The 60,948-nt window shown below is 38.5% G+C and overlaps 2 protein-coding genes across 2 annotated transcripts in view; both read left to right on the top strand.

Annotated features, from left to right (window-relative positions):
* Positions 1-23,511: 23,511 nt before the first annotated feature.
* Positions 23,512-45,902, top strand: map1b (microtubule-associated protein 1B). Its single transcript, XM_042394351.1, has 8 exons — positions 23,512-24,257; positions 26,546-26,647; positions 35,982-36,064; positions 36,910-37,050; positions 37,443-41,662; positions 41,792-42,735; positions 42,815-43,053; positions 43,779-45,902. The coding sequence occupies exons 1-8, from the start codon at positions 24,074-24,076 to the stop codon at positions 43,932-43,934; spliced, it is 6,069 nt and encodes a 2,022-aa protein (XP_042250285.1). The 5' UTR covers positions 23,512-24,073; the 3' UTR covers positions 43,935-45,902.
* Positions 45,903-57,247: 11,345 nt separating this feature from the next.
* The window catches only part of ptcd2 (pentatricopeptide repeat domain 2), a 5,141-nt gene continuing 1,440 nt past the window's right edge, over positions 57,248-60,948 (top strand). The window contains exons 1-9 of the mRNA XM_042395364.1: positions 57,248-57,399; positions 58,629-58,721; positions 58,811-58,940; positions 59,110-59,227; positions 60,082-60,160; positions 60,254-60,345; positions 60,464-60,577; positions 60,684-60,758; positions 60,847-60,948. The exon at positions 60,847-60,948 is cut by the window's right edge and continues 12 nt beyond it. Coding sequence (XP_042251298.1) covers positions 57,270-57,399; positions 58,629-58,721; positions 58,811-58,940; positions 59,110-59,227; positions 60,082-60,160; positions 60,254-60,345; positions 60,464-60,577; positions 60,684-60,758; positions 60,847-60,948 — 933 coding nt within the window. The 5' untranslated portion in view covers positions 57,248-57,269. The remainder of the gene's footprint in view (positions 57,400-58,628; positions 58,722-58,810; positions 58,941-59,109; positions 59,228-60,081; positions 60,161-60,253; positions 60,346-60,463; positions 60,578-60,683; positions 60,759-60,846) is intronic.

The raw sequence follows: 60,948 nt of genomic DNA, 5'->3' as shown, positions 1-60,948 counted from the left end.
AACCTCTCTGATAAAGAGTATATCAGCACTGCCATGGTGGGCCAAGGCCAGAGAGGACCCTTTTAGACAACAAAAATAGGTGGAATGTGTAGCCAAATAGAAACCAGTGAACCGATTAGACTGATTTTTCATATCGTAGGCCAATCTGCTTGGGTTAAATAACACTCAGACTATCAGAGGGCAGAACGGGAAGAGACAGCATCCGAGTTACACCTACTTGGATGTCCGCTGTTTACAGTTCTCCTTGATCGAGTAACTTCAATAAACATTCTCAGCAATAATACTTCAAAGGCTCGTGTGTGCTCTCCACTCAAGTGTTGACCATCGCTCAGAAATATATCCACAACAGTCCCCAAATTTCCAAAAAGTTCTTTTTTAAAGGCACACAATGTTTGTGAAGATTTGTAAGGGTGATATGCTTTTTCGCTTTCTTGCCGAGAGTTGGATAACAGGATGGATACCGCTCTCATGTTTTAATAGTAAACATGAAGCCAGGAGACAGTTAGATAAGAAGATTAATACCACCCTCATGTCTTTACACAAAATATAACCACAACCACTACAACCAGCAGTCACTAGCTTAGCTTAGAATAACACTAATTAAGGCATTAGATGTAATTTTGTTTATCCCCTATAAAGAAAACTGAAACATCAAAACAGGATAAGGCTTGTAGTCGGTTGCCTGGCAACAAGACTTCAGGAATTGTAGCATCACAAGTTCTAACATAACTTCCTAAAATAACAGTTTTAGGTGCCATGAGATAAAATAAACTTAACTGTCAATCCTTTGTGAATGTAGGTATGACTTTGTTTTATTTATGTCTGCATACCTGAAGAAATATGTGTGCTTTAGAATTAGTAGTATTCATGCAGTTTACATTGAGAAGGAAATATCCGATTATGCTGAGCTAACTGTTATTTGGTCATAACACTATCTGTACAGGTCAGCTATCTTATGCAACATTTCCATCTGGCAGTTAATGTTTAGTAACAAAAAAATCTCTACACAAGAACTACTTTATGCGGTGCAACCAATTTTGATGCAGCAATGCCTAAATCTACACTTAGTCTAGTATTATGTAGTTTGAACTGATGAGTAGCTGGTGCAATTCACTGTGCTGGTTGCCAAGAAGTAGCAACTAACCCCCATTAAAAACTTGTTTTTACATTACATTTTTTTATTTAAACAAATGAAATATAACATGTTAGTGAGTTTTTGAGATGAGCTAGGCCAATTGTTTGCCCTTGTTCCCAGTCTTCATGCTAAGCTGTATAGCTTCATACTTAAAGTACCATACAGATAAGAGTGGTATCGATCTTCTCATCTAATTTTCAGCGAGAAAGTAAATGCATTCCCCAAAATGCAGAACTATTCCTTTAAGGTCACTCACTATCAAGACACTTACCCACAATCTTCCCATGCTTACCACTGTACAGCACAAAGTGAGCCCTCCTCCATGAGAGCCTTGTGTAAGGCAGGTGAATGGAAACCAGCTTTCACTTGACATATTGCAGCTTCTATGTTTTTGATCTGTGCGCTGTTAATACACACACACAGAGAGAGATAAGACCACCCACTACTGTCCCTTGGAGTGAATCGTTTCAAGGAATGTGTATATTTATAAGTAAGAGTGGAACGGAAAGCTTTGCTCCCCAACAGGGCTTTAAACAGATTAATTGATAAACCCAGACTTTATAAATGCAACAAACACGATCATATAACATTAGTTTGTTTGCATATTATTGGTCTACAAATAATTATGAGATCCATGCCTTGGGCAGTGATGGATGTGGGCCTGAAAGAGAGAAATAATATGGCACTTTTAGGCTGCAGTGGATTCACTGACAAACTTGCTATGACTATATTATATGTCCATATTTTCTTACTGTCTTCCACGCAAGGCGTGTAATAGTCTGGGCATCCACAAGGGACCACATGTAACGTCTAGGAAACTAAAGCCCTCTCTTGCAGTGGCTACAGTCAATATTCATGAGTCCACTATCAGGAGAACTTTGAATTCAATGGTGTACATGGCAGAGTTGCAAGGAAAAAAGCCACTTCTCTCCAAAAAGAACATTGCTGCCGTTTACAGTTTGCTCAACCACGTAGATAAGCCAGAGGGTGGTTGGAACAATGTTCTGTGGATGGATGAGACCAAAATTGAACTTTTCAGCTTGAATGAGAAGTGTTATGTTTGATGATGAGCAAACACTGCATTCCGGCATAAGAACCTTAACCCGTCTGTGAAACATGGTGGTTGGTGGTAGTATCATGGTTTGGACCTGCTTTGCTGCCTCTGGACCAGGACAGCTTGCAATCATTGATGGAACTATGAGTTCTGAGTTGTACCAGCGAATTCTACAGGAAAATGTCAAGGTATCCATCTGTGAACTGAAGCTCAACAGAAAGGGGGTCATGCAGTAGGACAACGACACTAAACACACAAGTAGTTCTTCCAAAGAATGGTTAAAAAAGAAGAAGAGAAATGTTTTGGAATGGTTGCGTCAAAGTTGGCAACCAGCGTCAAAGAATGGTAGCGTAGAAATTCTGTGGAATGACCTGAAGAGGGCAGGTCATGCGAAGACTCACTAATCTCCCTTGTTCTGTAAGGGAGAGTAGGATAAAATGGCTCCAAGCCACTGGAAAACATTTGGTTGAAGTTCTTGCTGCCAAAGGGGGTCACACCAGTCACTAAGAGCAAGGGCTCATATACTTTTGACTCATACAAATATGTAAAATTGGATAAATGTCCTCAATAAATAAATTAATATGTTTAATGTTTTTGTCTCATTTGTTTAATTGGGTTCCCTTAATCTAGTTTTAGGACTTTCGAGCAGCACTGTACATTATATATATATTTTCTCCCACAGTGAAAACACACTTCTTCTTGGGAGTGGGAGTGTTTCATACTCAAATCATGGAGGAAAAAAAACGTATTGCGAAACGCATCAAAAGTAGAATCTATGCCAATATTTGTGGAAAATGTAAACAGTAAGAGGTCATTATGAAGTTTTATTGATAATGACTTCTCCACAGATATGAATCTGTATCTTGTCCATTTGTAGTTCTCAAACCTAATTTCCTAGTGGCAACATCTGCTAAATATCAGCTTTAGAGAGACAATCCAACACAAGAGCTAATGAGGAGGACTGATCTTATCGTCAGCAACATTTTATAGAGCCATATCACTTAGAATTGCTAAAGCGATGAAATATTTCAAATGGTTGAACTCCTCTATGAACTGCTGATTTGAAGAAAAAAAAAAACATTTCAACAGCTGCAACTTGTATTAACAAGTAAGATGAAACTATTGAGGATGAAGGAGAGTTGGAGTTCAGGAAGCAGTAGAGAGAGTTATGGAGGATATGAAGATGTTTACCGGAGAATCACCAGAAATTAATGCATGGATCATTAGCCTGAGGTAAACTTACACTGTATTGGACAAGCTCGGCAGGCAGACAGTCTATTTAAAAGAAAACTGCTCTTTCAATTTAAGCAGGAACTCAGGGCAATTACCTCTTTATTCCATCTTAGAAGTAATCACATTCATCTGGAAGCATTCTTGTTTCTTTCCTGGATAAAGTTTAAATACCCACTATCATATCTTCCCCGTAACTTATCAGAGGTTTATACAAGTTTGCTGATTGTAAGATAAAATATTGTCTTTGTCTGGCAGGTTCCCAGCCGGGGAAAAAAAAAAGCCATGTTGTTTTAGGCAGCATCTTTGTCATTTTTTATAAAAACAGAAACCTCCCGGAAAAAATCCTCGAAAACCATTTAAGACATGAAAGGGAATGTAAGTTTTGGGTTGAGTTTTGGAGTTTTCCTCCCTTTCTCTGGAAGTCTGTTTATTTGTCCATACCCTTACTCATGCAGATTCTACATGAAATTACTCATAGGTTGTAAGTAGAGTGCTTCCAGTATTCATCCTTTCTTGACAATGATGTGGTTAAAGCTGCAATCATTCAATTTTTTTTCATCATGGGTTATCACCCATCTCAGCATTTTTCAACTCTTGGCTTCACAACTCTCAAATTTACAGTTTTTGTCAAAATCAAGCCATTTATTTCTGATCACATTAGCTCCCTCAGTATTTCTAATATTGAGGAATTTCATTTTGATCTAGTGTGACATTTTTGTGCTTTTACAGTAAATGTGATGACAGCTTGACCGCAATTTTACAATGATATCCTCATGATTTCATTTGAGCCCTTCCTGATTAAATATCTGGATCTGTTATCCATTTTAAACGTTTGCATAATAGCTGTAATTTAAGTAGTGGCATTCATAATATAAACAAGATGGGATCACCTTTGTCAGGAAGCAGTTATGTTTTGTTTAAAATTTAAAACAGTGGGAAAATATTACCGTAGCAAGAAATATGCAGTGGATTTGTCTTGAGTTAAGAAATCAGATGAAAATCATGTCTGGGATATATCTTAGGTTGTCTGTTACAACACTACCATCTGGATAATTATTATTATCTTATTATACTGAACTTCTGAGTAGTGGGATATCAGCTGTGTGCTCCAAGTAATTTAATGGTGGGGGAAAAGATGCCAAAGGAAAATTTACAATATACTTAATGGGTTTGGACACGAGTGATAAGCCTGATGAATGAAACCTTTTGAGATGCTAGGTACCATCAACAAATTTCTGTTTTTGGAAAATGCAATGATGCTGTTTCTATACTGACACAACAAAGAAACTCATCTTTTACAGACTGTTGCATACAGAGAAGAGTGGTAAATGTGATGACAGCTTGACCACAATTTCACAATGAAGTGATTTCATTTCAGCCCTTCCCAATTAAATATCTGGATCTGTGATCCATTTTGAACGTTTGCATAATAGCTGTTATTAAGATGTTGTGTTCATAATTTAAACAAGACTGGATCACCTTTGTCGGGAAATATGAAGCAGTTATGTTTTGTTTAAGATTCAAAACAGTGGGAATATATTAGCGTAGCAAGAAACATGCAGTGGATTTGTCTTGAGTTAAGAAATCAGATGAAAATCATTTCTCGGATATATCTGAAGTTGCCGGTTACAACACTACCATGTGGGTAATTATTATTATCTTATTATACTGTATTTCTGAGTTGTGAAACAACAGCTCTGTGCTCCAAGTAATTTAACATTGGGGGAAAAGATGCCAAAGGAAAATTTACAATATACTTAATGGGTTTGGACACGAGTGATAACCCTGATAAATGAAACATTTTGAAATGCTAGGTACCATCAACATATTTCTGATTTTGGAAAATGGAATGATGCTGTTTCTATACTGACACAATAAAGAAACAAAAAGTTAGTGAGCTTTACATGTGCTGGTAAGGAGAATTTTTTGTCACCTCTGAACGGAGCCAGGCAAGCCGTTTCCCCTTGTTTCCACTTTCTAAGCTAAGCTAAGGTAACTGACTGCCGGCTGTAGCTTCATATGTACTGTACAGACTCGATAGTGGTATCAAATTTCTCATTTAACGTCCAGCAAGGAAGCAAATAAGAATTGTTAAACTATTCCTTTAACTCTAACCCAGACACTAAACATCTGTTACAATATTTTACCACACTATTTTATCACCAGGTATCAGTAAATATATTGATGACACATTACAGACATTTGATAGTAAACTGTCATCATATGAATAAAGTGTGGCCAGTGAAGACCATCTGATCTGATGAAAAGTGTCATCACTGCCAAATCTTGCAGCAGATTCTCGTGAGTTGCTGGTCCTTGTTTCCGTGGGAAAGGAGTCAGAGCTACACAGCACTTTTCATGACCCTGACTCAACTACGTCTGTGATCAGGATGTAAGCTTTGGTGTCCCGTCTTGACCGGGGACTCAAGGCCAAATAATTAGAGTGTGATCTTTTGAAGATAAATGCTTTCCCAGAGAAAGTGGGGACATTTAATGCTTTAATAACTCCACTGGGGTGAGTATGTCTGTGGGCATGTGTGATAATGGACTCCTCTTCATTTGCACCACTGCTGTACTTTGTCTCAAGATGAATGAAAATCTGTGTGGGAGCACTTTGTTCCATCTCGGCAGTTGTCAGGAGTTGTTTAAGGCTGCCTGCCATGCGTAATGCCACTGGAATGATGGATCAGGAGACAGCTGTATTGTTGCACTGGCACGTCTTTTAAAAAACAATTCCCTAGCACTGGTCACCATATGCTACGCCTGTGCTTTTAAAACACTAAACCAATGCCAAGCAGTATCTCTCATCTATGTTTACCTCAACTTTATCATATCTGGATTTTTTCTTTTTAAGGGGACGTATCATGTACATTTCCAAGTCTATATTTCTATTCTGGGTTGGGTATACTGGTTCGGTTAGGAGCCGAACTCTTTATGAACATGGGGGTGAATGAACAATGCATGAACCCATTTCCTGATACTGTAACACATTAAGTGTGTGTGTGCATGTTGGATGAATCTGAAAATATTTCTGAAAAGTTGAGCATTGAAGATCTATTAGTCAGTGTTTAAAGGGGCGGTATCATGCAAATTTCCATGTCTATATTTATATACTGGGGATCTACTGAAATATCTTTGCCTGATTTATAGTTCAAAAAACTCCTTATTTGTCTTATACTGGCCCTTCATGCAACCCCTCAGTTCAGCCTCTGTCTCTCGATGAGCTCACTCTGTTCTGACTGACTGGCTTCCAGAGGTTACGTAAACAAACAGTAGTTGATGGATTTAACTTATTTTTCTTGTTCTTTACTCAGAATCTAAATTTCTCAAATACATCTGTACGTGTTCGAGCCTGAATCCAATCTGAAATATGCGAGTGGACAACAATGCGTACAACACATGGAACGACCTTTGCAACAACTTTAGCAACAGAGTCTACAGAATGGACATGTGGGTATGTACAATCTGATGTCATCACAGGGAGGAAGTAGAAATTAAGTTTTGCAAACGAAGCCAAACCAACCTGAACTCTTCATTTGCAGCGTTCAGGGCAGGGTGAAGTCTTGGCTTTCAACATGCAGGGAGCCTTCTTACATAACTTCACTTCAAGTTTTGGAACTTTGACCATGTTTAACATCTACATCCAACATCATAACAGTATAAAGATAACAGAAAATCACAAAGAGCTTAATATGTCCTCATTAAAGCCTCAAAGTGTTTAGAGGTTTTGCAGTTTCTTCCACACAGTGGTGCTTCAAAACCTGCATAGTGTTAATGCGCCATGTGTGCATACTTGGTCAAATTACCCAAAGATAGACCATTTTCCGTATGAGGTTTACAGTAATTCTCTTTGTGGTTTCAATCCGTTTTACTTAAGGGACATTCGATGAGGAGTGAGATAAGACGATTTCGTGGGGGTTTTTTTGGGGAGGGGGTCAACTTGATAAACTCCACATAGCAGCCCATTTGCTCCCACGCGACCATAATGTACGTCTTTAATTTGCCCTGACGATGTCAAAAAGCATTTTAAAAACATTCCCAAGGATGCCTGTCCCTTGGCCTTTCAAAAGTTGGCCTTACTTGGTTTTGTAAACACTGCCCAAAAAACGCTGTGGGCTTGGAAGGAGAATCAGTAACATGCTGGCATCCCCGGTGGCAGAAGACAATAACATTGGCCAGGCCTGACTGCAACTGCCACACAGCGTTGAGTACACTAAACAGACACCAGTTCAGGTAATGTTGAGATGCTGGAGAAGGACTGGACACAATACTAATAGACAAACAGAGAATGACCTCTGACATGAAAAATGTTTAAATGTTTAAACTGGAAGGTCTTGTTTCAAATAAACATCTCTTGAAATTGGAAAGTGTTAATAACGCCAAAAACACCAACATACATTATCAACTAAAGACGATGCATTTATAATATACCTTGAGTTCCTCAATGAGGATGCAGAGGTTATGGCCATTGTATTTTGTGTTTGTGAGCCCCCAATCCCCAAAGCCCCCAAAGACAATTTTCTATCATTATGTGATAGACAAAGTTTTTTGAATCTTGGTCTGTATCCGACTGTTTCCGTAACTTTCCGAAAGCGACAATCCAACAATCACACTCACTTCACGCAGCAATTGGACAGTTGTGTGCAGGATTTCAATTTCTCTCTTAGGCTCTGTCACTTTTTGTGTTTCTCAGTATGTTAGAGTCACAAGTTCAAACATCTGCTCTTTGTCTTTGTCTTGTGTCATATCATTAGCCAGCTTTGCTTGGCGAAGAAGAAAACATTAGAGTGCTCCCTCCCTTAATAGTTCCTCTGGGTATAAGGAACTGAAAACACCGAAAGACATTGATAAAACCAGCCAAATCTCCATATTTTATTAATTCTATTAAGTCTCCAGATTTTGCAAAGCATAGAAGTGCCTCAGCTACTTACACTGTTTAGCTGCTACTCCTCTGTCTCCACAGCTTCTGTAGCACTTCACTTTCACCATCTTGTCAGTCATGATGCTCTCTCTAAGAGTCTCTCATGACCCTTCAGGTGGTCAGGAGTTTTGAACATATTTATGAACAATTTTAATTCATGTGTGTAATAAAATATGATAACAACTCTATTATAATGTTTTACCAAACATTATTTTAATGTTTATACACAAGTTACAGATGTTTCACAGAATTATAGTTGGTAATAAATACAGTAATAAACACCTTAAAGCTACTTGTATCTGATTTTTACTACATTATAGTGTGCTAATAACAATTTATCAAATGTTAAAATACTGTTTATAATTGCTAAAGAAAATATTACTGTTGTAATTTACTGTAGTCAATCTTGGCCATGGCTCATTACAAAGAATTTGATGGGTTTTTATCAACCATGGTTCTGGGCTGGTGATAATTTACCTTATTGCTAACATGCAGTATTTCAATACTGTATATTCCCAAAGAATATACAGTATACAGGAAATATCTATATTTAAGGAGTTTAAGGGAATATTTAAGTCACTAATGGGGTTCACACATCCTCATTGGCGTTACCGTATTTTATTTATTTTCCTGAAAATATAAATTGTGAAATTACATGTTTGTGTTTCTTTTGACTAATTTATATGTATGTTCGACATTATTGTTTCTGTAAATATTTGTTTGTCTGTCCTATGATGCATGTATGGGTGTACAGTCATGTATTTGTCCAGGTCACTTGATGAACCTTTCACAGGCAACATTCCCAGTAAAAACCATTTCCAGAAAAGCTCCACAGCTCTGTTTTTATATGAGGGCATCTGACTCACATGTCAGACCTGAGCCGCTGGGGGGGTCTCTGCATAAACAACTAAGTAAACAGAAACCTTTAAGCTTATTTCTGATTGTATCTTTGAAAGCAAACGGAAACAGCAAGAAAAATATTTGTTTGTGCTGCAACAACAAAAACAGCTAATGCATACAATGAAAATCTGAGAATGGTGAATCTGTAACTTGTATCTGTAAATATGTAATTAAACAGTTTTGGGATATTCCTGGGAATAAAAACGTATTGATGTTGTTCAACTTCGAATAGACTACACATTTGCAAATTGTAAAGTGTATTCACAGGTCTGACTAAGCTTTGTAAACTGTTTGTCCTTCCACATTTGCAGACTAAATTACAGACATTTCCAAATTATGCTTCTATAACGCCAGCCCCAATAAATACCCTCCAAGGGATCAAAGTGATATGAAGTATGTGTCAATATCTTAGATTCCTATATTCATATAAATGTGTTTGCATAATGAAATAGACTTCATTCCTTTTAGATTTGCTTGTTGTTACAGAGCTCAATATTTGGTTATTTGATTTGTTTATTTGGATCTCTTTTTCAAGGCTAATCTCCCAAGAGTCCATCTTAAAATCACAATAAAACATTTTCAGGGTACTATATACTATATCATATACTGCATGCACATGTTTATAATACACTCACTCATACTCTCACACTCAGTTAAACTTAATCATACATAAATACACAATATGTGCACATACACATTTCATTTACACAAACACATCTGCATATATCTAAACTAATGCAAATATTCTGACAGTGCAATGATGCATGGACTGCATATTGACAATCGCCATAAGAACTATAGTCCACAATACGTCACTTATTAGTCATATTGCAAACACATTATTGTTCCATTGTTTGTTAGTCCTGTAAATAAAGGTTCGCCTATCCATTTGTGTTTTTATCAAAGGTAATGCGTCATGATTTTTATCTCTATTTCTTATATTTACTTTGTGTTTATCTTGCACCAACTGCAATTTATCATTTGAACCTTTGAATTTTTCTACATTGCATAACTGAATGTTGTCCGTTAAATTTCCTCCCAGCTAACTGTTCATAATTAAACTCAACTGAGCATTGAACAAATAGAAAAGATTATTATGAAGACATTCTACCCATTAATCCTAACAATGGCACCTTCTGTCATTCAGTGGGACTATCTACAGTGGTGACCATCTTTTCTAAGGGGGCTGCTTGGATTTAAGGCACCAGTACACTTCATCAGAAGTACTTGTCGGATGGTCAAACAGCTTTGGAAACCCTCTTCCCGCCTTCCCTTACCAATGGCAGATTTGGAGGTTCTGCATTGGTCCAACAATTTCTGTAACTTTCTGAAACCGACAATCATGCTCACCTCACACAGCAATTGGCCTCGTGTGAGGAGGTGAGAAAATCAGCAGGGTTTGAACTTCTCTCTTAACTTCCTGTTTTCATTCTTAACACAACACTTTCTGTCACTTTTTCTGTTTTCGACCAAGAACAACACTATGATCGTCTTCGAGGAGAGAGTGCCTGAAAATGTTTTCAGATATTTAAACAATCATTGCATCTTTCCTTCATCTTTTAGTGTGGCCGTTTGGAACAGATATAATCACTGTTGATTTCCAACGTGGTCGGACAGCATGTCATACAAAACAGTTATTTTCTAGCATAAAAAAGTCCAAACTTCTGTGTAAAATATCTGGCTCTTTAGCTAGAAAAAATGCCTCACTGTTAGATAGACTCAATTGTTGTCTTTCTGCTGTCATGGGTTACAGTGGTGACCATCTTTTCTAAGGGGGCTGCTTGGATTTAAGGCACCAGTACACTTCATCAGAAGTACTTGTCGGATGGTCAAACAGCTTTGGAAACCCTCTTCCCGCCTTCCCTTACCAATGGCAGATTTGGAGGTTCTGCATCGGTCCAACAATTTCTGTAACTTTCTGAAACCGACAATCATGCTCACCTCACACAGCAATTGGCCTTGTGTGAGGAGGTGAGAAAATCAGCAGGGTTTGAACTTCTCTCTTAACTTCCTGTTTTCATTCTTTACACAACAATTTCTGTCACTTTTTCTGTTTTCGACCAAGAACAACACTATGATCGTCTTCGAGGAGAGAGTGCCTGAAAATGTTTTCAGATATTTAAACAATCATTGCATCTTTCCTTCATCTTTTAGTGTGGCCGTTTGGAACAGATATAATCACTGTTGATTTCCAACGTGGTCGGACAGCACGTCATACAAAACAGTTATTTTCTAGCATAAAAAAGTCCAAACTTCTGTGTAAAATATCTGGCTCTTTAGCTAGAAAAAATGCCTCACTGTTAGATAGACTCAATTGTTGTCTTTCTGCTGTCATGGGTTACAGTGGTGACCATCTTTTCTAAGGGGGCTGCTTGGATTTAAGGCACCAGTACACTTCATCAGAAGTACTTGTCGGATGGTCAAACAGCTTTGGAAACCCTCTTCCCGCCTTCCCTTACCAATGGCAGATTTGGAGGTTCTGCATCGGTCCAACAATTTCTGTAACTTTCTGAAACCGACAATCATGCTCACCTCACACAGCAATTGGCCTTGTGTGAGGAGGTGAGAAAATCAGCAGGGTTTGAACTTCTCTCTTAACTTCCTGTTTTCATTCTTAACACAACAATTTCTGTCACTTTTTCTGTTTTCGACCAAGAACACTATGAATGTCTTCGAGGAGAGAGTGCCTGAAAATGTTTTCAGATATTTAAACAATCATTGCATCTTTCCTTCATCTTTTAGTGTGGCCGTTTGGAACAGATATAATCACTGTTGATTTCCAACGTGGTCGGACAGCACGTCATATAAAACAGTTATTTTCTAGCATAAAAAAGTCCAAACTTCTGTGTAAAATATCTGGCTCTTTAGCTAGAAAATTGCCTCACTGTTAGATAGTCAATTGTTGTCTTTCTGTTGTCATGTGCTCAGCAGGTTGCATACAGACGCCTTCTGCATCAGGAAATTACACTAGTAAGAGCGGTGAACCACACCAGTGTATGTGTGGACAAGAAAAACAAAACAATGCGTTAAAGGGGGCTGGGCTCAGCTACAGAGTAAGGTGTGACGTCACCCATTGATTTGCATTGGATCCAGTTTGCTGCTTATGGTCGGCACCATCTTTTCTGTTTGGAGCCAGGACCTTCCAAATAAGGAATGCTGGGTTTTGCCTTTCGCTCCATGGAAACACCTCAGACCAAAATGAACACCGAGCGGTGCACATTTTGACTAATGTTTGCCACTTTAGCTAAATTGTGCTAACAGGGCAGGTATTGTAATCAAGTAACATTAAACTTAACCAAAATATTACAACAATAGTCAGTCTTGGAGCTGAGGAGAGCAGCAGGCGAGCAAACTGTCAATCACAGCTGTCAGTCAACACCGACATAGACATCAAAGCAACTATAAGTCTTCAAATCTTATTAATGGAGCAATAATTTCCAAAATTACCACCAGCACACTTATTAGAAGGCTAGAATTTAGAGATTGAGACTATAATCACTCATTGAAAAAAATAATTGACTTAGTATTTCTAGAGAGAAGTTGAAGCTTTTTGAGAGTTTGCAGTTCTGTTGTATTACACTGCATTAATTTTAACTAGATGTACCTAATAAATCAGTAGCTGAGTGCTATTGCTTGACGTAAAACTGGAACATAAATAACATTAGTAAAAATGTAGCAAGCAGAGCAGTACATAAAGGCATGTTCGTGTTTATTTAATTTTAATGATCATTAGTTTTTACAATTATGACAGCAGTTAGTGTAAATAAAACAACCCACCAGTCTCACTGATATCTATCTAAGCTGTTCATAAGAAAGGTCAAAATGAAGTCTGCCAAAGGACTGTATGTTTGTGGATATGTACTGTACTCACGAATGTGTGTGTGTAGTGTGGGCAATATCTTTGGATGAACTTCAGTCATCCCGTTGGTGCACAGCTAAGGAGTCAGGTAAGAACTAATTGAGCCTTTAAACTGACAGTAACCAGAACAAAGAACCACATAGCAGAGAACAGCACAGGATGGGCATGGGTAAGTTTCCTCTGTTCAGCACAGAACATCTTTCAGTGTTAAAAAACGAGTGTGAGAACGTACAGAGATGACCACAGGAAGATCTGGGCTGAAAATTGGCAGCATTTTGCTTTTCACTGGAAATTAGATGTTGTAGTACATTAGGGAGGTTATTATTCCTACATATTCCATTATTGGAAAGATCATTGAGCTGATCTATAGTATTTATAATAATATATAGTATTTAATGATCTTTTCCTCTACTTTGTTTGGCCAATAAAAGAATATTTAGTGGTATATTGCATGACATTTATCATGATTTCAAAAGGGCTTTCGTTATTTCTACCCCTTTCTCTGATTAATGGCAAACTACATGTCTCACTGCATTAATGGGTTTTATAGTGGTACTGAGCAAAGTGCACTGGTCAGTATATTTTCTATTTCTGTGCTTTGGTGTAATGGGGGTTGAGAAAACTCTGTGACATGTAGTCCATGTGTTTTTCTTCAGTTTACTTACATCCCTAAGCAGAGTTGGCCCCACTAAGCACTCCAGCACATTGTGTAATTTCAGGAAGGGTGCTGCTATGTGTGATATTGGGCTGCAGATGCCAAGAATTTCCAGTGAAATGCACTGTTGCCTTAATGCTCCTCGTGAAATGGAAACAATTGGCATGCAAAGCAGAGAGCACGTGTATATTCACATGCACGCTCATAAGTACACAGACCTTACCCCAAACACGGATGGCGTCTGCCTTACAAAGAACTCTTCTCCGGAGATTGAAAACGTGATTGCTGTTATTAGTCTCTGGAGTCATTTCTTAACAAACCACCATGACCGTAATCTTCATGGTGAAGGAACATGTCACCCAGTGCAGTGGTGTGGCTCATTGACATGTTTATAATAGTTTTTGGACAACAACAGAGGTCTATGGCACAGAGGAATAACATATATCAAGCTTCAGATATACACACAATACTTGTAGATCGATTCATTGTTGGTTTGGCTCTGCACGTGAGATTTGTTGACAATAAAATCACCAGCCTTATCCTTTAAAAAAAATCTGCCTACTAGCACATCTAAAGCTCACTTATTAGCATGTTATATGTAGCTTTTTAAATTCATACAAAAATCAAAGTGTAAATATGATGGTTTTGTGGTGGGTTATGTGCCTCAAGGCTCCAGGAAGTCACTGCTCCAGGCCGGGAAAGTCACAGACATAACTCCCTGTAAAACCACAATGTGCTGTTTTAACACTTCAGTTTTTGTACGGAATATACAAACATGATAGAAAGTGTTAATAAGTGAGATTTAGAGGTAGGTGGACTTTGTGCTGCTGGACAGAGCCAGGCTATTTGTTTCCTCCTGCTTCCAGTCTTTATGCTAACTTAGCTCAGCTAACTGGCAACTAGCTATACATTCATATTTACTATACAGACATAAGAGTGATATTGATCTTCTTATCTAACTCTTTGCAAGAGAATGAGTAGGTGTTTTTCTCAGAATGCCTGAAAACTATTCCTTTGACTTTCCTAACTTCACCAGCACTTGCAAACGTGACAACAAACTAAAATGTCTCCACTTTCCAAAACTGTGCTCCCCATGCATGTCAAAAACTTAAATTGACTCTCATACAGACAGAAGTACAAAATAACACACCCACAGAGGATACAATAGATTCCTTCCTCTGCAGGTGTCATTTTGTTATGTTGTAGCACCACAGCGCCACTCTCTGGTTGTATTTTGATGCCCTACTACAGAAGTTCAGATAATAAGCGGGCTGATCTTGCAGTTAGCCTCCCTCAAATTGCTCAACTTGGTCCTGTGTAAAAATAGCTTACAATAGTTGGCTGATAAGCGACACCTGGTGCAAAAACAAGATCTCACAGATTGCACTTTTCTGTGTAAATTCCAGGTAATGACAAGTTTTAGAGGTTTAAGAGAGAATAGTTTCAAGAGGTTTAACAGTGAGAGGAAGTGCATGTGGTAATGATCAAGGTGTCATCAGGGCCAAGCCAGTGATGTTATGCTGACTCAAAAGATCACGTTTAAAGATACTGAACTGAGATCTCACAACAGGAAGCTCTGCACCTGTGAGGGAGGCGGGATGTTTATATAAGAGCTTCTGCTCACTCACACAAGGTTTAGTCATCAGGATTTATGCCCACAACAGCAAGAAGACAAGCTGGCACTTTTGGAGAGGGTGTAGTAGTAATAACAGCCTCAGTGTGTGTAATTCATTCAAATGGGGGATCATGTTTCAGGTGAGAAATATTTTGGAATGCATGCATACAGCAAGTAAAAACAGGAGAACACACCTCATGAGGTAATGGAAAATACATTTCTTAAAAACGTATCTATCGTCACAAACTGTTTAAAGTGGCACCCAGGTTATGGTGGGCACTTGGCCACTTTAACAGCCCTGCTTCAGGAGGAGCATCTGTTTCTGAGGCCTGATAAGATATCCCTCAACCAGTAGCAACCAGTAGCAGCACCCATAGCACTGGTAACTCAAAACACACACACATTGAAAGTGACTCAATAACAGCTTGCCACACTGCCAAGGAAAAGCAGCAATATGAAGCCAGACATCATAATCAGAGTCATAAACCAAGCATCTACCAAACTGAGCATCTTACCGAAAAGAATGCAGACATTTCCAGGCAAGCACGCATTTTAAAAAAGCAAAAGAAAATAGAAATGATTTTGTGGCAAACTAAGCTAAAGACAAACCCAAGTGTTTACTTAACAAGATTACAAAATTTACAAAAGTACAAATAGAACTAATATACTCATAAAACTACTAAATAAATCAAGGGGATGTGTCCGGTCATTTATCTGTTTCTTTATGTACAGTATATAAAGTGTGAGTGAGATGATGCATTAAGGTCAACATAAACTGAATGAAGAGACATATAAACTTTAGTGTAAGGTATGTGAGTGCAGTAGGGTTACTGATATTTTAACAAGCAGGCCCAAAAATATGCCAGAATAGAATTCAAGATGTAGATAAGTTTATTGTCATTCTTTGGTCATTCTTTTTTTAATATTAGTTATTCTGGCATGATATCCTCAAAGATGCAGTAATACTGAGTAAACATACAAAAAACACACAATATTAATATCTGTATTGACATAGTTGATGTGAATTAATGCAGCTGAAGAGTAGCAGTGACATGTCCGTAAAGCGGCAGAATTAATGCAGAGTATATCAAGAAGCTGCAGAGTGGCTTCTGTAAGTGAACAGAAGGTGTATAGTATAATCAAGAATACTGTTTGTGGAGTTATTTCAAAAAAAGTCTTACCAAAAACATAAGCCCTAACACCTTAAATATTTTGAAGTGATTGTAATAGAACAAGAATGGGATTCTTTACCCATGTGCTCTATATCACCACAAGGGGGAGCTGTCAGTCTGACAATATCAAAGCTTCCTGCAGGATATTGAACAACTGTCCATATAGACTAAACTAAAAATAATCTCTCTCTTATACATTAACAGCGGATGACATTATGAAACATTTTCTGCTGTATCATCCTAGAATTAGACTCAGCAGTGCACAGATTTTCATTTTTTTCTATGTTGTGAATCCTCTATGGCATCCGGACATTGCTTTACCTCCTTAAATTAGAGCTATTGCTTCTTGGGATCGTTACCAAAAAGCAAGTGCACCTCGCTACTGCCAATAATACCTTTCCTTTCTCAGTATTGACAGGCGATCACTTAGTAAAGTGCAGATTAGAAGGTCGTGTGAAGAGGCTATTGATTTTGTAGTGACTCCCTTTGAGTGCCAGCCTTAAATAAAAAACCTGACAAGCTTTATCCCAAACTAACAAAAGAAAAGCTTCTAGTGTCAAAACAGCAATGTACTGAATCTTAATATGTCAATCTGCTCTTCTCATATATATGTACTTAGACGCTTTGTCATGCAATAAAGTACATTACCTCCTTTACCTGCACATTTTCTGCAAGTGGTTAATATGATCTTTAACTGGTTCAGCTGTCTAAAATCTAGGCAGCCATGTCACATGCCCAGTAGTCGTATAGCACAGACACAACAGGGTTCAGCTGGTTCAGACAGGCACACACACATACACATACACATACACACACTGCTGCTGTGCACAGAGTCAGCTTGTCTGCAAAAACAGGTCAGACACTACTATTTTCTGTCTGGCATTTTAAAAATAATTTGATACCTGGACATAATGCTGAACAGGATAACTTCTGGCCAAGACTGAAAGGATAAAAAAAAAGTAAAAAATAGCTCTGTTATGTCATGACTGAGCATGTAAAACTCTCCGTGTGCTCCTATGAACTTCATTGATTGAACTCACTTCCCCTCTGCCTCTCTGTTTCTGTCGCTCTCAGTTCATTGCGTGTTCAGACATCCACCCACGCACACACACTCACACACTAACTAGGGTGACACATTGGTGTTGTCACCTCAGCAGGGTGCAGACTGACCCAGAGAAATACCACAGAGATACCAAGCAGGGCAGAATGAGGGATTCCTCAGTGATGGAGTGTCATCTGTGCACCTGTGTTTCCTCTCTAGGATAGTATTTTATCCTTGTATTAGCTTTGAAACCTACAGTATATTTATTAATTAAAGCACCTAGATAATCATTGTTTTTTCATTTCCTTGCTCTCTTTGGAGGTGTTCACTAATTGCTGTATAAAACATTAACATGTGATTTTGAGTTTCACTTAATTTTGCAGTGCCATTACCAGAGCATCTGTTTTCTGATTGTACTTCACAGTCCTCCCCACCACACCATCCAAGACCTCTTTTTACCTCTCAAGAGACTCTTTCTTGATCTCATTCATTGCTCTGTTTTGTACATATCTTTCAAATTTAAACAACAGACCGGCTGGTATAGCTGTTAAAGATTGCAACATGGATGTGATGGAGGACTTTGTGTCAGTGAAAAGATCCTTTAGTAAAAGTATTAAAACCACACCGCAGAAACATGCCATTTGAAGTAAAAGTCCACCATTAAAAACCTTACTTATGTGAAAGTAAGAAAGTATTATCAGCAAAATGTACTTCAAGGATCAAAAGTACTCAAGGTGGAGCTAATTTTAACACTACTAGGTAATAAATGCAGTGCAATGAAAAAGTAAAATTTCTGTCTGAAATGTAGTGGAGTAGAATTACAACAAAACTAAAACTGAAATACACACATAGATGTACCTCAGAATTGTACTTATTACAGTATATTTATATCATTGGTCAGTGCATAACTGTTCCAAGTACCACCTTAATTTCCTTAATATAATAACATATAATTCACGTTTATATAAAGATGCATTGCATACAGTAAAGACCTTTCTCAAAATGAAAACATTTACAAACACAGATCCATGTTGTCTGCATTTCATTTTGCAGATGCTGGCACTGGATTGGCTTACTGGGTTATCTAAATAGAACTGAAACATCATTAATGTTATTAAATGTACCTGTGCATCTACTGCTATATCAAAGTGTATAACTGAAATAAATATAGTAATATTGATCTTTTTTTTTGTCATGCAAACACAGTATACCATTATTTGTACATGTGCCAACTCCGCACAGGAGGAGCCTGCGAGATGCAGCCAGTGGAAAGATGTTTTACCCACAAGCCCACTCTCTCTTGAACAGCGCCATAGCAATAGGGTCTTAATTGTGGTCCCATGCCAAATCAGAGCAGATGGCTGTCTCCATACCAACAAATCATGACGCTTAACCCCTCCATATTATATGTAATTATGTTGTTTTACAGGTATATGACATTTATACATTTGATTAAGGGATATCTTGTGCTGCAGTCACAGGAAGAGTCCAGTAACCATTGTAGGGAAGTTTGTTGCAATCTGATTAGAATAAAAATGTTATTTCCATATTACTTAATAGTAAAACAGAATCACCAATAAAACATGCTAAAATAATTATTATTTTTAACAGAATAAAACCATTAAACAGCAAAACACTGAGGAGCATACCTAAAGTAAAAACCAGAGCAGGTTAGACACAGAAAATGTTAAGAAAAGGCTTTCCAATAAAACATTTTTAAGTGAATTAAAAGATACAACACAAAAATGAGGGGCACAAAGAGAAAAAGCTCACCCACCCTGAGTAACAAAGTGAGCGGTTGGACCAACCAGGAGACCCCTGCCTGAGGATCTCAAGCTGCAGTGACTGATCATGCAAAGCCTTCGAGGTTATCAGCAAAATCCTAAAATTACTTAAAAAGCCCACTAGAAACTAGTGCTAAGATGTAAGAATGGCAGTGATGTCAACTTATTTCCTGGAGTTTGTTAAAAGCATAGCAGCAACATTTTGAATGAGCTGGAGTAAGGAAATGTTAAGTAGTCCAAGTGAGAGGAAATAAAAGAATGGATTTCTGTCTCAAGATGTGCAACTGTTAAAAATGTTTTTATCGTCAATTTCTCACAATTTTAGCAATTGTCTTCAGCTAAAGGAAGCATGATTGGACTATTTTGTGTATTTGGCTGTCAAACAAGAGGGTGTATAAAAATAACCCCAAGATTGCATGTAGACTCTGTTGACTATATTACATGACAGACACACAGACCGGGTTTAGGGGGAATATAAAGTTGTGCATCATCAGCATAGACATGAAAATTAATTTTGTGTTGATGAAATATGTGGCCCACTGGCAGCATGTAAACTGAAAACTAAACTAAAAGAAGACCTAAAATTGACCCTTTGGGGACACCAGTGGTGGAAAAGGTACACTTTAACAGTGTCATTTCTATCACAAAAGTAGCAAAGCCAATTAAGAACCATAAGCTTAATGCCAACTCACTTTTTTCAAAAGTTCCTTTAAATTTGAGTGGTTGACAGCGTCAAAAACAGAACTCATATCAAGCAAGAACATTGACCAGAGTCTGAAGATAGCAGTAAATCATTGGTGACTTTGATGGCTGAGGTTTCATTGCTATGAAAGGAACAAACAGTATGCAAAACAGTACACAAAATAATGGAAAAGGATGAACTCAGGAGTAGTTTCCACACTGCTGTTGCACTTTGCTGACACAGACGTAACTTAATCAGACTTAAAAACACTGCTACTAAGGTGTGTCATGTTAAATTTAATGCAAATTAGCAGCATTTATCAGCTGAAAGAGGTTAGCAGACAACACTTTGATATGTGAATTTTCAAAGCATCGTGAGAGAACAAAGAGCGCTCTGACACAGCAGGTGTATTAAAAAAAAAAAAAAAAGGAAAAGAAAAGCTGCACAATTATTTAATATGTAAAGGACAACAGTGCTGAAAATCATGACAACGCATCCAAACAGATAAATAATTGCTTAGAATGAAAAACAGTTAATGTGAAACAACCAACAGGGATGTGAAAGATATATACACTGTTTATGGGATTGAAAATTACTGCTAAATTGGATTCAATCTACTGTAATATAACCCACTTTGGTAAAATCCTTTTTACATATTTTTACATCATTTGATCTACCTCCTGTAGGATATTGTATTCAATATGTGTATATTTGCAGTTATTTTTATTGTGTTTTATTTCATTACTGAAGAATCTCTTGGTTTCCAGACCCACCCAGTGCATTATACAGTATATCTCGCTTCTTTGTTGTTTTTATAAGTGACCTGAGGCATTATAGGATTTGATGTTTTGTAAGATCCATAAGGATTTAGGGTTTTTGAATTATTAAAATCCTTCCATGTTCATTTTTGAGCTGCCTGTCAACACACAGACACAAATGCATGTGTGTAAGCAAAATCCTAAAGCAGTCTTACCTGTCATTGCTCCTCCTAAAAACAACATGTATGTGTATGCTCCAACACACACAGACACAACATGTTCATCCCATCCTTGTCTGTGTCTGGGAGACTTTTGGTGGCAGCCTGTTGTATTTTTAATGCCTTCTTCTTCTTTCCAAGCTGTGTATAATGAATGTTTGATACAACCTCATATGGCCTTAGGAGAATATGACCAAGCCCGGCCCGCCAGGCCACAAAGGCCCTGAAATATTCACATCCAGGAGCTGCTGAGTGGACCCCTGTTCCTGATAGCCTTTTTTAAAGTCAATAACGCCCCAGCAATGACCCCATCCATGAGACTGCATCACATCAATGAGGGCTTGCCGGAGGGAAATCCTGCTTGACAGTCAGGTTTTTTTTGCTCTTGCAAAGGTTCTGAAGTATGTCTGCTTTCACAGAGGGCAAAGTTTCAGCTGCTAAATTATCCTCACAGGGAAGCTGAGCCTCTTTTATGTTGATATCATAAGATAGAGTGACTTATTATTCACTGCCAACTATATTTAACATCTACACATACTGTAGACACACACACGCTGTTTCCTTTCTTTTAAAATATGACAGACTGGAATGCTGTGATCTCCGTTCTTTTCATTTGCTATTCATTTGTAGTTGTCCGTCATTAACCCCCTTCTGATTTGATATTTCTTTCTTTCACATGAAATCATTTGGTCTTGCTTTTTGTAAGTAGGAAGCTTCCCACAATCAAAAGATTTTTTTAAAATTATTTTTCAAGTGGCTGTCTTGAAATGAAAGTGAACTGAGACATTATACTGTAAGGTATCGACCTGAGGGAGCCCAAAGCTGGAAGCGTGTGCTGTCGCTGTTTCATTCATTTATTCATCAAAGACGGATACTGTGATCAGACATTCATCTACAGCATGTCCGTTTTCTCTATGTTTGTAAGATACTGGTTGAGTTAGAAGCCTAACTCTTTATGCATATGGGGGTAAATGAATGTACAATGCATGAATCCATTTCCTGATATTGTAATATATTAAATGTATGAACATATATTACCTGAAAGAGATGTGATTGTTAATAACAGTGTACAAAGGATTTGCTGTGTCATGTTGGAAGAATCTGTGCATTTCTGACAAGTTGAGCATTTAGGATCCATCTGTCAAAATGTATCTATCAAGCAGTGTTTAAAAGGGGGTGTATCATGCACATATTCATGGTCTATATTTATATTCTGGGGCTGTACTGCAATATCCTTACATGATTCACAGTTCAAAAAACGTATACTGGCCCTTTAAGCAGCCCCTCAGTTCAGCCTCTGTCTGAAACAGGTCATTTTAGCTCCTGTCTCTTTAAGGCTCCCCTCCCACTCTGCTCTGATTGATCAGCTCCGGGAAGCTGTCCCTCAGCAGACTTTGTAAACAAACAACGGTAATAGGATTTCACTTATTTTTGTCCTTCTTTTCTCAAGATGGAAACTTCTCTAATACATCTGTACATGTTCAATCTGAAATATGCCAGTGGACAACATGAACAACCCATAGAATAACCTTCGCAAACAAAGGCAGATGTTTGTGGACATGTGCAAACAATATGATTATCATCATATCAGGAGGAAGTAGAAGTAACATTGCAAACAAGGTGGTCAGAGCAGGCTGAAGCTCTGGCTTTTGACATGCAGGGAGCATTTTTCCATATGTTGTCCTCACGTTTTGGAACTTAAACCATGTTTAACATAAACATCCAACATCATAACAGCATAAAAATGAGAGAAAATCACAAAAAGCATGATATGCCCCCTTAAAGAATAATGTTCAAATATGATGATAAAGAAAAAACTGATTGAATCTGATAAAAAAAATAATTTCAATTGAGGAATAATGAATTTAAATAATCAGGTAGTGGTGATTCTAGCATAACATGTTGTTGAATGAACCTTTAACTCCCTTTCCCATATAAATCTATGTTAACTGTATTAACTACATACCATAATTAGTTTTTATCTGAATTACTCAGACTACTCTTACACTGAATTATTATTAATCTTACATCAAATTAAATGAGACCAAATTAAACTTGTTTACATGGTCATCATGTTTATAATGCACATTTTTAGTGTGTGTGTGTGTGTGTGTGTGTGTGTGTGTGTGTGTGTGTGCTGGAGGCTTCACATTTCCACATCACACTTGTGTGGACCATCATAATGGCACTTTGGACCATGACTGGCTTCCAGACAAACTCCTGCTTGTTGGTGTACACTGTACACTGAGATGTGAATGGAATGAACCTCTGAAGTCATATTTACAAGACTATCACATTCTGGAAAATATGTCCTCAGATGAATGAGTGTGAACACCTGTTAAAACCAATGAAATAGAAAAACAGAACACAAAAATTGAGGTAAAACTCAGTTAAAAGTGTTTTATTCAGAAGACAATATCAGTACAAAACAAGTCACCATTATCTGGTTTTACGTGCAAAATTGTTGCACGTAATGCCTTGTCACTTGGAGAATGTTCATGGCTTCACCACAAGTTTTTTGTTTTAATCTTTGAGATGAAAAAGAGAAAGTCAGAGTACCTGCTGCATTACAGTCCATTACTCCTTCCCTGAATATAGATTACTTCATCACAGACCTCTGAATACCCGAAAAGAATCTTAAAAGCAAGTCATTTTTTTGCAGGGAGTAGTAGAATTATGTCTAATAAGCAGTGGGTCAAAAATAGTTTCTCAGCTGTTGCTGTCTGAGTATAGTGTAGCAAATTATTTGAATATGTACAGCACAAAGCATCAAATCTCAGTGACTTCCGGAGGCGTTTGATTCGTTGCGGATGACATCAGCTGTGGAGTGAGTATGCGAAAAAACCGGGCGCCCTCTCCTCTCCCCGGTTACCGAATATGACACAATGTCTGCTGGTATAAAAAGCTAGGGCCACTCCTATCAAGGCTTCACTTGTATGTCTGGAGACCACTCCGGTGCTCTGACTGCTGCAGCGAATAAAAGGGAGGAGGCTGCTGCTGTTGCTGGGATCCTGCGCGTATACAGGAGACAGAGACAGAGAGAGGATGGCCACCCTGGTAGAATCTGCCGATATGGAGACTTTAGGCGGTCAAAGCAACACCGGGGCATCTCCGACATCCTCTAGCCCCGCACAACACTTCACCGACAGCAAATTCTACCTGCTGGTGGTTATCGGGGAGATCATAACAGAGGATCACCTCAAGTGTGCCATTGCGGACATAGAAAAAGGTAAGATGGAGCTTCGTGAGGTGGGTGTAGGCCACCGGGAGCTGAACTTAACATCTTTATAACTACTTGAACAGATGAAAACACGTATGACTGAAAAGTTCGCCGTATAGCTCGTTTAAGTTATATAGGATGTTTATATAGGATGTTGATGCACCTGTTTGTAACGCCAAACTTTACGCATTACGCTTGAGCGAATTACGCATAGGCTATTAACTAGTTATTAATAACGTCTTAACCTTATTTAATGAGAAACTATAAGTGAGGTTGTTTATAATAGAGCTATTGAACAGCCCCTCCCAGTAATATCACCATGAGCCATCGCCACATCTGGCCTCCAAAACACTTCGCGCATCTTTTAACGCACAGGTCTTCCTCGCCACCCACCCACTGTGTTAATGAGCAGTTTAGTTCAGCATGATTGTTTGTTTTTTTTTCTCTCTCAGTTTGATGAATAATACCAATAGGCCCCGTGTTGTCATCCACACACGTGGGGCCAGGTCTTCTAATAAAGCTGACAGCAATGATTCAGCATTAAATCTGGACTATGCGTCAATAATGCAGCGTATCGCATTTCTCTGGCTCCGGTGCAGCTGTGTTTTTCCTCCTGCGAGGTTTATATTCAGGTGCGTCAGGCTTTTGTTTCAGGAGAGCAGAGGGTCCCACGCATCAATTTACAGCCAGGAGGAGAGGAGAGAGGACGGGGTTTACAGCAGCTTCTCTCTCCTTTTGTGTTGTTGTTGTGAAAGGAGGCCTGTCTGCGCCGAAAAAAAAAGCGAATCAATACCCTCACTGTTCTGAGACTAGAATGGCTGTTTGTCTTTGGTAATGGGATAGTAATATATATTAATTCCCTTTTCTATCCTGTGGGAATATTTCTCCATCATCATCGTCATCATCATCATCCCGCATCCAGCTCTCTCATCCCCACACCGGTTGGTGGGCGTGGCTCGGTCCGCACTGCGGTCCCTACGGAAAGCCACAAGGACCGATTTTCAAATTGAGCAGAGCGATTTAGAAACACTACAGCTGCTGTAGTGGTCTGGCTCCATGGCCTGAGTGTACTGTTTGTGTGAGAGGAGAATGAAGAGCAGATTGTGGCGCAGTAACTGTGTGGATGTAAAATTGAGTGGGTTTTTTTTTTTTTTTTTTTTTTTTTTTTTTTTGGGCAGAAGGAAAACACATCAGGTGGCTGTTGCCAACAAAGTGGCTTTGAAAGAGGAAATGTTGACTTTTTTATTTCTCCTGCAGTTTGCTTCACAGACAAAAACAAGCACAGATTGTGTGTGACACTCTGTTAAGGGCGTAAAAATGCTGCTTTGTATAGAGAAATATAATGTTTACCACCTGATTGGGTTTAACCTGTTGGAGTCAATCACAGTCCAATTCATTCCCCTCTCATTATATTAATTTTCATTCATTGACCTTGAAAACAATCTCACCTCAAGGTCTATTTAGTAGCTACCTGTTCTGGAGATTTTGGTCGTATCACAGAATCTTCCTAAACAGTTTAATTGTTAATTAGATAATTCAAATTTCGGGGAACTTTAAGGTCTACTTTGTCCATGCTGGCGTGATAGATGAGACTGAAGTTTGCTCTTCAAAACCTACTTTATTTTCTTATTTTTCTTATTATTTTCTTATCATTCTTGTTCCTTCAGTAGCTTATTTATGGGACAAAGAATATAATTTTATCTTCATAATTGCCCACGCTAATCTATTAATGATCTCATCTTAGAGCCACACCCTCTATTTAACGTTTAGACCTACTATTTTAATATGCTTTCTCTGATAAGAAACACACTTTTATTTGCAGCTTGGTGTGCAGTTTACCTCAGAGGAAAAACAACCTCCTTTTGTCTCAATTCCCAGTTTATGTCATCCCCTAAATTTGCAGAGGCCTTCATTAGGCCATTACTCTGCGTAATTATGGAGAGAGAGATACTGCATGACTCAGCTCAGTGTGTCTGGCCTGTGGCAAAGCAGTAACAGGGCTATAGATATTTCCTATTATAGATTACTTTTCTCATGCCAAACCAGTAACAAGTCTATCACTCTAAGATTTTCCAGTGAACTGGAGGTTAAAGGATCAGATGAGATAGATGTGTGGGTGAGGGTGAGACTTTGCACATTTGCTAGAGTTTGGACCTGTTGCCAAGTATTGATTCATTTTCAGACAGCAGAGCTAACATGCGTTTTTGTTTCATTCGTTTTTTTGCTGGTATCTTTCCTTCCCCTTACTCTTTTTTTATTTTCTTGTTGATTTGTGTGTGTTTTTGTTTATCTTGCAGGGATCCGATCATGGGACACCAACCTGATTGACTGCAACCTGGACCAGGAACTCAAGCTGTTTGTCTCCAGACACTCAGCTCGTTTCTCTGCAGATGTCAAAGGTAAACTGGGAATAAAAGCAACAAGTCCTCAAAATTAAACGACCATATACGTTAACCATGCACTCCAGAATGAGATAATTATGTTTTATGATGTGACAACGCTATAATATGTTCCCAACAGCTTCCATTGCATCCTAAACAGAATCTGCGACACACTTATCAGCAGCAGCGTCACAGCATCACAGTCAGCTATAACTTCCCTGCAGTATACTGTACTAAGCGCACGGCTTTCATTACCGATTCCTGGATACGCCCTATCAGCATTTTGTTGCATGGTGCCTTTATTGCTGTATCAGTTGCAAGATGAAGAAGCGGCTTTATAAAGATGGAACTGATCCAGAGTGGCAGGACATGTGGTCTGCCAGTGGGCAGTATGGCCTTGACGGTCAGCAGCAGTTAAAGCCTCTGCTTGGATCTGCTCCATATTGGATATAACCGGCAGGGCTTCTACTTGGTTAGATTCACAATAGATTGATCCAGGCAACAAAAGCTGCTGCAGATTAAATCAAGTAGTTTTATTTTAATGCCTCATTATTCCTATGTATAATCTTAGAATTGCAGGAGGTAAAACACAGTGAATTATCAGTAGTAGCATTCAAAGAGACTCCAAATCCCTACTCCCTTTCATCCTTTCTTGTTTTGGCTTTCCTCCCATCCTCCATTGTTCTCTCCCTTTCTACCTCCTGTGTGCTGTTGCCTTGCAACCCAGTAGTAGATGCACAGTTGATTTGGGAGTAATTAGCAGTGTAGAATCCCCAATGGCAAGTGTCTGTTCATGAAAGTAAAGAAGGGAGGGGAACAGAGAGGACTCAGGGAACAGAGAGGGTGAGGAGGGAATCGCTGGAAACAGAGGGAGGATGAGAGAAAGGCAAACAAGGGGAGCAAGGGAGGAGGGGACGAGCCAGGAAAGAGCAAAGCATAGGTTGGGTGAAAAGAATAGGGTGAGGATAGATGTGAGTGGGGAATAAACTGCGACACTGAAACAGAAATGCAGTTCTGATAAGGGAATTATTGAAGCCAAGACTTTGAGAGTCGATGCTGCATACACAGTAAAAGTGGAATAATGCTGTTCTCTTATATTCAATGCCTCAGGCTTTTTGCCAAGTGTCTTTCTCAAGGGGAGCATTTTCATTGTGTTTTGAACTTTAAATACATGAACTGCCTAATGAAGGGTTTCCTAGAGAACTACATTTGCTTCGACATTGACTTTTGGTTTTGTGTTCTTTAAAGGATGGGTTCACAATTTTTCAAATCTGTCTTAAAACAATAGTCAGGTGCCCAAATGAACATTTACACACGTTTTTCTTGCCGTAATCATTCCTCCTGTTCATACTGGCTGTTAGAAGATCCCTTCATAATGCACTTTCAATGTAATTGATGGGGGACAAAATCCACAGCCCTGCATCTGTGCAAAATGTATTTAAAGTCCATCTACACTCGTCAAATCCAGTCAACATCTTTCAAAGTTACAGTGTTTTTAGTGCCAAATTCCATCTTTTTGTCATGATCTTTCCACTGCAGCTGAACAGGAAAACACTGTCCGTCGAGACACAAAGAGGGAATTTTTTACCAAAAAGACTGTAACTGCGGATGATTTATTTGACTAACTCAGACAAGTGAAGTCTCATATTATCTTCAGACAGACTTTTAAATACATTTTTTTCTCAAGCACAAGGACTGGATTTAGTCCTCCATCACTTACTTTGTAAATGCATTTGGAAGGGATCTTTTAATGGGCAGGATGAACAGGAGGAAAGAATACAGAAAAAAAAAAAAGTTTCAGTGTTCATTTGGGCTCCTGACTGTTGCTTTAAGACCGACAAAAAAAAAATCATGAATCTGTACTTTAAAGTTTACAGTTACCCCGCATAAAGTTATGACTATTTTCCCTTCTTAGAAGTGTAAATCTATAAATATAAAATTGATAATTATCACTGTATAAAATTTTGGGATTCTTCACTTTCTTCTCCGGGAATTAGATGAGAAGATTGATACCACTTTCCTGTTCACACACTAAATATGAAGCTACAGCATGCAACCAGTTAGCTTAGCTTAGCATAGCATAAAAAGAAACAGCTAGCCTGGCTCTATATGAAGGTAAAGAAATCCACTGACATTGTAACTTCTTTAAGTCTTCTGAACTCTCTTTTAGGCTAAATTAACACGTTATATCTCTTCTCTTTAATCCAAGAAGAGATGATACAAAACCAAAAAGTGTAAGAACCATTTGTTGTGGTTTTATGGGAGGTTATGTGCAGGACTGTTTCTTACTGAAGTCTTGTTATTTCTCCTAGTGGGTACGTAGGTAGATTTTCCTACGTTCAGACAAAGCCAGGTTAGCTGTTTCCCCCTGTTTCCAGTCTTCATAAGCTAACCAGCTGCTAGCTGTAGCCTTATGTTTAATGGATAGATATAAGAGTGGGAAAGCAAATACGGGTATTTCCCAAAATATCAAACTATTCCATTAAGTATGTGAATTTGCTCAAAACATCAATCAAACAATAACTGGATTTTTCCAGGATAAAGATGGTTGATTAGGGAGCTGAGCTGCTGGCTTTATATACAATACAGTGAATTTCAACATCAGCACGTAGTAAAGACCAATAAAATCAATAAAATATCAGAGCATGCCACATAACTGCAACGTCCCCAGTTTGATTCTGCCAGGGCACCCTTGTTGCATCATACCCCTCTCTCTCCCCCTTGTTTCCTGTCAGTTTCTTCACTATCAGCTACTGATTAAAGGCAAAAATGCCCCAAAACATATCTCTAATAAAATCTTTATATGCTGAGGTTTTTATTTTTACCTTTAGCCGGCGGTGCAGTCATTGGTTAGGGCTGAGTGCTCACAGGAAAACACTAACCAGCAGGTGGTATTGGGCGGAGAAAGACAAATGCAATTATCTGTCTGCTTGATAGACGACATGCCATCCATCATACTGCATTAGTGCACTTCCACACAAACAGGAAGCCTGGACCCCACAGTGAGGAGGAATAAAGAAGGAAAAAGGGTCAAGACAGGAGACCCCCGATGTCTCTCTGATGGATATATGATACTTCTGGTTACATATAGATTTCCCAGAACTCTGCCTTCAATGCAGACAGCACTGAAGCCTAAAAAGCAACTGGAGAGTTAAAAGGCCGTCTCTAAACCCACAAATCCCTTGTTGAAGACAATATTGCAGTTTGTGATCAATAGTAATTAAGACCTGTGTTGACTAAGATAAAGATCCTCCTGATAATCTCAACATTTTTCACAAATACGATCTTGTTTTCAATTGACATCTACAAAACGGTCTAACCTGCTACATTCTATAGCTGTGAATCAGCCGATTAATTGATCAGTCATGCATTATTCAAGCTGCATTACCCCTCATGTTCATAGCTGGAAGACATGCGCTCAAAGAGATTGGATGGCTTTAGAAATAGTTAAATTCTGCTTCCATTCTATTTCAAGTGTTATTAATTAGCCTTAATAATATAGTATATACAAAAAAGTATCTTTTCTGTATGTTTTTATTTATATTTTACTCTGCCTACTACACACTGCTAACCTGATGCGCCAGATGGTTTGTTACCCAGAACCATCTGAGAGGCCATTCTTGGCAGCTGAAAAGGGCAGGCACTTTCAAAAAATACTCTGCAGGTGATTAGATGAACCATCTGTCTATCACTGTCCATCACCGTCTGACCTTGCGAGACAGCTGGATTGACAAGATCATGCAAGAATCCTCATGGAACGCTGATAACTTGAAGCCTGACCTGATGGATTCTCACGTAATCTCGTGATGTCGCAAATCTAGCTGCCTCGCAAGGTAAACACACTGCCACCCCTCGCTGTTTAGGCTTACTTGGTTCCTTCCAGCTAGAAAACACCACATATTAGCAGTGAAGCTAGTAGACCAGTGAAGCTAATACAAGGCTTCGGCCATCCAAATTAGTAAAATCAAGTCAATATCTGTCAAAGTTACAGTCTTTTCAGTCCTAAATTCCCTCTTTTTGTTACAATCCTTTCACTGCAGCTGAACAGGAAAACACTGTCCGTGAAGACACAAAGAAGGATTTTTTTACTAAAAAGACTAATTGTGGAAGATATCCACTTTATTTAGCTAACTCCGATGTCTGACGCCTCATATTATCTTCAGATAAATACATTTTCGCTCAAAACGAGGACTGTGGATTTTGTCCCCCATCACTTACACTGAAAGCACATTAGGAAGGGATCTTTTAATGGCCAGGATGAACAGGAGGAATGATTACAGCTAGCAAAACCTGTTTCAATGTTAATTTGGGTACCTGACTATAGTTTTAAGACAGACTTGAAAAATTGTGAACCTATCCTTTAATAAGTGTCATTCAGTAGTTTTAGGTAGTCACCAATAGTCTTATCAGAAACATAAAAGCCAAAGCAGATAATTACTGGTAACTACTGGGTGTGGTGTGAATATTATCATATGCCCCTGGTTATAATCTAGTCATTAGTGTCTTTCTCCTGCCAGGCTGTCATTCGGTTTGAGAGGCTAATTCCTAAAGATAATGATTGTAAAGGAGTTTAAAGCCAGATGTTACTGAAAGGCATTAATACTACGACACCAGTGATTGACTTTTCTGGTGAGTCAACCGGCTTAACAGCGATGGCAGTGCCATTAGCTCCATATGTACGCTAGTTCCCCTTTTAGGCCAGTTGTATGGGGACACGGGAACAAGTGACATTGAAAATTGTGCTCAGGGGCCCCCATCTATGCCACTGAAAGTCACCGGGGTCAATTATTCTGCAATGGTGGAAAGGGAATTGACAGTGAAGAGGAGGACATAGTGCTGACACATGCAGGGGATCCACCTGAGGAGCTAAAATTATCATCCTTACGTGCAAGGTCTTTTTTGATGCAAAAGGAAGGAGGCACTGAATGTAGTTGTTCCACTGATCTATTCTTGGTACAGCGCCATCCACATTGATGTTCCCGTGTCTGGTTCAGCCTGTGACAGGCAGGCTATACCAGTCTTGCACTTTCTATTCAGCCAGAAGGAGAATGCTCAATGATGCATGTCACATTACTTCACCTCCTGCGGAGAGAGAGACACACCAGGCGTTAAGGATTTTTATATTGATCAAGGTAATTGTCAGGGTCAAGCAAGCTCCAGTGACCAATCTGTCATTTTTTGACGAGCTAGCGTAGATACATGGTGGTGCTAATGGTGGTTGCCCTGTGTTTCATGTAGGAACTGCTAAATTTTCCATTTCATCAGATAGGTAGAATAGACCAGTAAGCAGGGTGTAACCCACACAGAGAGACAAAGGGAAACAAGATGCTTTTCTATTACATTAGCAATTGCAGATATGGCTTGTTTACAGTCGCACAGGCAGGATGAGCAATAGACTTGCATGATTGATTATTCTCTCATTGCACAGACCACTGAGTACTGTTTCCTCAGAGGAGCTCTGGTCATCAGTTTAAGACTGCTGCCTCTTCAGAACAAAGCTCAGTAAAGCTGGTTTCTCCCAACTGGGATTTTGATGATCTTGGTATGATGCTGACACAAATATCTACTTCAAACTGCTGATAAAATGCACATGCATAGGGAGTAGGCTTACATGAGGAGCTGAGACTTGTTAAATACGATGCCATATGGGGAACAAAAGGTGCAACACACTCTCAAGGGCAATGAAAATAAAGGCATGAGTTTTTGGTCTTAAACCTTCATCCTTTATCAGGTAAAACAGCACACACTCTGAACAGATGTACAAAAGAACACCAGTGTCACATCTGGTATAAAACTAATACAATCATAGCCTCCGCCACTGTAAAAAAAAATGTTCGCCTAGTTACACCGTACAGTAGTTTTATCTCTGTAAAGGACGATGCAAGAATATCACAAAATGGTCACTTGAATATAGAAAAAAATCATGGAAACGTGAAAATATACTCTCATGACCATCATTTAACTTTAATTTAATAGGAAAACAAGTGGACTCACAGGCTGAATTGCTTTTAAAATAAATATTTCAGCTTTATTTTATGTTTGAGGCAATATTTTTTGCTTGTCCATATAATCTAATATAATTTATCAACACTTTAATCTCAAGTGTCTTCTAACCTGTGGTACCTTCATTTTTTAGTTTTGCTTAAAATTTAAAACTTGAAATTAAAGTCATACTGAAAATATTTTTCCCTTCAGACAACTAACTCCATAAAACAAATGGAGTGCAATATTGGAAGTGCTTCTGTCTGCAGGGATGCCACTGCGCTCTGATCACATGGTCCATTATCCTAGATGCATATAACTATTCTGTGAAAAGAGGATCACACACAGAAATATATCATTCACTTGATTTAATCATTCATCTGTCATCTGATGAACAATTAAATCAAGTGAATGATATATTTCTGAGTGTGACCCTCTTTTCACAAAATGGTTAACTGCTAAAGGGTTGACACGTGCCTGGAAACTAATGACACCAAGTGTCATTATTTCTACCTTCACTGAACTCCCCAGAATATTAAATGCTAATAGTCATACTGTGTGCAAGCCGCATCACTGTTAAAAGCAGTGAATGAAAGAGTTTTTCCATATGGAGTGACAGCCCTCTGGGAGTGGGAAGTGGCAGGGTTAATGGCTATGTGCTCCATGATGAGAATCTGCTATATGAAATATGTATGGAGGAATTGGCCCAGCAGCCAGATAGCTGCTGCAGTATCACGTCTCTAGAGACGAGGCAAGCTCTATCTTCGAATATTGTGCTTCTGAATTTAAAACTGATATCCAAGCAACACCTTATTGCCCTCTGAATCTCACAAGGAACATATTCTTGTTTTTCTTGTCCTATGAATTCTGGTGGCAGGATTTCCTTTGTTTCACCAGCGGAAATTGATCTAAATGAACAAAATAAAACCTGTGTCCTCTCAGTTACCTCTAGGGGAATTAATTGATTTAAAAAAAGAAATTAGATAACAAGAAGAAGAAACAAAGACAGATTGAGTTTGATGTGTAGGTGATTGATAATGCTGGAGATACCCTGTCAGTGTCGCATCAGCTGTACCAACAGAATACCCCCTAATACACACAGAGACACAAACACAGAGACACAGTGGGATCAAAGTCGTTATCATAATCATTCATCTAAAACCTAGTACGATTGATTATGAGCCTGTCACACCCCACTGCTCATGTTGCGTGTGGTAGACCAAACCATTCCCCATTATAGAGAGAGGCCAAACAATTATTGGGTCTACCAGTGGGGCAAATAATCATTGTTTCTCATTTGTATTGTTCCTCATCTCAGAGGCATTCAGTCCAACTAGAGAAGTCAAGGTTTATTTGTTTTTATTTCTTTCATTTCTGACATGTTATAATGATTTCTAATCAAGCTTTTAGTATCATTGCTTTAAAGCTGCACTAATCAATATGTTTATGTTAAAGGGGACATATCATGCACATTTCCAGGTCTAAATTTTTATTCTGGGGCTCTACTGGAGCTCCTTATTTATTTTATACTGGCCCTTTATGCAGTACCTCAGTTCAGCCTCTGTCTGAAACAGGCCATTTTAGCTGCCATCTCTTTAAGGCCCCGTTCCCACTGAGCCCACTCTGATTGGCCAGTTTTCAGAAGCTGCATCACAACTGACTTCCGGCAGTTCCTACATAAACAAACAATAGTTATCAGATTTCACTTCTTTTTTTGTTCTTTACTCAAAATGCAAACTTCTCAAATACATCCGTACATGTTTGAGCCCAAATCCCATCCAAAATATGTGAGTGGACAACGTGAACAACCTAGGCAACAAACGCTACGTTTGTGGTTATGCGCAAACAATCCGACATCATCATGGGTTTTCAGCAACACGCAGCTGTGTTCAGAACCAAACATCAGGCAGACAAAGTTAGCAATGAGTGTTTAGCAGCTAATGGGTCAAATATTTCCCTCAAGAGTGGATAGAGACACAAACAAAGATAAAAGTGGATTTACGTTTGTTTGGTAGCCAAAAACATAACTCCACATAAATTCTGATGTTTTGCTATAGGTATTTGCAAGATTTGTAAAGAAACCACTCATTGCTAACATGTTCACCATATCAGCTTTACAAGGTGATAATGTCATTGTTTACAGCATTTTGTATTGCCCCCAAGAGTCCAAAGATTAAATCATAGCAGGTTTAGGTTATATTGATTAACCCCAGATAGATATTTTCCATTTCAATAAATTAATACATAATTAATTAATAGAGGAAACATATTATATCACATTATTTAATTAAGCTACAAAAAATCTTACTGTACTTTCAAAACAACAGCCATATGGAGTTTGGTTAGAAGATGTCTTATAACAAAGGATGATGGAGGAGGAATTTAATCTTGAAAAAGGTTTTAATGCCAAGGTTTGGGATTCAGGGTATAGGAAGGTTGTTATACTTTCATCTCTAGAGATTTCATATCCATCTTAGCGATAAAGAGCTCTACTCTGCAGAGACCATTAACATTTACACAGCCATATTGGAACTGCCAGATTGTCTGTGTTTGATGATTTAGTTGATGAGCCCTGCCCCTTACAGGAACCAGAGGAGCTGAGAATCATTATGACTTTGTAATCAGAGTCATAATGAGGGATAATTTTAACCAGATAAAGATTAAATTCATATCTTGTTTCAGAGACAATGTACAAAGAACATTAACCTTCAAACAACAAGAGATATAATGTACCAGGTTTTAGCAAATTGCTATTTTCTGCCCGTATCCCTGGGCAGATAAGTAAAATAATAAAATAATAAGAAAATTACACATTAAAAGAGTACAAAATACTATGGTAGTCAATAGGATTATACAAACACAAATGTGAATGCTTCAAAAAAAAAGTGAATATTGTATGTTCTTTTGTCTTTATCTTTTGTGCGTGTGGTTTTGTGTTACAATAATTAGTATATTGTGAGGTTTACTTTGGTCAAAGTCATACTAGAAAGGACAGAGGTAATATACGAGAATTTTTGATATTCTTTGGTCTACTGGTGGTTGGAAAAAATAAAGAACGGCATGTCCAGACTGACCAGAAATTACTCAAAATAAATGCAGTAGTAGTCCTTCTATTCGACTGTGCAATGCATCATGTTTCCAGAGAGGGATTAGTTGTGTCTTTATGTTTTCAAGCACATTTCGAATAATTTTCTTTAGTTAATATGCACATTTAATTTATTGTGATACATCAGAAGAAAATTAGTAGTGTTTGCCGGCACCATATCGACAATATAATTTACAGGCATGACATTTATAACAATCCTAATTCTTGGTATAATGAAATTATGTGCCTATTAAGTTTTTTTTTTTTCTTTCTTTCCTTTTGCAGGGCAGAGAATTCTTCACCACAAAAGTAATGTCCTGGAGACGGTGGTACTTATCAACCCTTCAGATGAAGCAGTCAGTATTGAGGTAAAATGAACTATAATGATCAGTTATACTATTATAAGCTCTGTTTTACTGAAACGTTTATCTAATATTCTCCTATTAGAGAGGGATGATTCATAAATCCATTGAATACACATTTACAAAGATATTACAACTTAAAAAGGATTATTATTCAGCCTTGATTGTCCACCATGTTTGGCCAATTATCCATCCTTGTAATATGAACTGCTGTTTGTTGTTGTTGATTGGAATAATTAGAATCCCAGGGGACCAGACTAATGCTTCATATACTGCTAGAATAACAAGTGCAGCCTTTTACCCTTTTATTATTGCAGCAAAGCTTTTGCTGCATTTTGATATGAGATACAAGCAAAGATGACACAATATTTTCTCTTGTGTAACTGCTTCTTCTCAGCATTGCCTCCACCCGCTAGCCATGTCTGCAGTCAAACTGTGCATTAATATCTCACAGCACAGCAGGATCGATCCGGTCAGCTGCCCAGAACAGCTGATGTTGCTGAAGTTGAAAAAAAAAAAAGACCAACAGAAAGTGGTGGGGGAGGCCTAGAGATAGAGGGACAAAAGGCAACTTAGCAGAGTGGACAGCAAGAGTACAAGTCAATTAATTAGCTAATGGATTTGAGTGATTGTGAAACTGGTGATATTTCAAATACACTAAATCATTAAGCTGATTGCTGCGGCAGCAAGGCGTTGTATTCCCTGTCTCCACAGCCAGTAATATTATTATTGTATAGTAGTTGCAATAAATAAATTGTTACTTTTCTTCCAAGTTTCTTTGATTTACAGTTTATCTACTTTCAGCCTCTCGGGCATACAAAATAACATCATTTTCTTCTTTTCATTTTTAGGCTCGTTTGATGATCTCAGACTCTGCAAGACACAAACTTCTGGTCCTCTCAGGCCAATGCTCTGAAAACACTGGGGAGCTGATTCTTCAGTCTGGATCTTTCTCTTTCTCCAACTTCATAGACATATTTGCTGACCAAGAGGTGAGGCAACATAAGGATTGTTTTTGCAAGCACACAAAATCTTCCATTACCTATGATATACCTATGATTATACTTTCCACATGTTGCTGCCATGAAAAAAACAAAAACAATTTTGTTTTTTTATGTTAATGGAGGCTTCCATGGTCCTCTGATTGGATGAGGATTTTTTTCTAAACCATTTCATGGCATGTTGGATAAATTAAAAATGTATAGTCGTTGCACTCCCAAAAAGCTACCATTCTAGCATTTCCTAATAGACTTAAGAATTACTGACACATACAGATAGCACATACACTATGTACCTACACACATATTGAACGATTGCATTGTATCATTCATTCCACTAGTGACTCCAGTATATTAAAAAATCACTTAATTTTTCTCATGCCCAGATTGGTGAATTGCTCAGCACCATTCACCCAGCAAACAAAGCCAACCTTACACTCTCCTGCCCTGAACAAGGTGACTGGAAGAATACCAACTTGGACAAACACAACCTGCAGGACTTCATTAACATGAAATTGAACTCCCCTTCCATACTCCCTGAAATGGAGGGCCTCTCAGAGTTCACAGAGTACTTATCTGAATCAGTAGAGATCCCATCTCCTTTTGACATGTTAGAACCACCAACCTCTGGTGGATTCCTCAAACTCTCCAAACCATGCTGTTACATTTTCCCTGGTGGTCGCGGCGACTCCGCTCTCTTTGCTGTCAATGGCTTCAACATGCTCATTAATGGTGGCTCAGACAGGAAGTCATGCTTCTGGAAGCTGGTGAGACATCTGGACCGGGTAGACTCCATCCTCCTGACCCACATTGGCGATGACAACCTACCAGGCATCAATAGCATGCTGCAAAGGAAGATTGCAGAACTTGAGGAGGAACAGTCACAAGGTTCAACAGCTAACAGTGATTGGGTGAAGAACATGATTTCACCAGATATTGGTGTTGTGTTTGTGAATCTTCCTGAAAACCTGGATAACTCTGAACCCAATTACAGAGTGCGGAGGAATGCTGAGGAGGCAGCATTCACTCAACAATTCCTCACCAAGCTAAATTTGAGGATAGAGCCTTTGCAAAGGCCTGTTGGAAACGCTATAGAACCCATCATACTTTTCCAGAAAATGGGCGTGGGGAAGCTTGAGATGTATGTGCTTAATCCATCAAAGAACAGCAAGGAGATGCAACACTTTATGAAGCAGTGGACAGGTAGTGAAAAAGACACCGCTTCTATTCTGCTGCCAAATGGAAAAGAGTCTGAATTCCCCGTCTCTTACTTGACCTCTATCTCTTCACTCATTGTGTGGCACCCTGCAAATCCCTCAGATAAGGTTGTTCGTGTTCTCTTTCCTGGAAATGCCACCCAGCATCACATCTTTGAAGGTTTAGAAAAGCTAAAGCACTTGGACTTCTTGAAGCAGGCAGTTGTCACTCAAAAAGCATTGTCCTCTAATGTGCCATCAACACCAACTCTAAAGCAAGCTAAGATGAAACATAGAACAGACAGCAAAGAGAGCCTAAAGTCCACCCCAAAGCCATCACCAAGCAAAAGTATAAGGAAGGATTTAAAGGAGGAAGCACCAGAAAAGGCAAAAACAGATGCAGAATCATCTCATGAAAAAACACAAAAGACAGAGAAAAAGGAAAAGACCCCACTGAAAAAGGAAAAAGCAAAGGCACCTGAGAAAGAATCAAAAGCAAAGGCAGAGCAAACAGCCCAACATGAAACTCCAGAAAAAAAGAAGTCTGAACTAAAATCCAAACCTGAAAAGATTACAAAGAGGGAGACCAAAGTATCTGTGGAAAAGAAAAAGGAGGTTAAAAAAGAAGTAGCAAAGAAAGATATTACACCCAAACATGAAATTTTGAAGAAAGAGGAGGCAAAGAAAGTTATTAAAAGGGATGTCAAAAAAGATTCCCCTATGAAGGAAAAGAAGGAAGAAAAGAAAGAGCAAAAGAAAGATGTCAAAAGGCCGTCTAAAGACATAAAAAAGACCACCGTGAGTGAGGAAAAAAGTCCAAAACCAAAGCCCCTGAAGAAAGATGATGCCTCAAAGAAGGAAGCAGGAATCCCATCAAAGTTAAAAGAGAAAGGAAAGTCAAAGGTGATAAAGAAGGAGACAAAGGTGGACAGTGCTAAACTTGCAGCTACTGCAGCTGCTGTTGTTGATGCAGAAGTGGAGAGATCTCTGATGTCCTCACCAGAGGACCTCACTAAGGACTTTGAGGAGCTCAAAGCAGAAGAGTTGGTGGAGGATGATGCGACTGTACAACATACTAAGGAAGAAGAGGCTGTGACGATCCAACATGAAGAAATTATACAAACTAAAGAGTCACCTGAGGCATTAGAGTCTGTGGATGAGGGTATAACCACAACAGAGGCTGAAGGAGACAGTGGAGAGACTCCAGATGAACAGGTTCCTAAGGGAAAACTCAATGGCAGTGTAAGTGAGAAGTTTGAAGATGAGGGCACTGTAATGGAGGAGACATCCGAAGGAGGGGATTATGAAGAGAAGGGAGAAACAGAAGAAGTTTACGAACCACAGAGAGTGGTATCAGATAAAGAAAAGCTTACTCCCATTGAAGATAAACACACTGATGAAGTCAAACCAGCAGATAGCGCTCAGGATAATGATGTGACTAAAACAATTCTAGAAGATCAGCATATAAGTGATAAAGAAACTGAGAAACTGAATATCTTTGTATCAGCCTCACCCAAAGTGTCCTCACCTGTTTCCCCGGCTGCATCTATCCATGATGAAATGATTCCAGTTGGCTTTGGGAGTTCAACAGCCTCAGATGAAGAGAACAGAGATGAACTCCATGAGGATTACACCATCACCTCTGCCCACACTCAGTCCACCATTGAGATCTCCAGTGTGCCTACTCCTATGGATGAAATGTTAACTCCAAGGGACATTATGAGCGACGAAACCATGAACGATGAGACTGAATCTCCTCCACAAGATGTCAGCAGGTTTGGCACCCCACTACTTGGAGAGTTTGATAGGAAGAAGCCCTCTCCACTTCAGGATTTGTCGGGATCAGATCACTCTCAAAGTGATGCCACAGAAGGCCATGACTACGACCACTCTGCTTCCACAATATCTCCCCCTTCATCACTGGAAGAGGATAAATTCTGCAAGGTTTTTCCCTCTGAAGAGAAAGTTGAAGGGTTTGCCAAAGCTCAAGAAACGATTGAGAAGTATGATGCAGACTCAGCTAAACTCAGTTCAACTTCCACAACATCACCTCTTGTACGTTCTCCCTCAGTGGACTACAAGGACAAGTTTGATTCTTCATCAGTGTTTGCTGCTCCAATAGAACTATCTACCACTCTGGCAGGGTGTCCCAAAGCAATAGCTGAGTCCTCCATCAGCCCAGATGACAAGACATGGGAAGGAGCACACTCTCCTCAGTCGTCTGGTCATACACCTTACTATCAGTCTCCAGTAGATGAAAAAGCAGGAGCTCTTCCAACTGTGTCAGAAGACAAGGCACAGGGTCCAATAATTGTTGAGGTCACAAGTGATAAAGAGGACTCCTCCAACAGGGTTACCCCAGAGCCTGGTGAGCCAGAACCAGAGAGATCCTCCCCTGTAGAGAGAGTAATGTCCTCTCCAAAAAGTCCCACTCCAACTGAGCCTGAATCCCCCATGAAAGAGGAAAAATTATCCTTTGATATAGATCACAAGAAAACTGAGGAAATCAGCCATTCAGTCTTTTCCTCAACACTAATGTCCAAACAGGAGTCAGACACCAGTCCTTTCACAGCATTCAAAGAAGAGAGTAAAATGTCCATTTCAGAGGGTACCACATCAGACAAGTCAGGTACACCTCTGGAGGAAGTGGTAGCAGAGGACACATTTTCACATTTAGCTTCAGCGTCCACCGCCTCCCTGGCCACTAGCTCCTTGCCAGAGCCCACCACTGATTCTCCTTCCCTTCATGCTGAGGTAGGCTCTCCTCACTCAACAGAGGTAGATGACTCTCTGTCTGTGTCTGTGGTTCAGACCCCAACCACCTTTCACGAGGCTGAGGGATCTCCATCCAAGGAAGATAGCCCCAGGCCCATGTCCATCTCCCCAGACATCTCACCAAAGACAAAGAGTAGAGCACAGATGCAGGACACAAAATCCCCAGAGCACTCTACCATGTCAATAGAGTTTGGCCAAGAGTCCCCTGACCACTCCTTAGCCCTTGACTTTAGTAGGCAATCTCCAGAGCACCCATCTGTTGGAGGCAGTTCACGTGCTACAGAGAATGGCCCAACTGAGGTTGACTACAGTCCCTCAGATGGAACTGATGGAAAACCATCTGGAGTGAAAAGTTCTACAGTGGAGAAACCTTTGCTTTTTGAAGACAGCGATTCTGCCCGTGCCACTTCTGCAACGCCATCAGATGCATCTCAGTCCACTCCCTCTGTTACAACCCCATGCCAAATGACAGAAATGCCACCTGGTGTGGTTGAGCAGACAGAAAGGTCTCCAGTCACCCCAAAAGCAGCCTCTCTCACCCACTCTCCCCATTCCAGTGAGCCATCCCCAGTGCTGGGAGGTCCCCCGGATAAAGACAGCACCAGCCCAATTTCACCATCCATGGAGAGCATTGCTGATAAATCTGATAAATCTGATAAATCTGACAAATTCGATAAATCTGATAAATCTGATAAATCTGATAAATCTGATAAATCTGATAAATTTGATAAATCTGATAAATCTGATAAATTTGATAAATCTGATAAATCTGACACACAGCAGAAATATGACAAGTCACCCTCACCTCCTCAAGCTACTTCCCCATCACCCCCCTTTTCATTGTCAAAAGAAGGGACAGTTTCCCCGGCAAAGGAGACTAATCCCTTTAAATGTGAGGATTTTACACTTGAAGCAAAATCCCCTGTGAGCCCCAAAGTTCCTTCCCCGTCATATTTACCTCTCTCCTCTGATCTGAGTAAGTACAGTTCTGCCTGTGGCTCCATGGATCCGGACTCCACAAAGAAGAGCCCCTCTGCTCCATCTAAGACAGATGTCGACCTCTGTCTAGTCACTTCATGTGAGTACCGTCACCCCAAGACAGAACTCTCCCCATCTTTCATCAATCCTAACCCTCTTGAATATTTCATCAATGAAGGTAAAATCTTGGAGGAGAAGCCTCTAGCCAAGTCAGGAGGAGGGCCCCCACCCCCAGGGGGCAAGCTTCCCACTAAGCAATGTGAGGAGACCCCACCCACATCCATCAGTGAGTCTGCCCCCTCCCAGACTGATTCAGATGTTCCACCAGGGACAGAAGAGTGCCCCTCCATTACAGCAGATGCTAACATTGATTCTGAGGATGACTCTGAGACTCTGCCTACTGACAGAACCCTGACCTACAGGCATGCTGATCCTCCTCCAGTGGCACTCAGGGACTCTGCTCCATCTTCAGGCCAGCACGATGTCTGCATGGTAGACCCGGAGGCCCTTAAGGCTGAAGAAAACCTTCACAATGCTAATACAGATGGAGGAGAAAAGACCAAGAAGAAAAAGCTCTTGAAAAAGTCCTCCTCACCAGCCAGGAAGACTGGTCTATCAAAAGTAAAGGACTCAAAGACTGCCTCTCCTAAGAAGAGTGTCGGAGAAGGAAAAGATGCCAAAAATGCAACCAATACCTCTGCATCCAGAGGTGTGAAAAGTGCCACATCAGGTGAGTACTATTTACTCATTGCCTCATTTATATTGCTTCTTTCCTGCATATAATTTACCCATATTTTTGCCTTTTTCAGGTACTGGCAGTGGAAAGGTATCAGGCGGGGCAGCTCTGCCCAACTGTCCTCCCATGTACATGGATTTGGTTTACATCCCCAATCACTGCAGTGCCAAGAATGTGGATGCTGAGTTCTTTAAGCGTGTGCGGTCTTCTTACTATGTGGTCAGTGGCAATGACCAGACAGCTCAGGAGCCCAGTAGGGCTGTCCTTGATGCTCTGCTGGAAGGAAAGGCCCAGTGGGGAAACAATATGCAGGTAAATTTCAAGATTTAACATGATAATTATATGTAATAATATGATACTGTTATACAGAGCTCCATATGCATTTGGTATAAATTGCTCTGTGGTCATAAATATTATTTGTTTTGTTTTATTTGACAGGAAGACAGATAGGTTACACTTTTGACCTTCAATTCGAGGCTTTTTCAAGTCTTAGTGTCAAATAGGTTTGGATGTATAGAGATTTTGTTCAATAGATTAATTAATTATGAACTGATTCTGCAATGATTTATAATTGAACTTTGGTCGCCTCTGTGGTCCCTTTTTCAAAATTCTGGTCTCCCTACATTATTCCCAGGTAGATTTGAGTATATAGCAGAGTTCAATTAAATCAAAGAAAACCAGAATAAACCAGCCTCAAATCATGGCCCTGCCACTGATCTAACAGACTGATATAAACAACTTTTATTTCCATTTCTCCATGGATCCATGAAGTAATATTGAATTGTTGCTGCATCTACTTTATAGTGCCATTTCAGTCAAATTGTGTTTATTTTTTATATTCAAGAAGCCAAAGCCATAAAGTTATGAGATGTAATATTATGTGATGTAATGTGATTATGATGCATGATCAGCATTTAAGACAGCTGGAGGGAAGGAGGGGTGTAGGAAGAAGAGGAAGAAACACAAAGATAATTTTGGTTGAAAGAATGATTTTCCTGAATGCTTGAGCCTATAAACCTCTTTCTCTCTGGCGTCAGGTCACCCTTATCCCAACCCATGACACTGATGTGATGAGAGAGTGGTACCAGCAGACCCACGACAAGCAGCAGGAGCTGAACATCATGGTCCTGGCCAGCAGCAGCACTGTTGTCATGCAGGATGAGTCTTTCCCAGCTTGTAAGATAGAGATGTAGGCCTATTCGGCAAGAGATTGTGGATCAGGAGGCCTAGTGACTAATTATGTGAGGGATCATTATTTGAGGAATAAAACAAAACAATGTAGCATAAAACCTAAGCAGACACTTAAACACTTATATGCTAAAATGATACTTGTGTACTAAACCCCAAAAGATAAATATCTGCAATGAGGACTAACACTATTACAAATTAGCTTTGAGGAGCTCCATGCACGGGACAATGTTTTTTAGAGTAGCCACTGAATGAAATATATAAAGTAACACATCCTCAACATCCTCAAAGTGTTATCCAATTTTTAAGTATAAATGGATTGTACTAGAACAAAAATTAGAGACCAAAAAAATTAGCCTAGCCATGATTGTTCAATTATGCTAACTCTAGAACAGCTCAAGTAATGATGTTGATGTATTGAGGTTTTTTTGTGTCCCCACATCAAACTATAAGAGAGCTTTTAACCAATTTAAGTACTTTCAGGAACAAAAACATCCCCTCATGTGGTATATTCTTACATAATGGCTGTTACGGTATCCACACCAAAGGATAAAACAACACAATTTCTGTTCTTGCCTTATAGGGATGTCAAAATGAATGTATAAGAACTGATGCAACTAGCAGGCAGGTAAATCAACCCCAAAAGGACTGTTAAATGGTTACATAGCTGAATGATGGTAAATATAAATTAACTTTAAGGGATACTCATCATTGATTAGCATTAATATGATGTCTTCATATTCATCCTGGGCAAAATAGAGTGCCCCTACCATTGTAAAACTGTTCCTTATGGCTGGGTTTTATTTGATTTAAAATGTTTTTTTTCCATTTGGCCTGGTTTACGTTACTGCTGATGTATGAATATTTATTTATTATGTTAACTTATTGTGCTTTTTGTGTGCGGATAGCCTTTTACACTGTGCAAAAAGACGTTTTTTGTTTTTTCGAATGCCCTCCCTTGCCTGTGTCTCATCTGTAAAATCGTATCATTTTCCACAATGTAAGCTTCTTTTTCTTTTGTTTGACAGTTGAGTTTAACTTCAAATTGCGTGTTTTATTTACAGATTCTAAGTTATTTCAAAAAGAGACAATGAAATCTTATTTCTTATACCTCTTTTTATGTAATCATTGAGCTATGGGGGAGCTAGCCTTTTCCCATTGTAAAGCTGGTGAAGCAGGATATTTTCATAAAACTTAAAATGTCTTGTTTTTCTAAAGCATTGTACTATAATTATAAATAGCTTTGTGGCCAATGGAGTGGTTGGAAGACATGTGCATGAGTTATGACACATTAGGATTTTCTTTTTTTTTATTGGGGATTTTGCTCAGACTTACTTTAAGAACAACAGGGCTATATAGGCTAAGTAAATAAATGTAAGGAGCATTTTATTATTTTTGCAAGTTGTGCCATGACATTGTATACTACACTAACTCCAGCGGTGCCCATGCACTGTATCGATATGAAACTTGATTTTGGGTGCAGTGCAGTGCAGATTTTCAGGTTGATGTGAGCATTTAAGGGAGGCTGAAATTTTCTTGTGACATGAGAGTTTTTGCTCTTTAGTCAGGATGAAAAGGAAACAGCTTCCGGTAGAGGCGTAGTATTAAGAGGGGCAGCACACAAAGGTGAGAGTGAGTGACTTGTGTGTTTTAGATGAAAGTATGTAAAACAAAAACTAGACACTTTAAACAAAAAAAATGACACATACCAAACAGTACAGAGGCCACAGACCAACTTTGACAGGCCAACTTCTGGAGGAACATTTAACAAATCACAACTCTATGATTACAGACTTTGGTAATTTAGGTTATTCAATCGACTCACCAAACTCACCAGACATGTCTTAAATGACGTAAGGTGTTCATGATACCGCTATAGACCAGTTTTCCAGCAGGGGAACCTTAAAACAACACCATGACCATACTGTCAATCAACACCAAACCTACAAACTCTGAACTGACATCTCTCTTGAAGTGACATCTCTCTTTTTTCTGTCTTCTTTCTCTACCTTCCCTTTCTCTCTTTCTTGTCTACTTATCTCTGCCTTTTTCTCCTCATCTTTCTCTCGGGAGATCTTTAATAACGTTTGTCTGCAGCTGTATGGTATATTTGTCTTGTGATCTTGCATCCTTTCTGCCCTTTCCCCAAACTCATATGTAACCTATAGCAATTAGTTTCAAGTGAAAGTATTCCTTAGTGCTTTCTGATGTTTGTGTGCAATATTTCCTCTACCCATATGGAGAATCTGATGTAAGAGGAACCACTACTAAAGAACAAACATTCAAAAAACGACCACAATAAAATCTGTTGTGAAAAACAAGGATTTGTGTCTTTGTCTTCTTATCTACTTATAGAACCAAGTTATGATTTCATATATTATAAAGCCAGTGTGTTATTTCTTTATAATGTTATGGTGATATTGAAAAAAACTGAAACATCAAATATACAACCCATGCATAAAAATGCAAGAGGAGTGTAGCACACACATATTCATCAGCAATTTGCGAGAGACAAACATTTGTGAAACGGAGCACTGGCATTATTTGCAATCTGCGTGTAAGCGGAGCTTGAAAATCGCTTTTGTGAAATGGGAATAAAAGTCACAGGACCACCAAAATCATTAGGCTCCATCCTTTGGAAAGCAGGAATGTCTGCACAAAAAATTACATGATAATCCATACAATAGTTGTTTTTATATTTCAGTCTGGACCAAAGCAGTTAACCGACCATCGTTGACAACCGTGCAGTCACACTGTCGGCACCACTAAAATGTTTTAACAGACTCAAATTTGGACGGTGATCACAGTGCTTTTAACAGAAATCCAACTGTAACAGTAACAGTATTTGTCCTTATGTAAATGTTTATTGGTCACTGAATCAACTGCAGTACTTTTGTTGTATTCTCAGTTAAACTTAGCTCCATATATTATTATGAACTATGGAATACAGTAAACATCAGTATTTGGCATATAACTGTTAATCACAAGTAGACATCCTTGGCTGCCCAGATATAAACTCCCCTGTTATAATGATAGAGAACAGAATAGTGGCTGCCAAGTTAATGTCATGTGCACACGGATGATTGGCTATAAGCGATAACGTTGCCCAGGGGGGAAGTCATTTCTTTTGGCCTCCTTGGTGACAAGTGTCCCTAAGAGCCAGACAGGACAGACGGGGGATTTATGTTCCTACAGAGAGATACGATGAGGACAAAGACTGGAGGCTCTGTTTTCCTGGTTTAGTCCGAGTGATGTAAGTGTGTGTAAAACAAAGACGTTGCCTGCTTTTCAAATATAATTTCTCTTTGGAGAAGCAGAGAGAAGAAATGAGGAAGGGATATTACTTTGTGTTTTGTACAGTGACAAAATAATTTATGAGAATCATAAACTTCATAAAAACCTCATAAACTTTGAAACTTCACAAAAATGTATGATAGAAAAACAGAGGGGAAAACTATCTTGTGTGCATAATAAGAGCAGCGGAACTAAGTTTCTTTATTAACCTCTGGGTTTTAATATCTCTTCTGCATTTCATCCTGCCAATCCAGCCAAAATACAGCACCTTGGGAGCACCTCAGTAGTAGGAATGTTACCATAATTAATACTACGAAGCATATCCTCTATTGTGGGTACCAGGAGGAAACACCTGCAAACTACTGCTACTAATGCAAAGGAAAAGTAACGCCAAAAAACATACCAAATAAATAAAACATATGCAGTTTATGAGATATTAACTGATCTAAAAAATATATAAGGATATCCAGAACATGAAACTTGTCAGGGGGAAATGAGAACATGAGAAAAGTAAATTTGACATGAATATGCAAAAATGCTAATGTCTAATTTAAGGCCAAACTTTCTAGATATAAGCATGCTTCCACTTAAAACGAAGCAAATTTGGCATTGCAGTCAGTGAATTTTACTTGATAAGATGTCTTAAAATTAGTCAGGCTGTCCCACTGTCATTATAGCACATACAATCTTATAGATAAGATCTTAAAATAAGACACTAATTTAAAGCAATCTAATTAAGCCTAGTTAATGCAAAAGAAGCCTATTATCACTCAGGGGATAAGGAGTAGCGTACTTTTTTTTAGCATCAAATTACTTAAAATGAGATTTATAAAATTCTTGTTTTTATGGAGCTAAATTAGACCACATGCTCTTAAAATAGGGAAACATGACAATTCTCTCAGAAAAAAACATGTTTTTATTAACAAGGACCCACAGAAAGATACAGCAATTCACATGGTCATGTCATGATAACTGGCTTTTAACACCCACCCGAAAATGTTCTGCTTCTATGACTAACAAAGTCATCAACAGTTATAAACCAAAGAACTGATCATTTACTGTGTAAAGCAAATGTTTCCCCAGGGACTATTTTCTGAGGGAGAGACATGCATCCTTATAGAACTAACAAATATTGGACACAGAATTCAAGTTCATCAATTTTGTCAACAAACCAGAAAAATAAATTTAAAAAAATTATCAGTTGACCAACCTGTGCATTTCTGGCTGTACTCTACTTTTTAGTGAACTCTTCTCATTTAGCTATTGCTTTCTTGTAAGAATGATGGATAACAAAGTAGCAACACATTTGGGGTAGGTGAGGTGGAATAATGGTGTAATAACACAGTATCAGGATAAGAGGAGACTTGTGGATCATTTCCTTAGGTAAGATCATCAGCAGCATTGTGCCAACAGCTATCTATATTTGCATTATGGTTACATTTATTCAGACCCATTAGTGGGTTCAACAACTTGTTCCACACTCCGAAGAACAGCGCATTTTGGCAAAAGCTTTCCCATCGGGCTTTGATCTGGTCAGTGAATTTCTTGTTGCCTACCTGCAGTTCATCCATGATCTGAGTGTAAAAATCAATTGAACTTTTGATACAGAGAAAACAGCAAACAATATGCGACTCCCATTTTGCTTAACATTTAGATTAGCAATCAGAAAATGCAATGTGCATCAGAAACAGGGGAACATAATAATAAAATCTACAAAATTCATTAAGTTAGTGTAATATGGCCGGTCTTTTTATAATCTGTTAAGATTTTAAAAGTTGTGTAGTGTATCCAAGGCTTTAGGGTTGGGGTTAGCTCATTCATTAATTCACAATGACTTTTAACTTTGGATGCACTGCTTCCCAAATAGCTCATTGGCAATATTTGCAGCAATATTTGAGAGCAGATTGTTTACTAAAAGCATGTTTCTAACACCATTATTATTATGTCACCCTTATAAGTTAAATTTATATCTGTGTTACTGGTAAAGCAAGAAAATTCTGATCAAAGTTTTGCATGAGGTTTGCTTGGCAATGGCAGCAACAGACCACAACTATTTGCAAAGAGCCCATATTAGGGAATTATCAGTCTAGATTTGTCTAAAAATATGCACTAACACTAGATGTTAAATAATTTTCAAGAGATTTACTTACTAAGTGTGGTCTCATCTAATCTGTCCAGCTCACCATTCCTTACAGGAAAAGATGATCACTGTCATTTTAAAAATCAACCCAAAAAAATCACATTGAAAAGGGACCAGAGACTAAATTGCCAATTGCTGTGATTCACTAACAACTAGCTAACCTACCATATCCTACCCACCACCACCCTCCGCCCCATGTGACTGGAAAGGGAAGGACTCTTTTAAAGCTGCAGTGCGAGACTTTTGTCTCCCCTTCTCGTATTGTGAGTAACTACAGAAACACTGTCGGTGCATGCATACGGTGATCCCCCTCCTTTCCCACCCCCACCCCATCTCCCTCATCCCCAGGAGCAGTCTGTTAAGAGCAGAGGGGAAAAAATGTGATGGAGCTGTCAGATGAGGTAATTATCTATTTGTAGCCTATTTTCCGCCACAGAAATGTGTACTTCCAGCACTTCTGGTGCGCCAGCGCAGGAAAGTCATCACAGATGAGACATAAGATTTAAAAACTCTGTGTACTGTGAAATACAGAGAGATTTATCTGACAGTGATAAGCTTAATTAGCATTGTGAGAATTCATTTGGCAAGGGCTTGAATGTAACAGATGTTCATTTGTAAAAGTTCCACATTGCAGGTTTAAGCCTAACCTTAACCACACTTGTGAGAGTTCGTCCCTCTGGTTAATCCAATCTAGCGTTTACCTTGGACCCTCTTGGTAAGGCGAGGTACACACATTATGGTCAGGGTATACAGACAGAACACTGCTTCTAAGCCAAAACCAGTCCTCTTTCATACGCTCAGCTCCAAAACTATAAGTCCTATCGAAATAATTTTTTCTTCATGAGCGGCACGAGGCTTTACTGAAGGCGTTGATGTATTTTATGTGTACATATTCCTTAAAATAAAAGGAGATGTTTCACCCTTGTTTGTGTTTTTGATGAGAACTTCCAGAGCTCTGATGGGCGCGGATGGGAGGTTTATCGTCACTCACCACACTTTTGACCATGTTACTAAACTTACTTAAACCATGTCTGTGTCTACATTTTGATGTAGAATTGTTTATGAAAGCTGAAAGATGAAAGATTAAGTTACAGTGAATGGCACCACTCATGCTATACACACTAATGTAAAAGTTTGAAGACCAAAGACCAAAAAAATCTGAAAACTTAAACAATAAGTCAAAAAGTTGAAAAGACAACAAAAAGCTGATTTAAAGTTGAAAACCTGAAAGTCTCTAGACGCTTACAAAGTTTAAACGAAGACTATAGCCCAATGTACGATGAAGTAAGAAGCTGACAAAAAGATGAACATTTGAAGAAGTTTGAAAGTTTTTCCCACAGGAATCCATTTAGAAAAAAGGGTGGGCAAATGGGAGTGATCCCAGCAGCACTAAGAGAGGAGAAGAGGGAAATAAATGCTTCCCAAACCAACATAAATATCTCTTCCTTGCCATCCCTTAAATATCTTTCCAAGATGAATGTAGTTCATTAAATCATGCACCCAGTTAATATGAGTAGGTGGGGTGGAAATGTAAAAGAGCCAACCATCAGGCTATTAGAGTAAAGAGGGCAAGAGCATCCTTAAGAAGACTGGAGCCTTTTGTGTTGTTTGGAAAAAGCTCAAAAAGTGCAATGAGTGGAGACAGGCTGATTACTGAGCGCAACGTTATTGACGGGGAAACAAAGATAAAAAATAACATGAATTTAAACCATATATTTAACTCCTCCAGCGTTTAGCAAACTGAAGAGCAGACGCTGCAGGGATCCTGACTGGGGAAGCAGAAAACACTGAGAAGAAAGAACAGAGAAGAGGAGGATAAGACGACATGTTCATAATTCAATATCCTTTTTTTGTACAGTGGGAGACCGCTAGTCTACATGTTTGATGTCTCTCAACAATGGAACAATGGATTTGTGAGCCAGTCTCTTAAAGTTGTTTTTGCATACACGGTATAAAGCGTAACAGTGAGTGGGAAAGATGTATTTTTCCTGCCATACAGTCCTTTCATTAGTATACACAAGTTATGCAAATGACAAAGCATCCCCACTATTTATCTAAAGCCAACACACAGACATTCAGTGGAGCGTTAGTCACTGAGTGAATAGGCATGCATATAAGTAAACATCTAAGTCTTAGATGGAGGCGAACCGTCTTTCAAGGGCAGTGACTTTATACTGTGGTACACAGTCTGACACAATAATCAGTACCAGCTGTTTTGTTGTTGTTGTTGTGCCAAAACTGTTTCAGCGGGGACATTTATTTATTTATTGATAGTTTTTGCATTCAAATATATGACAAGGGACTAAACACTGACATATTAAATATGTCATGCTGTTTGACTATGTTAGACAACACTAATCTTGCACATAAAACAATAGTGTAAAACACCATGTACAATACAAAATCAAATAAGACAAGACAAACAAACGGGGGGGGGGGGATAATAGGTTATCATATAACCTTTTATTCAAATATGATCGTATAAAGATCCAGGGTCCATCAAGTCCATGATCACATTCAAAGAGGGCTGAGGCCGCCTGTTCCATTAACAATAAATCCATGAAATCCTTTTAACCAATTATCAAGACTAAAGCAATTTAGTTTTTGTGATTACAGATTCATCATAATAATACATTTAACTGACATAAAAGCTAATGCAGTAATACGGTGCAGTGTTGACTGTATATTTTTTACCCTTGTGCCTAAAAGGCAGACTAATGGACTTTGGGGTATTTTCACATCCAGAATAGAAAACAATCTTAAAGTGACCTTATTCCAAAAACTCCTCACTGGAGGGCAGTGCCATAAAAGGTGCATAAGTGTTCCTACTTCTCCACAGCTGAGCCAGCACAAATTTGAAAGGGAATGATCCATTTTCTTTGATCTACATGGTGTGATATAAGCTCTGTGCATGACCTGGCATGGCATGGACTGATTAGCTATTCTGCCATTGAATAATAAAGTGAGAAGGGGCGATCGAATGTGTTGGAAACATTTATAAAATTCTATAATACAACCATCATATCGATGGCCAAAGTGCAAAACCTCCTATCTGCAGAATTTTCTGATTGGTGGATTTCACTTTTGTTGATGAGAACAAGGAAGGCTGCTCATATTCAGTCTGTCTGCAAGATAATCCCGCCCTTCGTTGTGACAGAAAAGTCACACAACAAAACAAAAACACAACGCAGAGTCCCTGGATGTGTAGAGAGACTACAGTACGATGAGGGTTACACAATCACTGAACATTCATCTCCAGTGGACGAGGAAGCAAATACACTGAATTTAAGGAATTTCCCACTTAAGAAATTCTGACCCTAGTATACTACAATGTAGTAACTATTACATTTACTACATTTGTTTACCTGAAAACAAACTAAATTTTATTTTTAATTTAATTTTAATTATTAACTTAATTTAGAGCATCGTTTTGTGGAACCTCTTCCAATTTGCACCAAGTGCAAAAGCTCCTATCTGCACTTTGTGAGGCATTAATATCAAGTCGGTATTGTTAACACATAATATAATATTATAGTCCAAAAACAGTGTTTTATGTATTAGGTATCCTTAACAAATAGCATTCTGCAAGAAAACAAGTTTTTTTTTAGTTTTCTCAAAAAAGTGCATTTTTCAGATAGGAGGTTTTGCTCTTCGTTCATCGATATCCTGGTGCTCTCTCTGTTGGGAGAGCTTTCAAAGAAGAATTTATTTCAGATTCAGGAACAGGTGCCTCCAGACATTCCCTTTCATCCTCTTTGTTGATGTTCTCTTTTCCTCCTTGTTGGTAAAGGTATGTCAGTAAAAAATGTTTCCATAACCTTCTCATTTTCAGAGCCTTTTGACTGATAAAGTTTAAAGCAAAATTCTCTGAAAGCTTGATTAATTTACATCTCCTCATAAATAGCTGATTCTGCACTATCTTATATAAACCGTATCAGTTGACGATGTTCTAGTTTTTTTTTTAGCCTTAGTGCCAGCATTTATCACCAGATTCAAAATACTTCCTGCAGGGTCTGAACAGTGCAAATGCTGTCTTCTCATGTATAATTGATTGCAGTTCTGCCTTAAGAATCAACATTGCATTTTTAAGTCTTAAATTATTGGGGTCCAGCATGTGCTGTAATTCTAAAGTCTTAAGTTTTAAAATCAGACTGTTTTTCCTCATCATCATTCTCTTCTTTTTAGCTGTGGAGTAGCTAATTATCCATCCTCTACAGGTTGCTTTAAAGGCCTTTCATACTATTTGTATTGAGGGCAAAGAATTTAGGTTAACATGTATATACTCTGTTATTTTCTCTCTTATCAAATACACAAACACTTCATCTTCAAGCAAAGAATTATTGAATCTCCATTGTTGACTTTTATTGTTATTTGAAGAAAGAGAGAGAGAGGAGGACTGACAAAGGTGCATGGTCAGAAATTATAATATAAAAGCAAATAATCAATCCTGGAAAATTAGTTATGAACATGAGAATAAAATGTGTATTCACAGGCATGAGAGTTCACTACATGTTATATGTCAGTCACTGCCAGAGCGTTACGTAATTCTTTAAGTGCAGCTGATAATTGCACCGTCAGATGTAAAGGGGTCGCTTGACCCATCCAATACCAGATCACTGACCGGATTAAGGTCTCCTACCATGAAGACTGGATCTGCTGCACCACTTTCAACTTCGATAGAGATTTGGCTTGACCAATATTAGGAGCATAGACATTCACTGAAGTGCATTTTTCATTTTGTAGAAGACCTGACTGTGATATATCTGCCATCTTTGTCAATTATTTTTTGGGAAAGTCTAAAAGATAGTCGTTTTGCTATTAAGATACTGGCGCCCCTACAGGCCCCAGTACCTGGTGCTGAAAAGATCTGACCAACCCATTTTTAGCTTAATAGATCCCTCAGATGTGTCTCCTGTAACATTGCCACATCACAATCCAGGGATTTCAAATGAGAAATTATTTTACATCTCTTTGTTTTATATGAGAATCCCTTTTACATTCAAGCTTATCAGTTTAATAGTAGCCATAACCCCTTTTTACCGTAAAATCACATCATACATTAATTCGCCATAAAGAAAAAAAAAGAGGAGAAAAAAGCTAGGAAACAAAAATATGCCCTGGAATTGTCAATGTTCTGAACCAACATAAAAGGGAACAGCGAGGACATTTATTAATGTTGATGGGACACCCCAGGCACTTTCCAAAACCAAAGAGAAGTGCACGCGGGGATAAATCAGATGTAAGAGCTACTATGTGTCGGCAGAACCTGGCTACTTGTCAGGGGAAATCAGTCTCTGAGTGCTAGAATAGGGGGTCTGTTATCAGTTATACAAACATTTTTCCAGTCAGGTTATTGTGTTATAAGATAAGCTGGCACTACAGTAAACTCTAAACCTGTAGCTGTATATGTAGGAATGAACTGTAAATGCAAACACATACATACGCACATGGAGAGAAAACCCCACAGAGACACATACACCTTGCAGGATACTATAAATTATCCAGAGCCCTGCTTCTGATTGGCTGAGCAAGCAATCTCGGCTGCATGGGCTGAGATCTTGTTGCCAAGGCAACAGTGGGGAACCTCCCTGTCCCAGTCCTATTTTCACAGTATGAGATTGTCTATGTAGGAGTTACTTTAAGAAAGACCTTAATCATTGTGGGGGTTTTTTTTTACAACATATATACAGTTTACTGCTCCAAATTTCTGCAGGTTTAGCAATCATGTTTCCACTGCAGTCTACCCACCACCTGCAGTGAAAACTCATATTTTACTGTAATGGACTTGACATATGCTGTACATTTGTATATGATAAAAAAAAAACCCAATAAGACTTTACTACTATTAGAGTTCTGACAGAATAAAAAGTGTGGGTGTAAGGAGCTATGCTGAATCTAGAAAGCATTTCAAGATTTCAAATGTACGACCCCAACATGACCTTCAGAAAGAAAATGCAGCAGAGCTCTTTTCTATGAATATACTGTGAGTCCTTGGTTATGTAATGTTGTGTAGGTCAACGGGTGAACCAAGTAGTGGCAGGCCTCCTATACTAAGGTATACATAGGTGAATGTGAATCACTTTTTTAAATAAATAAAAAAGCCTCATGGCCACATTGTCTCAGTTTTTTCAACATAACATTTGGACTAAAAAAACAATTCAGTCAAATAATTGTGCATGTGATTCGGTTTTATGTGGTCAAATAGTAATTTGATGCAAAATGTGTTGCCAAACCACAGCTGTGGTATTTGTAACCATAGTTAGATCTGTGTGACAGTTCAATGCTTAAAACAAAACAACGCCGTATTTTTTGTTTCTTTTTTGTTCTCAATTATTACTACAGTATATTTTCTCTCTCTTGCTGCCTTTCTTTTTTCCAGTTTAGCCTTTTAGTTTATAGGTAGACTCAATATCAATGACATCTTTTTAGTCTGTAAATTTCCAATAGTAAATTTATTTTACTTCTTGATGCTTGGAGCAGTAAGAGAGACGTAGTACTTTGGGATTTTGTGAGAGCCCTGTTTGTTTGTGTGTGTTTTATTGATATTACATTGATTGTTTGTGTTGTTTAGTTTAGTTTAGTTTTTTAATCATCATTTATTAACCTGTCTGTTAATTTACATGGTTTTTTGTAATGGCAAGGCATGAGCAGAAGAAGTTATTTCTGCCAACTTAAACAGCCAGAGACAATGAAAATCTTGCAGCTATCGTATCCACGCAATCTCCAGTAGTGAAAGAAGTACCGAGATCCTTTATTTACCACTACAATCATGTAAAAACACCCCATTTTAAGAAAAAGTCCTACATTTAAAATAAAAGTGAACAAATATTCAGCTAAATGTAAATGTAAAAGTACTCATTCCGCTGAGAACTGGTCACTGTAAGTGATATATTATTATATGATTGTTACTGGTGCTTAAGTAGCATTTTACTGTTGTAGCTGAGGGTATTTAAGGGTCGCAAGATAAATCTGAGGGGTCGTGTGATGATTTACAGAGTAGAAAACAACAAAAACAAAGTGCTGCAATACAAATCTGTATGATATTTATTTTTGGGACTTTTTCTTATCTTTTGTTTGCTAGTTTTACTTTTTTAGGCCTCAATGAAATCTGAGACGTTTAGAGAGGAAATCTCTCTTTGATGGAACTAGACATCTGAGATATCTGTGACTATGGGCCCATCTAAACACTGCTCTTTTAAAAAAGGGTCACAGGCCAAAAAGGCTGGGAACCAGTGGTTTAATCCTTAGCAATGCATTGTATTTTATAAGATCATCATATGTTTTTTAATTTAAAATCTTGGTCAAAATCTTGTAAAATGAAGTGGGATAAAAGTGGAAAAACTATACGTATCTACAGTACTTTCGTAAATGTAGTTAATTACTTTTCATCTCTGTCAATCTCTTTTAAAACTTCCGGGCAGCAACAACCTGTTCGGACCATTTACTGTATGTGAAGATTTATATACAGTCAATGGTTCAGACATGTTTAAAAAGCAGTGCAAGAGCACCACCTGTTGGCTAAAAGACGAACACCTCTTTGGCTGCCGTGTTGGTCAATAATAATAATAATAATAACTAAATGATTTTTCCATCTCTGCAAAAGAAAATGTATGGCATGAAAATGAGCACAGCTTCATGTCACTGACAAGAAAAGCAAATGATGATAAAATTAATAATGTAGAATTAAAATTGTACTCTGCGCCGGATGTTGGACGATGCCATTTGCAAATCGCGTATTACAGTATGAAAACAAATAGTTAAACATATTATCCCAGTCGATAATTGATTCATTAATATACTTATAGTGTTAAGTGCATTTTAAAATATGTTTAATTACACTGTATGGGAATTAGCGCTTTAAAACACTACAATATGTTCAATAGCAGTCCCCTTTGTTTTCATCGCCATGGTACAGTCAGCGGGCAATATGGCGCTGGGCAGATTTAGTAAATGTTGTCGGTCGTTACTACATGAGCCCTCTAAAGGAGGATTTTGTCGTGTTTTACAGCCAGGCTGGACTGAACGTTGTGCAGGAGGTAAGACAAACTAAAGTCGTTAAAAGTCATGTGTGAAACGCGAGTGTTTATTAAAACTGGCTGGTTTACAGACTGCTAACAGTTGGGCTACATTAGCACATTTAAGTTAACAGTCCATGTCAGTGTGTTGAGCTTTGCATTAAAATCCACTTAACTTGGTGGTGAAATGTAACTAAGAACATTTACTCAAGTACTGTACTTAAGGACAATTTTGAGGTACTTGTACTTTACTTGGGTAGTTCAATTTTATGCTATTTTATACTTCTACTCCACTACATTTATCTGGCAGCTTTAGTTGCTTTCCAGATTAGGATTTTACGACAAGTAAACAACCTGATAAGCTATAACACATAGTTACATGGGTTGAAGTTCTCAGGCACCATGCCTCATTTCTGGCATAGAGCAGTTTTAAATTCATATGATATGCAATTCAATACATTGTACATATTTCCTCCTTTACAGGCTCACAAACCTTTTCTTGCTTTAATTTCTGTAGTTACTTATTGGGGCATTTTGTCATGTTTCAGTTTCCCCTCTAAAGTTTTCACATAGTTTCATTTCAGTAGCCATTTGATGCTAAAAAAAAAAGGATAAACTCTTCAATATTGCATAAAAAGATTGGAAATGAGTCAGAAATGAATACAAATTGTGTATCAGAATTTTTTTCTCCTTTCCTCTCCCATTAATCATCTCATGACCCCTCAGATTTATCTGGCGACCCTTTGGAGGGGCCCAACGCCTAGGTTGGGAACCACTGGACTAAACTAGCTAACTGTTTATAAAATAGTTCAAAGTAGCTCCACCTTCAGCAGCTACAACAACAGTAACATGCTGCTTACACACTGATGCATCAAGTATTTATACTGTAATTCAGTTTAATAATGTAATATTCTTTAATCATAATATTTAATTATAACATTTATCATATATCAATCACATGGGCTGATTTTGTGGAATATGGATACTTTTACTTTTAATACTTTAAGTAAACTTGCTGTTAATACTTCTGTACTTTTATTTAAGTAGGATTTTAAAGGCAGGACTTTTACTTGTAATGGAGTACTTTTATATAGTGGTATTCTTACTCAAGTAAAGGATCTGAATACTTCTTCCACCACTTGATGTTTTTCTTTGGTAATGGTTTTACCCAGTGGTCATTACTCACTATACCAACCTGACTTTTTACCACACAACACACCAACACACCTGAATTTTTGTTTTCTCTGCAGCAAAAAGGCATCTGTTGTCAGAAGATGTTATCAAACTACAAGACTTTCAGCAGAGGAAGCTTGCAGTGGCGCACCTTGTCACTGGATCGAAAGGTAAAGTATTTTTTTTTGTCACTGGCACTAAGTTGCAGTTTTATGTCATGCGATTTTGATACATAGAGGATTTTCACCTTGTTTTACAGGGAATTATATTGAGCTGTTCAATCAGAAGCTACAGAGGAACGAGCTGATACTGCGAGATGAGCTGAAGCTACTCCTTCATTTGTGCCAGTCTGCAGATGACATGATGATAGCCAGAGATGCCATGTATAGGTACAGTACACCTAAAAATATTTTCTCTGCTCCTCCTCTGCAAGACATTTAGCCTTAAGAAAAAGTGGGAAATAAGTGAGATTCTACTTACTTCAGAGAGCCACAAAATGTCACCATGTGATAAATATCTGAGTTTCATATTTATGATTCTTTGATTTGCACTCGAAAGGTATCATGCAGAGAACCAGAATTTGGCATTTGGAGAGTTCAAGTTTGGTCCTGTCTTCATGAGACTCTGTTATGAGCTGGGTCTGGAGGAGATGGCTGCTGCTACGCTTACTGATAAGGTAAAACATTACATTAAAGGACGGGTTCATAGTTTTTTAAATTTGTCTAAAACAACAGTCAGGTGCCCAAATGAACACTGACACATGTTTTTCTTGCTGTAATTATTCCTCTTGTTCAAGTTGACCAGTAAGAGATCCATTCATAATGCATCTTAGGGCTGCAACCAACGCTCATTAATTGATTAGTTGATTGGTCCATAAAATGGTGAAAAATGTTGATCACTGTTTCCCAAAGCCCAAGATAGACACCATCAAATGTCTTGTTTTGTCCACAACCCAAAGATATTTAGTTTACTATCGTAGAAGACTAAAGAAACCAGAAAATAGTCACATTTGAGAAGCTGGAAAAAATCAAAATCAAAAAATTTCTTAAAAAAATATTCAAAATGATTAATCAATCATCAAAATAGTTGGCAACTAATCAACTAATTGTTGCAGCTTTAATGCACTTTCAATCTAAGTGATGGGGGGTTTATTTGAAGCTATTATAGCATCTAAATTAGTCCAATCAAGTCAATATCTTTCAAAGTTACTGTCTTCTTTCGCCAAATTCCTGCTTTTTGTTACTATACTTCCACTGACCGCAGTTCAACAGGAAAACACTGTCCATGAAGACACAAAGAAGTATTTTTTACTAAAAAGACAGTGACTGTGGAAGATATTCACTTTATTTGAGTAACTCAGACGGCTGAAGCGTTATATAAGCTACAAATAAACTTTTAAATACATTTTTGCACAAAACAAGGGTTGTGGATTTTGTCCCTCATTACTTACATTGTAAGTGTACTTGGAAAATAGAAGATAAGACTCATATTTTTTGGAGTAATAACGTTTCCGTTCATTTCTCTGAACAGACTATGAGAGGATTTTTCAACGACGCCACCTCCTTCAACATCGCCATAGACATGTTATTCACAAAAGGCTCTCATGAAAGTAAGTGACAGATTAACTTTGTAGTGTTGTGTTTTATCTGACGTTATGGTCACATGTGTGTTTATAATATACTAAACTTTGCAACTATTGCAGTTGCTCTGGAGGTGCTGAGAACCATGAGGAAACAAGGCGTACCGTTCAATAAGGACACATTGATCCTGGCAGCTGGCACCTGCTATAAACTGGTAACTGTCAAGCGAATGGATTATCTACCTAGATTTTTAATGACATTTCGTATTACAGCATTGAGTTCATGTTTGTAACTGTTGGCTGTGAAATGACGTCCTGTTTTATGTTGGACAGAACACACCTGAGTCCTACAGGATCTGCACTGCTCTCTTAGAGGAGGGTCAGACCAAAGGGCACTTTATCCCCAGACATGCTTACTGCTTTGCCGTGGCGTTAGCGCTTCGACAGGTTAGTTATATCTTCTATACTCATCACTCATGCAGAGAGATGTGAAGAATATTAAAATAGTACCAGTAATCTGTTTTATTTATCTTTTTTTGTTTGTTTGTTTCAGAATGACATTGAAAACGCACGGTCGTTGTATTCACAAATAATGAGCACAGACAGCAGATTATGCCAAAATTTGAAGGTAAGTTTACATCATACAACTACACTGTTAACATAGTATTTTATGTCATTGTTGTTCCATAATTTTTTTTTTTTTTCTTGTGATTTAGGTCGTACTATTAGCAATGTCCGGAGCAGTGACAGGCGCCGTTTCCATCCTGTCTGAAGCTTTTTTGTCTAAAAGTCCTTCTTTTGTGAAGAAGCCTGAATTT

Source organism: Thunnus maccoyii, chromosome 19, assembly GCF_910596095.1.
Source record: "Thunnus maccoyii chromosome 19, fThuMac1.1, whole genome shotgun sequence".
NCBI classification, from domain to species: Eukaryota; Metazoa; Chordata; class Actinopteri; order Scombriformes; family Scombridae; genus Thunnus; species Thunnus maccoyii.
The sequence above is the reverse complement of the archived record's forward strand: the minus strand, read 5'-3'. Positions and strand labels throughout refer to the sequence as shown.

What these genes read in the sequence shown, in the direction of transcription:
- map1b (XM_042394351.1), top strand. Translation starts at nt 24,074, where the DNA reads ATGGCCACCCTGGTAGAATCTGCCGATATGGAGACTTTAGGCGGTCAA. An exon ending in ACATATTTGCTGACCAAGAG is followed by an intron (nt 37,051 to 37,442) that starts GTGAGGCAACAT and finishes TCTCATGCCCAG; the next exon opens with ATTGGTGAATTGCTCAGCAC. An exon ending in AGTGGGGAAACAATATGCAG is followed by an intron (nt 43,054 to 43,778) that starts GTAAATTTCAAG and finishes CTCTGGCGTCAG; the next exon opens with GTCACCCTTATCCCAACCCA.